Genomic DNA, 57700 nt, shown 5'->3' on the forward strand with positions numbered 1-57700 from the left:
ATCCGCCGCCATTGCAGCGCTGAGGAGAGCGCAGGAAGAGAAGAGGGGCGTGGAGTGGGCGTAGCCGAGCTGGAGAGCGCGAACAGTAATGGCCGCCCAGTCTAAATATTTCTGTGCAGTGAGGACGTGTCCGTCAGCAGCAGAGATCCGCCTCCTAATCCTTAATGGGGGGCGGAGGCAGAGAAAACGAAACTGCTCACGCAGGAGAGAGCGGGAAAAAGACCAGGAAGCGACCCACGTGGAGGACGCTATGGCTAGCAGCTCCGAACCTGACAGCGGGGTTGAAGTGGAAGTCTCCCCTGACTACCCGGCTGAGCCCAGCAGCTTGTCCTCCGTGGATAACACCAAATTCCTGAGAGCCGAGATGGAGGATTTATATAACCAGCTCCTCCAACTGCATGTGAGAGTCCAGGCCCCGCGTAGGCAGGGTATCGTCACTGTCTTTAAACTCCAAGGAGGCTGGGGCTTCATTAAAGAACCGGGGCTATACGCGGAGGTCTTTGTTAACCGACGGGATGTTGAGTCACACCTTAGAGAGGGACATCCAGATCGAGACCTCTATCCGGGAGACAGTGTTACTTACACCCGGCATTTTGGGGAAAAGGGGTGGTTCGCCCTGAACGTCTACAAGAAAGAGAAACCAGCCCCTGTAGCCAAAGTGCCGCCGTGTGACCGACCTGTAACCACCCTGGTCGCCTCCACCTGCCCAACCACAGAACTAGCGATCTGCCGCCCGATCGCCACAACCACCGTAGTGGCTAAAGAAGTTCCTCTGCGGGCGATCAATGTCCCTGATGTGCCAGCACAGAGAGAAATGGGAACACAGACCTTGATCGCCGCGCACGATCTGGTCGTGCAACAGACCCGAACCCATGGGGTGTATCTGGCAGCGGGAGTGGACCTGAAACCTGGATTGCAGGGGTCCGCCCGCCAGGAGGCGCCTCATGGAAACTTCTGAAAGAAGAGTCACTTTATGAAAATGTAAATAGTTAACTGTTCATTCCTTTAACTGTTCCTGTTTGCTACTAAACCCGTCTAGGGTTAAAGGTGACCCCTTGTTGACCCGGGGCCACTATTGTTGTTCTCAAAGTTTTGCACAAGTTTAAAAGAACTGCAGAAATCATGGACTGTGCATGATTCGAACTTCCCTTGTAAATAGTTTGCACCTTCTTAAAGGTGCTCCCTACTGGTTTTAGCCAAAGACACTTTGCGAAGATATTTGCCCTATTTGTTTGAGCCAAAAGACACTTTGCGAAGATTCCTTCTCTACTGGGTTTAGTTAAAGACACTTTGCGAAGAAACCTTTCCTACTAGTCCTAGTTAAAGACACTTTGTGAAGATCCCGGGCTGGAACTTTGCATAAGACTGGTAGGCTGAGAAGACGAGCTACCTCAGAAAGACTTGGTCCCCTCTTAAAGGGGATGTGACGAAGTAAATTTGAAAGAGATACTGTTACCGAACAGTAATGTGATAATGATGCCTTGAAAAAGAAAATGTAACTGTTTTACATGCCGAGTTATATGTGTTGAAGTTGTTGAAATGTGAAATCTGAATAATGTTTTGTAGAAAGGAAAGATGCAGAGAGCCCGTAGGGGTAGATGTAGAAGCCTGCATAGTTGAAAGTAAAAGAAGTAATAATGAAGGTGAGGATAGAAGGTAAACCCCGCGTCCCCATTGAAAAGTTACTTTGTTACTAAGGACAGAGAGTGAACCCGTAGGGGTTAGAGAGTGAGTCCTTAAAGGAGCCGAGTAGAGCGGGCTCAGAGTTCTTTAAATGAAAGGAATGTTATGTCTATACTGTGTATAGTAGCGAAAGGCAGTAGGCCCTGGCTGAACAGGGCGGTCCTGTAAAAGAAAGGAGAGGCAGTAGGCCTGGTGCCGTAGGGACAGGCGGTCCTGCAGGTTCACAAGAAGGAGAATGTAAAGTTGAAATGCCTTATAATGTGATTATAGGAAGGCCTTTGATAGACTAAGAGTGTGAGTTTCTTAAAGGCAATGTTAAGTTATTGTTCCAAAAATTGCACTAAGTAGAATACCCGGTTGGGTAACAGAAGTTATTTATGCTCTGTAATTTATAATGTTGATTATGTTTGTAACGTTAAAAGTGTCCTCACCTCCCATAAAGGGAAGCCTACTTAAGTATACTTACTGTTATTTGCACTCAACAAAATTGTATGTCTTTTTGCTAACCTGTATTGTTGTTTTTCTTCCCAGTCCCGGAGTACTGTGTTTAACCAGGGGGGAGTGCAGCGCCCCAGAGTCCTGGTCGTTGCAGTATCATGGCTCAGCCACTAAGGGGGGCCATGGTGCGTTCGATGGCACTGAAGGAGTTCTCTGAGCAGGTATCACAGTCACCAATACATTTCACAGCTGGGCCTCCGGGGGGAGCTAAGGGTGCTATTCATTAGGCCACTCCCCACCATAGTGGGTAAACTGGGGGTCAGGCAGGAAGTTAGAGAGAACGCTGACGGGATTGAACGGAGCAACACCCTGTGGCAGGGGGTGTTGTGAAGGGAGAGACTGTAGGGTCTCTGCCAGGGGTGGGATCCTGGCAGAGGCTTGGCATTGAGAGAACGTAACGGGTCCGCGCAGGCTCCTGGAAGCGGCGGGACTCAAGAAAGGACTAGAAGCGAGATAGATTGTGCTGAGTGAGAAACGAAATCAAGCGAAAGGAGATACCAGTGAGGGTTGTGCTGAAAGAGGCAGCACCTTACTGAGGCGCACTACCGGTGGCCGGAACGCCGAGGAGGTAAAGAGTTTCAAGCCATACCTCAGACCTACGGCAGGGCAGTTAGCTTTAGGCGGACTGTCTCACGCATCACCCAGGAAGGCAAAGGGGGGTACCAACAGGAGAGGGGCGCAGATAGAGTCCCGGAAGATCTCCGAGCCTCCCCGTCATACGGGTGCGTTCCTACCATAGTAGCTGGAGGGACGAGGAAGATCATTGCGAATTAAGTTGTTGTGAGGGAACACGAGAAACAGACACAACAGTTGTGGGGTACTTTCCGTAAGCACAGCAGGGAAGGACTGCAACACATAGCGCTAGAAGGAAGGCACCGATTTCCACCTGCAAGGAGAGCTCTGGAAGTGCCATTGGACCGTCCGGACTTGCGCAGCCTGGTGAGCCGTATTCTGGACTGAGGACCCAGAGAGCTTCAGTAAAGAGGTAAAGAGACTGCAACCTGGTGTCCTCGTTATTTACCGCGACCTGCACCCCACAACTGCACCGCTACACCGTTACTACACCACTTATTGCACCGGACGTCCCCCACTGACAGGCAGGGCCACGGACCGGGTCTAGCCACCGTGACAACCCCAGGACTGAGACCTAGAGGCCCGGCTCCGGGTACCCCTCGGCCCTGCGGCGGTGTGGGGGCGCTCCATTAAGCAGCCTACATTTTTGGCCAAAATGGGAAAGAAAAAGGATGTGTCGGCTGCTGAGAAGCAACAAATTGTGGAGTATTTAGGTCAAGGCATGACTACAATCAACATTGCCAAGACACTTCATCGTGATCATCGCACAATCAAGAAGTATGTAGCTGATCCCAGCACACACGTGTGCGTGCTGATAAGGAAAAATTGAGGACTCTTTCCAACAGGCAATTGCGTAAGGTTAAAAGAGCAGCTGCAAAAATGCCTTGTCATAGCAGCAGACAAGTTTTTAAAGCTGCTGGTGCCTCCAACGTCCCCAGAACAACAAGATGCAGGGTCCTTCAGAGGTTTGCAGATGTGCGTAAGCCATCCTGTCGACCACCTCTATCCACTGCAACAAGCAGAAATGGCTCCAGAGGGCCAAACGATACATGAAGACTGACATCCAAACTGTTTTGTTCACCGATGAGTGCCGTGCAACACTCGATGGTCCAGATGGATGGAGTGGAGGATGGCTGGTTGATGGACACCCCATCAAAACACGACTAAGGCGCCAACAAGGAGGAGGTGGAGTAATGTTTTGGGCTGGAATCATGGGGAGAGAGATTGTCGGCCCCTTTATGATCCCTGAAGGGGTAAAGATGAACTCCATAATCTATGTGGAGTTTCTAAAACAACACTTCCTGCCATGGTTCAAGAGGAAGAACCGTGCTTTCTGCAGCAAGATCATTTTCATGCATGATAATGCACCGTCTCATGCTGCAAAAAACACATCTGCATCTCTGGCTGCTATGGGCATAAAAGAGGACAAACTTATGGTGTGGCCACCATCTTCCCCTGACCTCAACCCCATTGAGAACCTCTGGAGCATCATCAAAAGGAGTGCCTATGATGGCGGGAGGCAGTTCACATCTAAGCAACAGCTCTGGGAGGGTATTCTGTCCACATGCAAAACAACTGAAGCAGAAACCATCCAAAAACTGACAAATTCAATGGACGAGAGAGTTCAGAAGCTTCTTTTGAACAAGGGGTCCTATGTGCAAATGTAACATCACCTGGAATAAAGTTTTTACTTGAAAACTGTTTGATTTCATTTTGTGATAAGCTGATAATGCTTATAACTTCACAATTGGCCATTTTTTTGTTCAAAATAAAAAAAAAGGTTGAAAACTCTGCTGTGCATAATCATTTGGAACATGCGTTTTGAGTGTTTATTTTTTTTAAAAAGATACTGTTTTCATAGGCAGTTTGTTCCAAAACATTGCAATTATACTAGAATAGTAGATGACTGGAAAATAACAATGACTGCAATTCAGATAGGTAATTTAGAGAAAATATGAGGAAATATTATTTGCATAATAATTTGGAACACAGTGTATATTTTACAATGACATACTTTAGCACGATAGAACATACGGTAACTCTTTTTGTGATTTTTTTTGTGATCCTGTGATTTTCATCATTCCACCACTTTTCCTTGTTGCTGCTGTAATTTTATTATTGTGAAGCTGCGGAACTCATTGAGAGCTGGTAAAGTCCCAGTGCATTCAGCGCCCCCTAGAGGTGACTAGAGGGATATACAATGACAGTGAAGCAGTTCAGCTTGGGGTCTCCCATCCCCTAAGGCAGGGGTCGGGAACCTATGGCTCGCGAGCCAGATATGGCTCTTTTGATGGCCGTATCTGGCTCGCAGACAGCCTGTGGCGTAGGAAGGGGGGGGCGGGCCGCCCCGGGCGGCACAATGCGGGGGGCGGGTCGCCGGCGGCGCAGAATTTACCTGTTCGCATCTCGGCTTCAGAAAAATGGCCGCCGCGATCTCCATCTGCGCATGCGCGGCATCCCGCGGCCATTTTCCTGAAGCCCCAGGCAGCAGAGCGCTCCACCTGCGCACGCGCGGCCTCAGGAAGATGGCCGCCCCCACCGATAACCAGACAGAGCAGGATCGCGGTCAGGTAAAACTTGTTTTTTTTTTTTTTTTTATTGAGAGCGGCGATCGGGGGGGGGGGGGGGGGGGGGCCCAGGGCAGAAAGCTGGACACAGGGGGGCAGAAAGCTGGACACAGGGGGGCACAAAGCTGGACACAGGGGGGCACAAAGCTGGACACTGGGGGGCAGAAAGCTGGACACAGGGGGGCAGAAAGCTGGACACTGGGGCAGAACGCTGGACACTGGGGCAGAACGCTGGACACTGAGGCAGAAAGCTGGACACTGGGGCAGAACGCTGGACACTGGGGCAGAACGCTGGACACGGGGGCAGAACGCTGGACACGGGGGCAGAACGCTGGACACGGGGGCAGAACGCTGGACACGGGGGCAGAACGCTGGACACTGGGGCAGAACGCTGGACACTGAGGCAGAAAGCTGGACACTGGGGCAGAACGCTGGACACTGGGGCAGAACGCTGGACATTGGGGCAGAACGCTGGACACGGGGGCAGAACGCTGGACACGGGGGCAGAACGCTGGACACGGGGGCAGAACGCTGGACACGGGGGCAGAACGCTGGACACTGGGGCAGAAAGCTGGACACAGGAGCAGAAAACTGGACACAGGGGCAGAAAGCTGGACACAGGGGCAGAAAGCTGGACACGGGCAGAAAGCTGGACACGGGCAGAAAGCTGGACACGGGGGCAGAACGCTGGACACGGGCAGAATGGAGAAACGGGGCATGATTGGAGACACGGGGCAGGATGACAGACATGGCGTCATGACTGGAGACACTGGAGGCAGGATTGGAGACAGATGGGGCAGGATCATGGGGCAGGATGGATACGATGGAGACAGATGGGGCAGGATGGGAAGATCATATGGGGCAGGATGGATACTCATGAGGGCAGGATGGGAGAACATATGGCTGGAGCCAGGAATGAGACACACGGGGGCCAGGATGGCGAATATTATTACCACAGGGGCTAATTAAGGGATATTATTACTGCAGGGATGTATTTATTTTATTTTTTGAGTATACTGTTTTAAATGGCTGGGCGGTCCTATTACTGTGTAGATTGACACTATGTCGCCTTCTTCATGTGGTGTAATGTAGAAGTTGGGAAAATTAAGTAATGTGTTCTGCAAGTGGAACTCGTGATAACTGTGTTATTTCCTGCAGAGACGAGTCCTGGCTGGATGAAGTGATGGCGGTCTGTGCGGGATGAAAGATGAAGGACTTCACTTAGAGACGTCACTGGTGAGTCAGTGTGTTACCTATACACTGTATACTATATACTGAGGTCCTGTGTATGTCACCGGTGATCACTGTATTACCTATACACAGACGCTGCATACTAAGTACAGATCTCCTGTGTATAATGGCACTTAGGGCTTGTTTCCACATGCGAGAAACACGTCCGTGTCTCGCATGTGGGAACCAAGTTCTGGCGTCGGCACTCCAGAGCGGAGTGTGCGGCCGCATAGGAACACATGGAGCTGCACAGCTCCGCTCCAATGTGCCGACGCCAGAACTTACGCTGGGTGTGCCTGCTTGTATGTACCACTTTAAGTAGTAAATGCTTTAGTTCCCTATGGGTCTGAGCCTCTCTTTTTTGTTCATTTTCTGTAAGACCAACACTTTTAAAAGGGCCACTGACAGATACAATTGCTCCAGCGGTCACTTAGTACACAAAGGAGTGTTCCTCTCTGCTGCACTAAGGCTAGGTTCACATTGCGTCAAGTACATGGCGTTAAACGGATCCGTTAAACGCATGTACAGAAAAGGATCAAATTTGTAGAAAAATCGGCTTCACGTTAACGCTTGCGTTAACGCTTTTGACAGCGTTTTTCTCATTTTGATGTCCGTTCGCGATGTATCCGTTTGTCTGCGTTTGTCACTGTCAATAAAGTTTTTTGTTTTTTTTCTCCTTTTGTCCTCGTCGGGGTGTAGGTGCAGACTCATTCTCCATTTTGAAAGCATTGAGTGAACTTCTGCTAGCAAGATGTTTGTGTCTGAGCTGGTTCGATTTCGCTTGATGCGGTTGCGACTTCGCCAGAGAAAGCGTAGTTCGCAAAGGAGATATTGGATCCACGAAGTGAATTTCTTGCGGAGTACTTATGGTGCCTTTCACACCCTGTATCTTCAGCTTCGGGATCACCCTTCAAAATTCCAACGCTATCTACGGATGTCCATTGAGACCTTTGATGTTCTGCTTTCACATATGAAGGATGAGATACATCATCAGCGCAGCACTTTCCGTGAAAGCATCTGTGCGGAGGAACGATTAGTAGTGACTGTGAGGTAATTATAAAATTTTTTCTCATTCTATTGACAAAGACTAGATCTAGGTATCGTGGGGCATAATGGTCATTTAGCAATTGTATATTCTATTTATGTAGCCTTTTAGTTGTCCTTAAAAATCCTAAACATTTTTTTTTTTTTTCTTTTTCAATGCCGACAGATATCTGGCTACCGGAGAATCTTTTGCGTCACTGCATTACCAATTTAGACTGGGGAAGTCAACAATTTGCCAACTGGTTCGGGAAACTTGTGATGCCATTTGGAACAACTTGCAACCACTTGTGCTACCAACCCCAACATCAGAAATGTGGCTAGCGATTTCCCAACAGTTCGAGGATGTGGCTAATTTCCCCAATTGTATTGGTGCCGTGGACGGCAAGCACATACGGATTCAGAAACCAGCGCATAGTGGGTCCCTGTACTATAATTATAAAAAATACTTCTCGATAATCTTGATGGCTATTGCGGATGCAAGATACCGGTTTGTAGCTGTGGATATTGGTGCGTATGGCCGTACTAACGATTCAAGAGTCTTCAGAGACTCCAACATGGGGAGATGTTTGTGTAGCAACAATTTTAACTTGCCCTCATCACGACCTCTACCGGGGACCGAAGACCCAAGTTTGCCCTTTGTTTTAGTTGGTGATGAGGCATTCCAACTTGGGCAAAATCTCCTCAAACCGTACTCAAGCCGCAGTCTGAACTCCACCAAGCGCATTTTTAATTATCGCTTGAGCCGGGCAAGACGTTATGTGGAGTGCGCCTTTGGGATTTTGACATTAAAATGGCGAATTCTACTAACGTGCATGCAACTGCAACCAGAAAATGTGGACCGTGTTGTGAAGGCATGCATCTGTCTGCATAATTTTGTGGCCAGACATGAACCCCAGGTGGTTGACCCCGATGAATGTGAGTCGAACCTCATGAGCATTGAATCTACTGCTGTTCGGTCTGCAGCACAAATAATGAGGATCCGTGACCAATTTGCACAGTACTTCATACATGAGGGGCATGTTCCATGGCAAGACAGACACGTGTAAAATTTATTTCAAGTCTGAAGCTGTGTCCTGATGTGTTTTTTGTTTTTTGGGTTTTTTTTATTTCCCATATGTCTTGTAAAATATGTCTTGTAAAATGTTACATTACTGTTATGTTGTGTTCACAGTCATACAAGAATCAGATTTTAAACAGTTTACTTAAGTTTCTGAATTTTTATGAAAGAACAGTTGTGAACTTGTTACATATGATATCCCATAGGGATGTAAAAAAACACACACGAAATTGGGTGGTAAAAAAACAATAAACCAAAGAACGTGAAACACAGTTTGCACCTGGCTGGGGACACTGAGCTGTACTACAGACTCTGGTATTGCGCGGGCGTATTGTCTGCCCAGGTGTATGATGGACTGCTACTTTGTCTCTGATGTTCCATGCTCGTTTCACACCGGGCTCTATATTGAGGGTTGTAGGCCGGCATGTCTATGCTTCTGGTTCTCGATGGAGCTGGCTCCTGGGGTCCCACAAATTCCTCAAGAAGGTCATTCAGTCTTTGCCGAAACAAAAGGTTTCTGTGTGCCGGGATATTTTGTGCTACGGGAACATAGGACAAAAAAAGTAGCTTCCACTCATTTGCAGAATATACAGACTCGCGAGATTGTAAGTCGGTAATTTCCCGCCTCAGGTCTTTCAGTTCACTCCGACACATGTCCTCAACCCGCTGAAGTCCATCGACAATAATGGCATCAGCTTCATCTTTTTGTGAAGCTCGCTTGCGTCCACACACTGATTGCAACCGGGCACTCACACCTGAAGCCACAGTGCTTCTCTCCCCAGATCATGGCTCGCTGATGACAGAGACGTCTTCAGTGCCCGTCTGCTGACTTGGTTCCAGTGGAGATGGCTCCAGTTCTTCTGCCTGTCTAGGCGCGGCGGTACTGCATATCGTGCTGGAACCAAAAAAATATATATATTTAGCTTTAATTTTTAAACAATTTTGTCTCGCACGCAGACTAATTTGTACTTACGAGCGCTGAGACACTGTTTTTTGAAGAAAGAGCAATTGCTCGTAATGCACATACGGGGTCACCCGTTTGGCACCTGATCCACTTGGTACATTTTGACTATTCCGGTAGTCACGGACAAAGCGGTCCCTTATTGATTTCCAACGGGTATGGACCGCATCCGCTGTAATTTTTAAAAAAAGGTAAAAAAAATATATATATATATTAGTAGACAGTTCTTATTTTGATAGTTTAAAAATTGTGTATAGTTAGTTAAGATAGTTGATATATAGCTAGTAGATAGATAGTTGATAGATAGTAATTATAGATGATAGAGAAATAGTTTAGTGTATAGGTAGTTGATAGTTCAGAGATAGATAGTAGACAATTTAACATCACCAATATTTACCAATTTTTTTCTTTGAGGTTGACGACTTCTCCATGTATCGGGGATCGAAGTGAGAGATAATTTGATCCCACAACTTCCGGTTCTTTACTATGTCATGGTGGGAGCTGTCGCTTTGGTCCCATATTGAGGGGTTGGCTTCCACAAGGTTGATCAGTGTCTCATTGTGAATGGTCAACGGCTCTTCATCAACCACAATCCTTTTTTTTTTTTGGCTCGCTGACTTGGACTATGTAAACACAAAGCGTAATGTTGAAAGGTTCAATTATAGATAGATACAGAGATAGATAGATACAGAGATAGATAGATACAGAGATAGATAGATACATAGATAGATACATAGATAGATAGATACATAGATAGATACAGCGAAAGATAGAGAGAGAGAGAGAGATAGTGGATAGATAGTTTATAGATATAGCAGATAGAAAGTGAATAGATAGATTGTAGATACATTTCTAGTTTTATATTTACCACTGGCAGTTGTGGAGACGACAGACGGCGAGGAACCTTCTTCCTCTTGTGTCCTCCGTGTGCCACAACCTATTGTGTATGTAAATGGAAAAAAAAATTACATTTCTTTGATCAATAAATTTATGTTTGCAAAAACTTAAAAATGTCTGCTATGTACCTTTGTTGGTTTTATAATGTAAGTCACACAGTACACATAGAATAAATTTCAAAATTAACTCACATTCCTATTCATATATCTGTGAAGAAAGAAATTTCATATACATCACCCCAGTGCACTGTGTAGCAATTCGCTGTGGAAACCACAGCAGTAACCAAACTAAAACCAAACCAATTCAGTAGGGATCAAAAAGGACCAAATGAGATATCAAGACGTGGATATATTGAAATAAACTTTTATTATAAATGTGTGTGACTATGATTACAAAGTATATTAGAATTACATAGATACATAAATATAAAATCATGTATAAACGTTAAAAACACAACATGCGCTGCACCAGGAAGATCAGGATGAAAGAGTGAAATATCACTCTTCACCACAGCCCCACTGTAATATCAGGATATCTTAAATTATGCTGGCACCGTATAATTAAAATTATCTCTGCCAAATCCAACACCAAAAGAACAATAAAAATTATATATTTGAAAAAGTGCCCCAATACCGAATCAACTTTAAAACAGCATTGCTAAATTTAGCTCAATAACACAATTGAAAAGTGCATCAGTGCCAAATCAGATAAAAATAACCACTCATGATTATAATGGATACAAGTCACTGCATAAAGTGACAGTGCAAAAATGTGAATACCACAAGAGTTACACCCACAAAAGTGTCTAGTGTGGTGTTGGGAATAGCAATTTATGAGACAGTGGTGTCAGCAGTTGTATATTAATTTATACCTGCGGGGGCTGGATCCTGGACCTGCGCTTCTCCCGACGCGCGTTTCGGATTAAATATATATCCTTCTTCAGGGGGAGGATATATATTTAATCCGAAACGCGCGTCGGGAGAAGCGCAGGTCCAGGATCCAGCCCCCGCAGGTATAAATTAATATACAACTGCTGACACCACTGTCTCATAAATTGCTATTCCCAACACCACACTAGACACTTTTGTGGGTGTAACTCTTGTGGTATTCACATTTTTGCACTGTCACTTTATGCAGTGACTTGTATCCATTATAATCATGAGTGGTTATTTTTATCTGATTTGGCACTGATGCACTTTTCAATTGTGTTATTGAGCTAAATTTAGCAATGCTGTTTTAAAGTTGATTCGGTATTGGGGCACTTTTTCAAATATATAATTTTTATTGTTCTTTTGGTGTTGGATTTGGCAGAGATAATTTTAATTATACGGTGCCAGCATAATTTAAGATATCCTGATATTACAGTGGGGCTGTGGTGAAGAGTGATATTTCACTCTTTCATCCTGATCTTCCTGGTGCAGCGCATGTTGTGTTTTTAACGTTTATACATGATTTTATATTTATGTATCTATGTAATTCTAATATACTTTGTAATCATAGTCACACACATTTATAATAAAAGTTTATTTCAATATATCCACGTCTTGATATCTCATTTGGTCCTTTTTGATCCCTACTGAATTGGTTTGGTTTTACTTTGTTGGTTTTGCCTGTTTTTTTGGGGGGGGCCTAGCAGCCTCGGGCTCCGAAGACTCCTATTTGCAATAGAAACATGATTATACATATATATATAGCTTAATACACTGAATTTTCACACAAATTTTAGTGGTTTTTTAAAGTGCAAGCCTACCGACTGAGAAGAAAAAACCGCAGACACGCTGCTGCTGCTTCCCTCACTATCCGACATCTGCAACAAAGCAATACATTTTTAGTACACACACATCCGTCGTACAATACAGACTCCCATGATGTATACAGAGATATCTACTATATAATTGTCTAGGGAACTTCCGTCTTTCTGTCCTTCTGTCACGGTATTAATTCGCTGATTGGCCTCGGCAGCTGCCTGTCATGGCTGCCGCGGCCAATCAGCGACGCGCACAGTCAGAAAAAAAGGGCCGCCCCGCACTCACTGCCCGGCGCCCGCATACACCCCTCTGCTCACCGCTCACACAGGGTACTGTGACAAACGTCGCTGTGCAATATACTACGTGACTGGGTTCTGTATACTACTTCGCTGGGTGCTGTATACTACTTCACTGTGCAATACACTACGTGGCTCTGTGATGTATACTACGTCACTGGGCAATATACTACGTAGCTGGGCAATATACTACATGCTACATGGCTGGGCAATATACTACGTGGACATGCATATTCTAGAATACCCAATGCATTATCGGGCCACCATCTAGTATATATATATATATACAAATGTACTTACATTTCCTGTGATCTTTTGCAAGACACTTTTTCTCTGGTGTGCAGCAGGCCTCAGGATGGCCGAAATCCTGTTTCCTGTCACATGACCACATGGACATCCCTCAAACGCTATTAAAACGTATGGTTCTTTTTTGAAATTTATCAAGATTTGCGTCTGGCTGCGTTTGCAATAGACATCAATGGCAGAATTAACGCTTCCGTTAGTATTGCGTTAGCTTGGCCGGACCCAAAAACGCTGCAAGCCGCGTTCCAAGGTCCGTCAGAAAGAAACGTTATGTGACTAACGCATGCCAAATTTGGCATGCGTCACGAGGCGTCAGACAATGCAAGTCTATGGGCGCGTTAGTATGTGCGTTATATTGCGTTTTCACTACTTAAAAACGTGTCCGTTAGACGGACTCACCTAGCGCAATGTGAACCTAGCCTAAGCCACCGCTGGACCTAAACAATAATTCGCTGTAAAATAATAAAATAGATAATTGACATAACTGACAATGCGTTGTGTGACATGTCCAACATTCCAGCTTCTTTCTTCTGCGAATGCCTCAAAGCTGGCATTCTCTCAACATCAGGTGGGAAGAATGCCAGCTTCCAGTCATGCGCAGGAAAAAGAAGAAGCCAGACTGCTGGACTGATGTCATGCATCGCAAGCTCACAATGTAAGTTATTTATTTATTTTTTTTACTGCTAATTACCATTGTTTCAGTCCAGTTGTGGCTTTATACAGTAGGGAGGAGCATTCCTTGCTGTACTAAGTGAACATTGGAGCGATTGATCTGTCAATGGCCCTTTAAACATATTGTACGGCTCTCGCGGAATTATATTTCAAAATATGTGGCGTTTACGGCTCTCTTAGCCAAAAAGGTTCCTGACCCCTGCCCTAAGGCTATGTTCACACTTTGCGGTTTTTGCTGCGGATCCGCAGCAGTTTTCCATGCAGGGTACAGTACAATGTTACCCTATGGAAAACAAAAACCACTGTGCCCACATTGCGGAAAATCCCGGAAAAAAACGTGCGGAATTGCTGCGGAAAAAAAGAAGGAGCATGTCACTTCTTTCTGCGGATTCCGCAGCGGTTTTCAACATGCACCAATAGGAAAGTGCTGTTGAAAACCCGCAGAGGAATCCGCAGAAGAAACCGCAGGAAAATCCGCAGTGAAAACCGCAGCGGTTTTGCACTGCGGTTTTTCCAAATCCGCAGCAAAATCTGCAAAGTGTGAACAAGCCCTTAGTATTCCAATATTAGCAGATGGTCCCATCAACTTAAACTTCTCGTCGACCGGTTCCATTAGGGTATGTTTCCACGGTCAGGAAACGCTGCTTGTTTGACGCTGCGCAGAGCTGCAGCGTCAAACAAGCAGCGTCCAGATGTTCCAGCATAGTGGAGGGGATTTTATGAAATCCCGTCTCCACTATGCGTGGAAACCCGCACGCGGCGGCCCTGCGACTACGGACATGCTGCGCGTCTTTTCAGATCGCAGCATGTCCGTACACCTTGCGGGGACGCAGCGTCCCCGCAAGGCATATCACAGGGCGCTATGGGAGCGAGCGATCATCCCGGATGTGAAGAGTTAACACATCCGGCATGATCGCGTCTCAGAAAGGGGGCGGGGCTTTGCCGCTGCGGCGATACCGCCGGCCATCCTGACAGTGGAAACATACCCTAAGGGGTCTGATAATTGCCAATTTAATCTCGCGCTTTTGTTTTGCTCCTTTGCTTAACGATTGCAATAACCCCCCCCCCCCCCAAAAAAAAGTACAACTTTCTAAAAATCTTTATGATTCATCTTAGAGTTTTTAAGATCTGTGATTTTCTATCAAAGGATATGGGCATCATTAAACATGTTGCAAATTGTGCTGACCTGCTCCTGTTCACAGTTGAGGGTTTGTTACAATTGTGTCCAGTCTATGCTGTGAGCTAAAAAGTCCAGATCGATACATTTACTCCCACTGACACATTGTAGCAAACCCTCAGCTGTGAAACTTAGCTCTGCAAAGTGCAACCCTGAGGCCGGGGACACACTTAACGTATAAAAAAACGGTCCAATTTTCACGGACGAGAATCGCACAAATGTTTCAAAAACAGTGATCCGTGTGCAGTGCGAGGATGCGATTTCCTCGCATCAAATGATCCGTGTGACCTCCGTATGTAATCCGTATGGCATCCGTACTGCGAGATTTTCGCGCAGGCTTGCAAAACCGACATCTAATGGATTTATGTGCTCAAATGTTCGGGAAAACATATATACAGTATATATATACCGTGTTTCCCCGAATATAAGCCAGTGTCTTATATTCTTTTTACCCCCAAAAGTCCCACTATGGCTTATTTTCGGGGTATGGCTTATATTAGCCAAAAAAAAGGCGACTTTTTTTTTTTTAACCAAAAAGTAGCTGTGCCATATAGTGCTCTGCACCGTTCATTATTGCCCCATAGCTGTGCCATACAGTGCTCTGCACCATTATTGCCCCATAGCTGTGCCATACAGTGCTCTGCACCATTATTGCCCCATAGCTGTGCCATACAGTGCTCTGCACCATTATTGCCCCATAGCTGTGCCATATAGTGCTCTGCACCATTATTGCCCCATAGCTGTGCCATACAGTGCTCTGCACCATTATTGCCCCATAGCTGTGCCATACAGTGCTCTGCACCATTATTGCCCCATAGCTGTGCCATATAGTGCTCTGCACCGTCCATTATTGCCCCATAGCTGTGCCATATAGTGCTCTGCACCATTCATTATTGCCCCACAGCTGTGCCATATAGTGCTCTGCACCGTCCATTATTGCCCCATAGCTGTGCCATATAGTGCTCTGCACCATTCATTATTGCCCCACAGCTGTGCCATATAGTGCTCTGCACCGTCCATTATTGCCCCATAGCTGTGCCATATAGTGCTCTGCACCGTTCATTATTGCCCCATAGATGTACCATAGAAAGCTGTGCCATTGCTGCTGCTGCTGCAATAAAAAAAAAAAAAGACATACTCACCTCTCTTGCTGCCCGCAGCTCCTCAGCATCCCGTCCCGGCGTCTCTCCGCATTGACTGTTCAGGCAGAGGGCGGCGCGCACACTATATGCGTCATCGCGCCCTCTGACCTGCACAGTCAGTGCGGAGAGACGCCGGGAAGATGGCGCGACGCCCGGCGTGTGGAACGAGGACAGGTGAATATGTCATACTTACCTGCTCCCGGCGTCCCGCTCCTTCCCCCGGACAGCTGGTCTTCGGTGCCGCAGCCTCTTCCTCTGTCAGCGGTCACCGGCACCGCTGATTAGAGAAATGAATTATGCGGCTCCGCCCCTATGGGAGGTGGAGCAGCCTATTCATTTCTCTAATGAGCGGTCCCACGTGACCGCTGAACAGGGGAAGAGCTGCTGAGCCAATCAGCGCTCGAGATGCTGGGGAGCCGCTGGACCAATCAGAGCTCCGGCCGGGGCACACAGAAAGTTAACCCTGCACTCGGGGCCACTAGAGAGAGGACAGAGGGGACCGAGGCAGTCAAAAGGTACCATGGCTTATATTTTCCACGTGTTTCCCACTACGGCTTATTTTCGGGGTATGGCTTATATTAGCCGCCCCTTCTCTACCCCCCACTACGGCTTATTATCGGGGGTGGCTTATTTTCGGGGAAACACGGTATATATATGTCATTGAGACACATATATATATATTCTGTATTTAGATTTCATTCAGCGCGATATCTGTGAAAAGCCGGTAATTCAATTGCCGGCTTTGCATTTCTCCTGCACAAACCCGACAGGATATGAGACATGATTACATACAGTAAACCATCTCATATCCCCATTTTTTTTGCATATTCCACACTACTAATGTTAGTAGTGTGTATGTGCAAAATTTGGCCGCTGTAGCTGCTCAAATAAAGGGTTAAATGGCGGAAAAAATTGGCGTGGGCTCCCGCGCAATTTTCTCCGCCAGAGTGGTAAAGCCAGTGACTGACGGCAGATATTAATAGCCTAGAGAGGGTCCATGGTTATTGGCCCCCCCGTGGCTAAAAACATCTGCCCCCAGCCACCCCAGAAAAGGCACATCTGGAAGATGCGCCTATTCTGGCACTTGGCCACTCTCTTCCCACTCCCGTGTAGTGGTGGGATATGGGGTAATGAAGGGTTAATGCCACCTTGCTATTGGAAGGTGACATTAAGCCAGATTAATAATGGAGAGGCATCAATTATGTCACCTATCCATTATTAATCCAATTGTTTGAAAGTGTTAAAAAACACACACATTATTAAAAAGTATTTTAATGAAATAAACACAGCGGTTGTTTTAATATTTTATTGCTCTCTCAATCCATTTTCAGACCCTCGCTTGGCAAAACAATAAACACACAATATACATACCTTCTGATGTCCTATCACGTCCCACGAGGTAATCCATCTGAAGGGGTTAACTAATATTACAGGCAGGAGCTGCGATAAACCACTCGCTCGTGCCTGTAATCCCCGGGTGCTGAAAGGAAAGCAGAGTGATCTATACTTACATTCAGTCGTGGTGATGCGCCCCTGCTGGATGTTCTCATGAACTGCAGCCTGGGAACTTTTTCCCACGCTCCAGGTCATATGAGGACATCCACCAGGGGGCGCATCACCGCGACTGAAGGAAATGTAGGTCAATGACCTACATTTCCTTCATTCGCCGGGGAATTACAAGCACGAGCACAGCTGCTTTTGCAGGGCTCCTGCTTGTAAATTATTTTAACCCCTTCAGATGGATTACCTCGTGGGACGTGACGGGTCAGCAGAAGGTATGTATATTGTGGGTTTATTGTTTTGCCAAGCGAGGGTCTGAAAATGGATTGAGAGAGCAATAAAATATTAAAACAACCGCTGTGTTTATTTCATTAAAATACTTTTAAATCATGTGTGTGTGTTTTTTAACACTTTCAAACAATTGGATTAATAATGGATAGGTGACATAATTGACGCCTCTCCATTATTAATCTGGCTTAATGTCACCTTCCAATAGCAAGGTGGCATTAACCCTTCATTACCCCATAGCCCACCACTACAGGGAGTGGGAAGAGAGTGGCCAAGTGCCAGAATAGGTGCATCTTCCAGATGTGCCTTTTCTGGGGTGGCTGGGGGCAGATGTTTTTAGCCAGGGGGGGGCCAATAACCATGGACCCTCTCCTGGCTATTAATATCTGCCCTCAGTCACTGGCTTTACCACTCTGGCGGAGAAAATTGCGCGGGAGCCCACGCCAATTTTTTCCGCCATTTAACCCTTTATTTGAGCAGCTACAGCGGCCAAATTTTGCACATACACACTACTAACATTAGTAGTGTGGAATATGCAAAAAAAAGGGGGATATGAGATGGTTTACTGTATGTAAACCATGTCTCATATCCTGTCGGGTTTGTGAAGGAGAAATGCAAAGCCGGCAATTGAATTACCGGCTTTTCTATAGAACACCGCTGCGTATTTCTCGCAATGCACACGCATGGTCCGTGTGTAATCCGATTTTTTCTCGCACCCATAGACTTGCATTGGCGAGTCTCGGCCGAGATACGCTGACAGGGCTCATTTCCACATGCGAGTCACACGTCCGTATCTCGCATGTGGAAACCAAGCCCTGGTGCCGCCACTCAGGAGCGGAGCTGTGCAGCTCCATGTGTTCCTATGCGGCCGCACGCTCCGCTCCTGAGTGCCGGCTCCACAGCTTGGTTTCCACATGCGAGATACGGACGTATGACTCGCATGTGGAAATGAGCCCACAATCGCAGCCTGATGCGAGTTCCCTCGGATCCGAAATACGGTGGAGAAAATATCGGATGATGGGAGCTGCACCATAGATTAACATTGGGCCGAGTGCTATGCGATTTTTTATCGCATAGCACTCGTCCGTATTACGGTCTAGTGTGACCCCGGCCTAAGAATTAGACTCCTGGGTGTTAAATATAATATTTATTTGGTTTTACATAAAAATATTATCGACAACTTTCTATTCACATTTATACAATCATTTACACTGTGACTATGGGGAAGCCGGACCCCCGTAGCGGGGGGTTTATGGGGATGTACATAGGATTTGGCATTGCTGGGCGAATGAGAGGGACCTTACATTGATTTGAGATTTATATGGTCGGAGGTACAACTACTGATATAAGCGAACTGTGGAGGCGCTGTTATAAAGGGGGAGCACCTGGTGAAGCTTAAAGGGCAACACCGGAAAAAAGGAGGTCACTACTACCATTATAGTAGGGGGTCAGTTATGGCTTCATAGTGCTGCAGGAAAAAAAAGCAGCACAGCCGGCAATACCAGACACAACCTGCGGAGAGAGGTGGCGCTGCTTTAATAATTCACAAGAAAGCAGCCATGTTTTTCTAATTCTGTACAATCCCTTTAAGGTGTGATTTAAATGATCAGTGAAGTCCAAGGCACCAGAACAGATTTACATAAAGACTCCGGAGATCTAAATCTGGTTCTGGGATCTGGTCAAAGTGAGGAATGATATAAATGTAGAGTGCGGGGGGATATGGGTGATGGATACCTTCGGTTCTCTTTACAGGGGGGATATGGATGGTGGATATCTATCTCTTAAAGGGGTTCTCTTTACAGGGGGGATATGGGTGGTGGATATCACCTCTTAAAGGGGTTCTCTTTACAGGGGTGATATGTCTGGTGGATATCTTCATTTCTTAAAGGGGTTCTCTTTACAGGGGGATATGGATAGTGGATATCTTCATCTCTTAAAGGGGTTCTCTTTACAGGGGGGATATGGATGGTGGATATCTTCATTTCCTAAAGGGGTTCTCTTTCAGGGGGATATGGATAGCGGATATCTTCATCTCTTAAAGGGGTTCTCTTTACAGGGGTGATATGTCTGGTGGATATCTTCATTTCTTAAAGGGGTTCTCTTTACAGGGGGATATGGATAGTGAGTATCTTAATCTCTTAAAGGGGTTCTCTTTACAGGGGGATATGGGTGGTGGATATCATCTCTTAAAGGGGTTCTCTTTACAGGGGTGATATGTCTGGTGGATATCTTCATTTCTTAAAGGGGTTCTCTTTACAGCGGGATATGGATAGCGGATATCTTCATCTCTTAAAGGGGTTCTCTTTACAGGGGGGATATGGATGGTGGATATCTTCATTTCCTAAAGGGGTTCTCTTTACAGGGGGATATGGATAGTGGATATCTTCATCTCTTAAAGGGGTTCTCTTTACAGGGGTGATATGTCTGGTGGATATCTTCATTTCTTAAAGGGGTTCTCTTTACAGGGGGATATGGATAGTGAGTATCTTAATCTCTTAAAGGGGTTCTCTTTACAGGGGGATATGGGTGGTGGATATCATCTCTTAAAGGGGTTCTCTTTACAGGGGTGATATGTCTGGTGGATATCTTCATTTCTTAAAGGGGTTCTCTTTACAGGGGTGATATGTCTGGTGGATATCTTCATTTCTTAAAGGGCTTCTCTTTACAGGGGAAAAATGGATTGTGGATATCTTCATCTCTTAAAGGTTTTCTCCTATTAAAGGGGTTCTCCCATAAATGATGCAACCAGTTCTGCTCCCTTGTTTCCAGTGGATCGGCAGCCATACGTGTGCGGTCAGTCTCCGATACAGCGAATGAGAGATTCTAGGATAGAAGAGCGAGCGCCCCGATGTTCACCACCTGCTGCGCTGGCGACTGACCGCTCGCCTGTGGCCGCTTCTCCTCCGGAGATAGGATTCTACATTCTAGGGATTGGTGGGGTCTCTGCCCATGGCTGGCCAGATACTCATTGGTCTGTCCAATCGGTATAATATAAAGTGGGTCTATAATAGGAAGAGAGAGATGGGAAAAATCGATTCGTGAAAAATGAAATTCGGATTTCACAGAATCCACATTTTCCTTCACTCGATTTGCTCAAATCCAGAAAACTTATGGCCGAGAAGGGGTAAGATATAATAAAAGCTTGTGATCCAATATAAATGGCGTCCAGGACAATAGTGTGAGCCCCGTGGTCACGCCCGGGGGTGCAGCGATGGAGCAGATTTGGGGCCATCATTCTTGTGCTCTGATGATTTGAGTAATCGGGTTAATACTGACGACTCCTCTTCTGTGATGAGTTCAAGTTCTGCCGGAAGAGAAGAGACGATTCCTCCTCTGCCGGTAAAGTAGAGAGTTGATTCATGGAATCTACACGATTTGCCCCTCGGCGACCAATGGACGGATCGGTCAGTACGCTGCGGCGCGGTGCCACCCATAGGCGTTCTTGCCAAACTTGTAGACCAGTCGCCTATCTACTCGCTCTAGGATCCCGGTCTTGTAGTAATGCCTGCGAAGAGAGGACACATTAAGGACTTCTGCTGTGTACCGCCATACAGTGCACTAACACCAAGCAGGGACTACTCTTAATACGGTTCTCAAAAAACAGCGTCATATATCGTAGGACCAAATAATACTTCCATATAGATGCATAAATAACCCCGCTATACAGAGCAGAAAAAACTAATATGCTGCACAGTGAGTAACTAGTGAGCCGCACACACCTTAAAGGGATTGTCCAGAACATACAACAGAATATATTCTAAAATAATAAAACTTATCTGTCCGATCCCCGCATTGTTACAAAGACACCTCTTGTGTGATCCCCGCTGATCCTGCAGAGATGACGCCACATCCATCAGTCACGAGACCGCTGCACAAAGTGCCACCGCCGAAGCTAGTGATTGGCTGCCATAGTCACGTGACTGATGGACGTGACATCATCAGCAATGTTTTTTGTAATGGGTTGGGGTCAGTTCCTCAGGGATGACATCATATCCATCAGTCACATACACACTGCAGGCAATCACCCATCATCATCATCAGTGAGACTTGCATGTGGTCGCCTGTCACAGTCACATGACTGATGGACCTGATGTCATCGGTACACGAAAATCGGGTGACGTTTGGAAAATCCCTTAAATACCACCACATTGTGCTCAAGTAACGCTATAGATAGTAATCTACAATGTATAAACAATGCTGCTATACAAGCAATAATAAAAGTAAGCATTGGCTGCTGATGGGTCCTGGGCACAGGTCGCCCTCGCCTAAGGCGGCTGAGTGTCGCAGCGTCAATGCAAAAATATGATTGAATCTTTGGGGCAATGGCGGCCTTCTATGGAAAAGCATATAGTAGGTGACTACCTCAAGGCACGAGAAGGGGATGACGGGGGTCCATAAAACACCAGCACCCACCTCAACGCCCTGCTAAGCTTCTCGTAGTTCATCCTGTCGTTGCGCTTCCTCTGACCCCACATACGAGCGAGAGCCTCAGACTTCACCACACGGAAAATTCCCTGCTCCCGGTCCTCCCAGTCCAAGATGCCATTGTTTTCCTCGGGTGACAGGAGTAGATCGCGGAGGAATTCCCACAAGTGAGAACTGTGCATGCCTGGAACGTAGAAGGAACATGCAACCTCCATCATGGTGATGGCCACTAAACACGGTGTCAGGACTCTGAACATTTTGTATTACCTTTTTGTGCATTACTGCCCTTTTCCAAGATGGCGTCTTTGGTCTCATGTGCACTGTGTCTTCCTGCTATAAAACTCCACCCCAGCCTTCAGTCTGTGCTAGAGTATTCTGCCTTGCATCCAGCTCCTGACCTCTGGTGACTCCCTGGCTATATACCTGCTCCTGTGAACATGTGTGGTTATCCTGCTACTCTGCTCTGAGTTCCTGCTGCATACACCAGTTCCAGTAATCCTCCTTCATCTGCTGCTCGTGTTTACTTCCATCTGCATTTGCTGGACATGTAAGCTGTTTCTGCTTTGCAAGAACCTGAGACTATTACCCTGACCTCCCTGGTTGAGCTAAGATATTATTTGAACTGCCTTATAAGCATATCTATCTGTGTTTTGGACTAAGACAAGGATTTATTCGTGTCAAGTATCCTCAAGAATAATTGTGCTTCATAAACTTTCTGCGTGATTGCATTTTCCTCTGAAGTTTCCTATAGACTGCTGAGCTGCGTTTAATATTTACACCAAGTATTGTGGACTTGAGTTTCTCTCTGCACCTGTTTGAATCACCGTGTGATAATATAGACTTTACCACTTATAAAACTGTGTCCTGTAGTTGTCTTGTTCCACGCAAAGAGTCTCCTGAGTTATCCCCTATAATTATTACACACGGTGCCACCTTCAAGGGGCCATGGTGCGACGGTGAGCGACAGGTGCTGAGCTAGAGCCGCAATACCAGACACAGCCACAGTGCGGCGCTCTGCTGGTAAACGATGAAGTGAGCACTCGCCAAAGCCCCAAAGAGCACATGATTGGCGCGGTGCCATCAGCCATCACGTCACGATCGGTAATAACTCCTTCGCCTGAGACTAATTTTTACTTTTGTTCCCCCCATGTTCCAAGAGCCTTAATATTTGTATTTTTCCATTGTCATAACCTTTTTTGCGAGACGACTTGTAGTTATGAATGGCGACACTTATTTTTTTTTAATATAATGTCTTGAAAAACTGAAAATAACATTAAAAAAAATGGAATAGTGGAAAAAAAACTATTTCATCGTCTTTTTTTGCGTTTTGCTTTTACAGCAGTCATTATGTGAAACGAAACGGCGATAAACTTCGATAGGTTTTTTTAATTTTACCAATTAAAAAATGTGGAACTTTTTCTGAGACTCTTAACTTTTTTTCCCATCGATGGATCTGTGTGACGGCTCGCTCGGTCTTTGTGGGCCCGGCTGTTATTTATACTGGGGTCATTTTAGGGCATGTACAAAGTTTTCATCACTTTTTCTTGCATTTAAAGGTAATTTTGGTATTTAAATTTTTTTTATGATGTTTAAATAATTTTTTTTAGAACTGTAATTTTTATAAAATTTTACAAATTTTTAACAATAAAACCCCCCCCACAAAATATTCAGATTTTAATAAGAAAAATAGACTAAGAAAAGAATCAATGAGGATTTAAGTGATGGAAAAAATTTCCCCCTAGTGGCATCAAAACATATTACAGTTTTTTTTAAAATTTTGATACATTGGAGATATGCAGAAGTGATGATACCGAATTTGTTTCTTTTTTATTTGGTAAGGGGGTTGATTTAATTTTTGCTATTATGCTTTTTTTTTTAAATTTAAATATTTTTTTTTAACTATTTCAGTCCTGCGACTTGTACTATATGATACTTTAGTTCTGCAGCATTCTTGGCTGCTAAAAATCAGCATCAGTCGGAGTGTAAACAAGGAGGAGATGGGGTCCTTCAATAGGAAATGGAGGGTAATGGATGCCCAAATCGGCGAATCACAGGGATTACACCACCGAAATGCCGCTGTCACAAATTGACAGTGGTGTTTAAGTGGTTAATCAGCAGCGATTAGAGCTGACTCCGATCACTGCTGTCAGAGGCAGGTGCTGGTTGTATGACAGCTCAGCTCATCTTGCTCCATACACCTGCAAACCACGCGCGCTTTACACCTACGGCGGATATTAGGAAAGGGTTAACCACGTATCCTCAGGACAGGACATGGATACCTGCCTCATGTAAGACCCTTTCATGTTTTTTAGGCTGAGCAGATGTGAGCGGAGATCGGCGCTCAGTCTTACCGGGACGGTGCTGGGTGGGAGCTCGGAGTCTTTTCACCTGTTCTGATTTTCCGTAAACTTTATCTTCACCTGTTTGGAAAAGTTACATCCAGTTACCGATTTATTCATACATTCCCCTGAGGAATAACAGAGGAGCCTCCCGATGCAGAGCTCCAGAGAGATGACTTACGGGCAGCGCTCTGCGACGGCGGCGTCTCCTCTGTATTAGCGGGAGGTGAGATTCCTGGGGCAGAGAACATAAGGAGATATGTCACACAGGCTTATACCTTTATTTTATATGCTTGTCTGTTATAAACTAGCACCAAAACCCGCACCAAAATCCGCACCAAAATCCACACGGTTTGGCTCCGATTTTCAGCTGTGAATTTCCATGCAGAATCCGGCACATTATCCTGACCTGCGTGTCATGGGGTTGTGGTATAAGCGCCGGACCCCCTAACCCATCTTACCATGTGTTCGGACTTCTTGCAGAAGGCTGTAGAGAAAGTGTCCGCAGGCTCCCGCAGCCTCTGTGAAGTCTTCTTTGCTCATGTTGCAGAGCTCCAGGCCGGACACATTGAACTGGGAGAAGGGGATGCAGGTGGCATCCAGCTTGTGCTTGTCACAGCAGTACTGGAGCCATTCACACACATGGTGCTTGCCCCAATGCTCTGGGGGTATGGACGACCAATGGGAAAGGACATCTGACAAAAAAGAAAGGTAAGTCATGATCATGGTGACTGGACTTTCCAAAATAGGAGGAGTGCTTCCCTTGGCAGAGTTCTCTTCTGTGGTACTGATTGATCAACTTACGGGTATAAAATGATTAGAGTTTGTGGACATTTCCTTAGAGAAGACTTTGCCATAAATATATATATATATTTTTCCCTGGTGTAAATGCCGCTGTTCTCCTGAATCCGGCGATGTTTTATTTTTCTTCCTGCTCCTCTCCACTCCCGAGATATGGCCTCCTCTTCTCTATATATAATTCTAGCCTTGTTAGCCAAGTGGGTGTGTTCTGTCACGTTTCTTGTAAACCACACCCACTTGCTAACAAGACTAGATTTATATATAGGAAAGAGGAGGCCATATCTCAGGAGCAGGAAGAAAAGTAAAACATCAGATTCAATACAGTCCCAACAAAGTAATGGCCACCCAAGATAAGAAAAAAAGGCTGGATGTATGTAAACCCTGCCCAAAAGTGTTGGTCCCTAAGGGACATTCCCAGGCAAGATTCAACATCCCTTCTACCCAACTCTAAAGTCAGTAATATATGGACGTTTGGGGTACGCCACAGTTGTACTTACAGTTGTGGCTCATAGAGGGGGTTTCGGTGTGAAGGACCCCATTCTATGACCTCTATGTGATGTAACGGGGTAACAGAATAGAAAACAACCCCTTTAATTCTGATCTTCTGTGAGCAATCACTTTATGTTAAAAGTTAAGCTGATCACTGTGATCGCAGTGATCAGCTGTAATACGTTGAGGAATCTGCAGTGACACCACAGGTGGAATGTAGTATTACACCAACCCTAAAAAATGCAATAGGCTGCCTGTGGAATGTGAGGACATGCCGGGTCCTCCAGAGTGAGGGAGGCTCTATGGGGGGAGCATTAGGTACTGTTTTTGTGGCCCTATCGTAGAGGCTTCTCTGGAGTTGGCACATGAACAGATATTTCCACCGCTCTGCGTGTATCTCAGCCTCACACCGTCTTGCTTGGACCTGCCTTACTCATTTGCATTCGGTATAAGGGAAATCTCCGAGCGCAGATATAACTTTGCAAGTACAGGCAACAAAGTGATTAACGCAGCAAAGCTTTGATGCCGATGACGGAGCAGCAATTAGAGATGTGTGATAATAATGGGAAAGAAATATTTATTTCCATTGTGTTCCTGGTAACAGAACATCGGCAAACGATGGCTCATCCATTATTACCATAAAGTATGATGCTGCCAGAAAGTCGAGCGCTGCCGAAACTTTCTCAAAGGGATTCGATAAGTTGGACTTACAATTTTTTTTCTTGGGATAAGCGATGTCAGATAGATCTGACTCTTATAAAAAATGACCAATGGGAATGATATCGGGGTGAATGGTGTCAGCCGACAATTGTCTAAGGTCTACGGCAAATTTTTTCTATCCAAAAGGATAATATAAGTTTATAATTGCTCCAGTGAAAAAAAAAAAAGTGCAAGACTATAACTGCAGGTCGGCAACGTTATCCTTAAGAGAAGTTGTCATGGTGGACTGGGTGGGATGGAGAACAAAAGAAGAGCAACTACCGTCTCCGAGTCAGTAGATGGAATAGTCATATCTTCTGCTTCTGATTACATCTGATCAGATGAGAATACGTTGCAGATTTCCTAGAAGGACCTGGAATCTGATCACAATTTGCAAAATCTGCAAATCTGTACCTGTAGGTCCGACCCTTTACCAAGCCTCGCTAATGTTGTAAAGCTTGGTAAATGGTTAGACATTAACTTACATGGTAACTAGTACTAATGAGCAGGGGTGTCCTTCAACTACTGGGATCTCTTAACCCTTAAATGTGAGCGATCACTTACTGGCTGCACAGGGGCTGGTACATGGTGGTGGCACTTTGTGTTGACGCTGGTACTGTGTGGGGGGCCACGAGTTGCCCTGTAACACCCCTCTGGATTGCATAAAACACATACTTGCCAAGTATGCCAGAATGTATGAACAGCTCCCACCCAAAAAAGGGTAGCACTCCGGGACTCCCAGAAGAGTTGTTGGCAACTCCGAGACTCCCAGAACAGTTGCCGGCAACTCCAGGACTCCCAGAAGAGTTGTCAGCAACTCCTGGACTCCCAGAAGAGTTGTCGGCAACTCCAGGACTCCCAGAAGAGTTGTTGGCAACTCCAGGACTCCCAGAAGAGTTGTTGGCAACTCCAGGACTCCCAGAAGAGCTGTCGGCAACTCAAGGACTCCCAGAAGAGTTGGCTGCAACTCCAGGACTCCCAGAAGAGTTGGAGGCAACTCCTCGACTCCCAGAAGAGTTGGCAACTCCTCGACTCCCACAAGAGTTGGCAGCAACTTCGGGACTCCCAGAAGAGTTGGCAGCAACTTCAAGACTCCCAGAAGAGTTGGCGGCAACTTCGGGACTCCCAGAAGAGTTGGTGGCAACTCCGGGACTCCCAGAAGAGTTGGCGGCAACTCTGAGACTCCCAGAAGAGTTGGCGGCAACTGTGGGACTCCCAGAAGAGTTGGCGGCAACTGTGGGACTCCCAGAAGAGTTGGCAGCAACTAATCGAACTCCCAAAAGAGTTGGAGGCAACTCCTCGACTCCCAGAAGAGTTGGCGACAACTCTTCAACTCCCAGAAGAGTTGGCATCAACTTTGGGACTTCCAGAAGATTTGGCGGCAACTCTGGCACTCCCAGAAGAGTTGGTGGCAACTCTGGGACTCCCAGAAGAGATGGTGGCAAGTCCGGGACTCCCAGAAGAGATGGTGGCAAGTCCGGGACTCCCAGAAGAGCTGGCGGAAACTCCGGGACTCACAGAAGAGTTGGCGGCAACTCTCCCATTCCCAGAAGAGTTGGCAGCAACTCCTCCATTTCCAGAAGAGTTGGCAGCAACTCCTTGACTCCCAGAAGTGTTGGCGTCAACTCCTCGACTCCCAGAAGAGATGGTGGCAACTACGGGACTCCCAGAAGCCCAGAAGAGATGGTGACAACTTCGGGACTCCCAGGAGAGTTGACAGCAACTCCGGGACTCCCAGAAAAGCTGGCGGCAACTTCGGGAATCACAGAAGAGTTGGCGGCAACTTCTCCATTCCCAGAAGAGTTGGCAGCAACTCCTCGACTCCCAGAAGAGTTGGCGGCAACTCCTTGACTCCCAGAAGAGATGGTGGCAACTTCAGGACTCCCAGAAGAGATGGTGGCAACTTTGGGACTCCCAGAAGAGTTGGTGGCAATTCCGGGACTCCCAGAAGAGTTGGCCGCTAATCTCCCGAGTGCTGAAAAAGTCTTTTGAAACCTCCTTCAAGAGACGGAAAATGGGAGAGTGGAAACGCATGGCCTGTAAAAAGCAGTATGACTATGCAGACCCACTTCCAAAAGCAGCTAACTGTATAGTGGCGGCACTTTGTGTTTGGCACTATTATGTGTTGCTGACACGGTATAGAGGGAATGGTTGTACTGTATGATTTCTCTGGATCCACACAGCTGGATAACAGATTGAATTACTCAGACTTTTGTTAACCTTTGGCTTTATGTATCTGCATGCTCAGGAGGCTGCGGTATGTGACCAGAGACGATATGGCAGCGCAATGAGTTTATACAACTCCACAACATGGAGCTGCGTCACTGCTGCTGTATGGTGTTTCTGCACAGCACCGTATCACGTCATCTGTCGGAGCATATTTTCCTGTACCGCGGAGTAAATAACACTGCTGTACAGTGATACCGTGCAGTGACAAGAGAGCAGCACAACAATGTCTAATGCCGCCATACTGTGACCAAGTATTAGCTCCGCACATAAATTAGTGTAAAACCGTGCTGCAAAATATCTAAGTAATACCGCTATACAATGAATATCTGGATTCGTGGTGGTCACGAGCCTCATGCACCAGGCAATCTGCGGTGCCCCCTTCAGCAGGGGCAGGTATACAGGACATTTTTCTGGAAGTATTTTCCCAATGAGAGTTTGTTTTCCATTAACCTCCGGTGTTTCTCTAATTAAGTAATTATATTGTAATTATATGTTAATAGGTGAAAAATGAATGCGCCACACTTATTTGCCATCCACTTTTACGAGCTTACATCGATTCTTATCAGATGCACGTCGTGCTCGACGTACGCGACTGTTAGGGATTGATCTAATGACAACACGAACACTAATTACCAGGGCTCCTAATAACGATCCTGATCGCCATGATCCGGTGACCTCACTATTAGCCATGACCTGGGCTACCGTCCAAGATCCCGAGCCTGTGTGATGATGCCAGCTGTGAAAACTCCACGCGGAGCTCCAGCAATGTGCCAATATCCAGAAAACATATAATTAAACCCTGATGATAACAGGTCTGTAAATAGCCTTAGAATAACAATGATGGTTCTGTGGATGAACGCCCTTATAGAGCGGAGTATCTGGACGAGGGACGACTTCAACCTAGACATGGCCCGTAAGTAAAAAAAAAAGAAACATGGACGGGTCAAGGTTTGTGAAAGCCAATAGGTGCAGATACGGCAGTTTCTCCTGGACGTACATCTTCAGGGGTCTCAAATTAGCTCCATGATGGATGTGTAATAGATGAGGGGTTTAGGGCAGATTTTACATCTATGAAGGTAACGTGCCAGGTTTTCCATTCAGCCCTATCGCCCTCGGTGTATAACCTGCAGACCTCCGCCATGCTGTCTGCTTTCCTACCATGTGACAGAGCGGCAGGTGGTGCAGAGCTCACTGATACCAGCGCGGTCCTGTAATAGGAGCCACGGGGGGAACAAGTCCATCCAAGAAATTTTTTTCTTGGATCTTCCCCATCACCTGTGAGTGATATTATTGAGAAGTGGAAGGAACCGCAACAACTCAGCCATGAAGTGGAGACCCCATAACGTTACAGAGCGGGGGGCCGAGTGCTGAGGAGCAGAGGGCAGAAAAGTCACCACTGCTCTGCTGACCCCATAACTGTAGAGTCCAGACCTCCTCTGGTATCAGCACAAACACTGCGTCCCCACCAGGAGCTTCATGGCCGAGCAGCTGCATGCAGCCGTACATCACCAAGCACAATGCCGAGCGTCGGATGGAGTGGGGTAAAGCTGCCATCACTGGACTCTGGAGGAGACGTGTTCTGTGCAGTGACGGATCGCACTTCACTATCTGCGTCTGATGGAGGAGTCTGGGTTTGGTGACCCCAGGAGGACGTTCCCCCCCGACTGCATTGTGCCCCCTGTACAGATGGTGGAGGGGGATAATGCTATGGGATGTTATCAGGGGGCGGCCTCGGACCCTCAGCTCCAGTAATAGGAAATCTTAATCTTCAGCACAAGACATTGTGGACAACTGTAGCTTCAGCTTTGTGGGAACAATTTGGGAAGACCCTTATCTGCCCCCCATGACTGTGCCCGGTGTATGAAGTCCATACAGACATGGAAGGGGAGAACATGACAGACCCCGGCAGACCCTGGAAACACCTATAAAGCATATTGTGAGCCCATGTATTTGGGCCACGCTCTCATTAACAGACCCCTACAATGAAGGCGCCTTACCTGGTGACGGATCTCTGTATGGGGGGTACAGGTCACTGCAGAATAAGTCCGTCCATGAGAAATGAGCTTCGGCATAGGTGGGCATAGCAGGGCTGAGTGTGGAAGAGTCTATCATCCCCTATTAAGTGCAGACATGAAGGTAATTAGTTAATTAGTAACAATCACATAAGATTAGTCCCAAAACATAATAATGAGTCATTAGTAAAACATAAATGTAGCAACATATTAACTCTTTAGTCATCTAAGCCACAAGCGGGGGTGAAACACTGACCATGATGCACGGAGATCCGCGGCCGCGGATCTCATATATGGCTGTCAGGCTGGAGGCTCCGTCTTATAGTTTATCTTTGAGATGTATGGGCATGTTGCAAAAAAAAAAATCAGGAGCAAAAAACTTTGTTGCTTTACGGTGCTGTTTTTGGCGTCAACTTTTTAACTAGAATTTTGCAATATTTGCAAAAAAAATAAATAAAAAGTCACATGAATAAATCCGCCCTTATCTCTACGCGACAAGTTATCGTCTGCAGGCGAAGAAGAGTCAACACTGATGTTCCCCCGTCATGAGCAAACATGGAGGCGTATTATCTCACAGGACATCTCCCAAAGTCGTGCGAAGATGACACAGAGGTGACAGCGCGACTTCTGAGAAGTTGTATAAAAAGGACTGGCCAGATACAGAACAACAAAAATGCCCGGCCGAAACAGCGCCACACTTTACCATAGGCCGTTTCTGGTATTGCAGTGTATCGATTCGATTGATGCTGCAAAACAATTTTCACACAAAACCTTGTAAAAGTTCTGACCCGCAGAATCACGCTACCATGCTGAAAGTTTACAAAAAAAGAAACAGAATTTTAGGGATTTTTTTTCAGTTTTTTTTTTACTACATTATATGGTGTTATTAAAAAACGACAATTGTTCTGCAAAAAAACCTGGAGTTGCAAAAATAAATATATATTTTTTTATGTTTTTTGGAAGAAAGGGAAGGAAAAAAAATTAAAGTGCAAAAATGAAAAATCGTGCGGTCACCGAGAGGGTTAAGGTTATTCCTTCTTATTTCCAGACGTCTTCTGAGTCGGTAAACAAGGGAGTATTTGGGGTAAGGTGACTCCTCAATTACAGGATGATCCTCCCCAACACGCAGAACACAAACATTGTATTGTCCCCACATCAACACGGCTTGTGTCATCATCCCCCGCCCGGTGTCACCGCACCGCGCACCCAAGATGTTTTTCTATCAGGATTATAAACCGTATCACAATGTCCCAGTATTATCCGTAGAGCGCAGGGGGACGCTGCCCAACATACAAATATAGGACTATTTATCCATAAAAAGGCTGCAAAACACAGAAATCTGACATTATAGACACTAGAAGCTAAAAACGAGCCAGAGATCAAAGACGCGGTCAATTCTCTGCGTTTTAATAGATATTTAAGATCATCCTTGTGATCAAAGCGATCGACTGTAAGGTACTCTATTTCCCTGCAGCACTCCCAGGGGAGAAAGGAGGCATTACACATTTCATTACTATCCACTGTGAAATCAACATGTCAGCGCATCAAGTCCTCCAAGAAGATAGATCTTATTAGTGCAGCGCCCCAGAGATCTGGTCATTGCAGTAATGTTGCTCTGCCACTAAGGGGAGTGATGTTACGTCTGATGGCACTAAAGGAGTTCACCTGACCAGGTATCACAGTCACACACTACAGTTCACACTTCAGCCACCAGGGGGAGCAAAGGGTTCTATGTATTAGGCCACTCCTCACAATCTGGTAAAACTGGGGGCTGGATAGGAAGCGAGACAGAAGCTGACTGGGTTGGATCCAGGCAACATCCTGTGGCAGAGGGTGTTGCCGGAGAAGATTCAGGTCGGTCTCTGTCAGGGGTGGGACCCTGGCAGTGACCTAGCGAACAGAACAGAACGTTACGGAGCCGCGCCTGCACTCGAATGCGGCGGCATCTTAAGAAAGGATACGAAGCGAGATATATTGTGGAGAAGTTAGAAACGAGATCGCAGCAAAAAGGAGATAAAGCTAGTAGGAGTCGTGCCCCGAGATCGGCAACATCCTACTGAGGCGCGTAACTGGTGGCCGGAACGCCGAGGAAGTATTGGGCTCCAAGCAGTACTTCAAACAGCGGCAGGACAGTTGATTATAGGTTGGCTGTCTCACCTAAAACACCTAAGCAGACATAGGGGGCAATTGTGGGAGAGGGGCGACGCTAGGGTCCCGGAAGAACTCCAGGCCTACCCGTCATACGGGTGCGTCCTAGCCATATCATCTGGGGGACGGAGAAAGAACATCAGAACAGATACGAGTTGTGAGAAAGAACATCAGAAACAGACACAACAGTTGTGAGGACTATCCCGTGGTGCTCAGCAGGGAAGTACTACAACACACAGGCGCTAGAAGGTAGGCACTGATTTCCACCTGCAAAGGAAACTCTGGATGTGCCTTCGGACCGGCCGGTCTCAGCCAGCCCTGTTAGCAGTGCTCTGGATTGCGGATCCCGAAGCCTTCAGTAAAGAGGTAAAGAGACTGCAACCCTGTGTCCTCGTTATTCATCGCGCCTCGCACCACACACCATCACCTTTCATTGGACGCCCCTTAGCAGGGTCACGGACCGGGTCTAGCCACCGTGACAACCCCAGGACCGAGACTGAGAGGCCCGGTACCGAGTACCCCGCGGCCCTGCGTCTGGGGGCGCTCCAACTTGGCGTCACGAACAGGATCTACTTAAGCCTGAAGAATCAGGTCATGTGTGCCTTGGGACTGTGTCTGAATTGTGCTTGAACTGTTATTTATTGCAAAGACTGTGTATTGCCACTTACCGCCAAAACCGCCGCCATTACAGCGCCAAGGGGAGCACAGGAGGAGAAGAAGAAGGGTGTGGAAGTGGGCGTAGACAAGCTGAAGAGCGCGAAAAACAATGGCCGCCCAGTCTAAATATTTCTGTACCTTGAGGACGTGTCCGTCAGCAGCCGAGATCCGCCTCCTAATCCTCAACGGAGGGCGGAGACAAAGAAAAAGAAACCGCCCACGAAGGAGAGAGCAGGAAAAAGGCCAGGAAGTGACCCACGTGGAGGACGCGATGGCTGACCGCTCAGACCCAGAGTGTGGGGTTGAAGTGGAGAACTCCCCCAGCTACCCGGAGGAGCATAGCGGCTCCGCCTCCACAGCCGATACGGGTCTCCTGCAGCTCGAGATAGAGGACTTAATTGAACAACTCGTCCAACTGCGGGTGGAGATCAAAGCCTCGTACCAGGAGGCGCCGGCGGAGGAACCCCCGACATCGGTTCCTGTGCTGCTGCCGGAGCTCCCGCCGATGTCCCCATCGATACCGCCGCCAGTGGAGCCAGCCGCGATGGAGGAGGTCGCCTCTGCCGGTGAGTCCGCCGACCCTGCCCCACTAGCAGAGGACCTGTTGATAGGCCCCGTTGCAGCTCCCCCTCCCCCTGGGACCTATACACTTCAGCGCCTTGCACCCTGGGATCAGGCCACGGGTATGGAGCACTTCCTGAAAGCCCCAATCTCGCCAATCACCATGCCGGGCGAGGTCTACGCGGAGCGCACCGTGTACCGCTGGGTGAACCCAGGATCTGATTTCATGGGGTTCCCCGGGGTGAAGACGCAGGAAGGGGAGATGGTGGAGGCCCTCAGCTGGGAAGAGTACCAGGTCCAGCTAAACCAACAGTGGGAGAAGAAGGAGAAGGAGTACCAGGCCGGGCGGGAGGCCCATCACCAGCGGGACCTAGCGGTGAAGGACCGGGCCTGCAAGGACCGCACCACCCACTAGGCCCCGCGTCGGCAGGGTATCATCATCGCCTTTAAACTCCGCGGGGGCTGGGGCTTTATTAAGGAGCCGGGCCTGTACGCCGAAGTGTTTGTGAATCGGAGGGATGTAGAGTCCCACCTAAGAGAGGGCCACCCGGATCGGGATGTCTACCCGGAGGATGAAGTCACCTACACCCGGCACTTTGGGGAAAAGGGGTGGTTCGCCCTGAACGTCCGCAAGAGGCGAGACTCCGTGACGCCCCCGATTAAGGTGCCGGTGAAGCTGTCCCCTGTGGCGTAGGCGCCCTCTTGTGACCGGTCTACCATTACCACAAAGACCACGATGGTTACCTCAACCTGCACCGTTGTTAAGACCACCACCTGCACTGTTGCTACCACTGTGGTTAAAGTAAAGTTTTGGCGTGCACTCAGTCAATAGAAGAGTGAGGTGCCGGTGTAAAGGGACAGTCAGTCCCAGACAGTAAATAATAATCGCCGATTACAAGCAAGGCGCAGGAGCGCCGCTTACCCCAGCTACACCAGCAGAGTGACCTCACCTGGCCACTACCAGCAGCATACAGACGGATATATTACAACTAGTGTCACTGGAATTTTTTCCTCTCACTCCTCCACATGCTTTCCACTTATTGAGATAAGCGATTACGTGATAAAGGCTCCGGTGGAGCCGAAACGTTGTATATGATCGCATGAGCTGCTTTATTCTGTTATGCTCTCAGGTTTAGAATAAATTCACATGTTATTTGCACGTTACGCATAATTCATTTCGAGTGTGCGGTGAATTAGATATTTATTTGCTACCATTGTGGTAGTCAGAAGCTTGGCCGCAGTGATGACCAGTACCCAGGTCGTTTCAGGATCTAAGACTGTGGGTACCCAGACCCCTGTCTGGAGCGAGGGAGCTTCTGGTACAACACTTGGTAGCCGCAGGTACCCAGGCGGATGGCCCCGCCCACTGCTGCCTGCAGAGCTATGGCCACCAGAACCAGAGTAGCTCTTAATGCTCTGAAACTGTACATAGCTAACTGTTTGTTTCCCTGCTTTTTGCTGCTAATACCCGACCAGGGTTCTTCGTTTACCCGGGATCCTTATTATTTTCGTTTTTACTTTTGTTTTTATTTTTGCTTTTGTTCATCAATGTTACAAACACTGCCGAATCATGGACGGTGAATGGTTCACAAACTGTATTGTAAATAGTTTGCACCTTCTTAAAGGTGCCTTTTACTGGTTTTACAAAGCGGAGAGCTTTTTGAAGAGACTGTTCCTGAGTACAGCATGGAAGCTCTTGCATTAAACGGACTTGCAGAAAGAAAGAGTCTGCATTACCTCAAAGAGACTTGGTTCCCTCTTAAAGGGAACGTTCACTTGTTGCACTTAAAGTATAATGTTGCCTTAAAGAAAGTAAATAGTAATAATGTTTTACATAGGAGTAATATGTAGTTAGCTAGATAGTTATAGGGAATGTTTAATGATGTTACTAGAGATTGAGGACAGGAAAGAGTTGAAAGCCGAATTTCAATAAAGTAAACCCGTAGGGGTTAGTTAGTGAGTCCTCCTGAGAGCCATAGAGAGATGGCTCAGTGATCCTGTACTAAGAAAAGAGGCAGTAGGCCTGGGCAGATAGACAGGCAGTCCTGCATATGAAAAATCAGAGAGTAAAAAGAAAAATGTTGCAATTAGAAAAGAGAAATAAAGAAAAAGTTAATTTATATTTCAGAGTTTTATAGTAAGCCTTTAGTAGGTTCAGCCTATACGCCCTTAAAGGAAAAGTTAAATTATTGTTCAGAATTTGCACTTAGTAGAATACCCGGCTGGGTAATAGAAGTTATTTATAGTCAGAAAATTAGTATGTTATTTAAAATATTTAAACATGTTTCTGTTTGTAACGTTCAAGAGTCCTCACCTCCCATAAAGGGAAGCACTGTTATATTTACTTGTTCACTGCATTTCAAAATTTTGCATGTCTTTTGCTAACATGTATTGTTGTTCTTCTTCCCAGTCCAGGAGTACTGGATTTAGCCGGGGGGGGGGGGGGGGGGGGGGAGTGCAGCGCCCTAGAGATCTGGTCGTTGCAGTAATGTTGCTCTGCCACTAAGGGGAGTGATGTTACGTCTGATGGCACTAAAGGAGTTCACCTGACCAGGTATCACAGTCACACATTACATTTCACACTTCAGCCACCAGGGGGAGCAAAGGGTTCTATGTATTAGGCCACTCCTCACAATCTGGTAAAACTGGGGGCTGGATAGGAAGTGAGACAGAAGCTGACTGGGTTGGATCCAGGCAACATCCTGTGGCAGAGGGTGTTGCAGGGGAAGATTCAGGGGGGTCTCTGTCAGGGGTGGGACCCTGGCAGTGACCTAGCGAACAGGACAGAACGTTACGGAGCCGCGCCTGCACTCGAATGCGGCGGCATCTTAAGAAAGGACACGAAGAGAGATATATTGTGGAGAAGTGAGAAACGAGATCGCAGCAAAAAGGAGATAACACCAGTAGGAGTCGTGCCCCGAGATCGGCAACATCCTACTGAGGCGCGTGGCCGGAACGCCGAGGAAGTATTGGGCTCCAAGCATTACTTCAAACAGCGGCAGGACAGTTGACTTTAGGTTGGCTGTCTCACCTAAATCACCTAAGCAGACATAGGAGGCAATTGTGGGAGAGGGGCGACGCTAGGGTCCCGGAAGAACTCCAGGCCTACCCCGTCATATGGGTGCGTCCTAGCCATATCATCTGGGGGACAGAGAAGAACATCAGAACAGAAACGAGAGTTGTGAGAAAGAACATCAGAAACAGACACAACAGTTGTGAGGACTATCCCGTGGTGCTCAGCAGGGAGGTACTACAACACACAGGCGCTAGAAGGTAGGCACTGATTTCCACCTGCAAAGGGAACTCTGGATGTGCCTTTGGACCGGCCGGTCTCAGCCAGCCCTGTTAGCAGTGCTCTGGATTGCGGATCCCGAAGCCTTCAGTAAAGAGGTAAAGAGACTGCAACCCTGTGTCCTCGTTATTCATCGCACCTTGCACCACACACCATCACCTTTCATTGGACGCCCCTTAGCAGGGTCACGGACTGGGTCTAGCCACCATGACGACCCCAGGACCGAGACTGAGAGGCCCGGTACCGAGTACCCCGTGGCCCTGCGTCTGGGGGCGCTCCATTAGCTGTTCTCCAGACCGGCTAAAATATGAAGGCGCAGAATTAGTGACCTCAAACAGATCACTTTAATTAAAGGGTTTCTCTAATAAGGTACTTGGATTTTCCAAACCAGATGACCTCTTTGAATCAGATCTACACTTAGATTTGTAAGTTGCCATTCGGGGAGGTTGGGAGTTGTAGTATCTTTTCTACAGGTTGCACAGTGATGGGGATGAATGCAATCAGAGGCCCCAGGCACAGAGGTTATAGCGGAGCCTCTGAACGCCCTTTATGGCCCATGATGAGCAGATCCCGGCCACTGCGCTCACTACCCCTCTGCCTAATATGATCCATATCTGCGCTCCTCATATGATTAGTAAACGTTGTTGCAGTATTGAGCTCACAGACTGGTAAATACATTCCTGTGCTTGTTACTTGTGGTGAAGCTGGAGAATGTATCCAGCTGTGTTTATAGGATATTTAATATCAAACAAATCTGCTGCTGTGGGAAATGTCAGGGGGGAACGTCATTCAATCAGCGCAGAACGATAGTGTGCAAGTTACATTACTTATTCTGGATCCAACCGAGATCTGTCCCATAATATACCCAAGAGCTGCTGGTGCAGTCACTATGTACATACATTACATTACTGATCCTGAGTTACATCCTGTATTATACCCCAGAGCTGCACTCACTATTCTGCTGGTGCAGTCACTGTGTACATACATTACTGATCCTGAGTTACCTCCTGTATTATACTCCAGAGCTGCACTCACTATTCTGCTGGTGCAGTCACTGTGTACATACATTACTGATCCTGAGTTACATCCTGTATTATACCCCAGAGCTGCACTCACTATTCTGCTGGTGCAGTCACTGTGTACATACATTACTGATCCTGAGTTACCTCCTGTATTATACTCCAGAGCTGCACTCACTATTCTGCTGGTGCAGTCACTGTGTACATACATTACTGATCCTGAGTTACCTCCTGTATTATACTCCAGAGCTGCACTCACTATTCTGCTGGTGCAGTCACTGTGTACATACATTACATTACTGATCCTGAGTTACATCCTGTATTATACCCCAGAGCTGCACTCACTATTCTGCTGGTGCAGTCACTGTGTACATACATTACTGATCCTGAGTTACCTCCTGTATTATACTCCAGAGCTGCACTCACTATTCTGCTGGTGCAGTCACTGTGTACATACATTACATTACTGATCCGGAGTTACATCCTGTATTATACCCCAGAGCTGCACTCACTATTCTGCTGGTGCAGTCACTGTGTACATACATTACTGATCCTGAGTTACCTCCTGTATTATACTCCAGAGCTGCACTCACTATTCTGCTGGTGCAGTCACTGTGTACATACATTACTGATCCTGAGTTACCTCCTGTATTATACTCCAGAGCTGCACTCACTATTCTGCTGGTGCAGTCTCTGTGTACATACATTACATTACTGATCCTGAGTTACATCCTGTATTATACTCCAGAGCTGCACTCACTATTCTGCTGGTGCAGTCACTGTGTACATACATTACTGATCCTGATTTACCTCCTGTATTATACTCCAGAGCTGCACTCACTATTCTGCTGGTGCAGTCTCTGTGTACATACATTACATTACTGATCCTGAGTTACATCCTGTATTATACTCCAGAGCTGCACTCACTATTCTGCTGGTGCAGTCACTGTGTACATACATTACATTACTGATCCGGAGTTACATCCTGTATTATACCCCAGAGCTGCACTCACTATTCTGCTGGTGCAGTCACTGTGTACATACATTACTGATCCTGAGTTACCTCCTGTATTATACTCCAGAGCTGCACTCACTATTCTGCTGGTGCAGTCACTGTGTACATACATTACTGATCCTGAGTTACCTCCTGTATTATACTCCAGAGCTGCACTCACTATTCTGCTGGTGCAGTCTCTGTGTACATACATTACATTACTGATCCTGAGTTACATCCTGTATTATACTCCAGAGCTGCACTCACTATTCTGCTGGTGCAGTCACTGTGTACATACATTACATTACTGATCCTGAGTTACCTCCTGTATTATACTCCAGAGCTGCACTCACTATTCTGCTGGTGCAGTCACTGTGTACATACATTACTGATCCTGAGTTACCTCCTGTATTATACTCCAGAGCTGCACTCACTATTCTGCTGGTGCAGTCACTGTGTACATACATTACTGATCCTGAGTTACCTCCTGTATTATACTCCAGAGCTGCACTCACTATTCTGCTGGTGCAGTCTCTGTGTACATACATTACATTACTGATCCTGAGTTACATCCTGTATTATGCTCCAGAGCTGCACTCACTATTCTGCTGGTGCAGTCACTGTGTACATACATTACATTACTGATCCTGAGTTACATCCTGTATTATACCCCAGAGCTGCACTCACTATTCTGCTGGTGCAGTCACTGTGTACATACATTACTGATCCTGAGTTACCTCCTGTATTATACTCCAGAGCTGCACTCACTATTCTGCTGGTGCAGTCACTGTGTACATACATTACTGATCCTGAGTTACCTCCTGTATTATACTCCAGAGCTGCACTCACTATTCTGCTGGTGCAGTCTCTGTGTACATACATTACATTACTGATCCTGAGTTACATCCTGTATTATGCTCCAGAGCTGCACTCACTATTCTGCTGGTGCAGTCACTGTGTACATACATTACATTACTGATCCTGAGTTACATCCTGTATTATACCCCAGAGCTGCACTCACTATTCTGCTGGTGCAGTCACTGTGTACATACATTACATTACTGATCCTGAGTTACATCCTGTATTATACTCCAGAGCTGCACTCACTATTCTGCTGGTGCAGTCACTGTGTACATACGTGTCCTTTTCCTTTTCCACATTCTGTGGCGATGTAACACCTAGTGGTCACATACTGGTACTGCACTGTATTAGAATTCATACCAAAAAGTGGAGAACAGAGTTACAACCACATTTTTCTCTCCTGATTACACAATATGTGATTTATTTCCATTTTTCTCTGCACGATGCCTAATTGTAGCTTCATGTTGTCAGAAGTTTACAGCGACTGATATTTTGTAGCGTTTTCAAAGGCAGTATTGTTTTTCACGCCTTCTAAAAGGTCATTTACCATTGTGCGGTTTTAATCCGGTTTAATGAGGTTGGAGACGCTCGATAACTGGATTTTATCGGCACATTAATAAAATCTAATGACTATTATGGGCTAAATACAAAACCTGCCGAGTACGTCCCACATCTTCTCTTAAGGGGTCGTTCGAGGTCATAAAAACATGGCGGCTTTCATATAGAAACAGTGCAGCTAGGTAATGTGTTCTCCTGGTCACACACAACACCTCTATTTAGGTGCTAATGAGTGAGTAATGATGTACATCACAGTGGCGGCTCCTAATTATGCAGTGTCCCTTTAATTGATGGCTGCATTAAAGGGAGTGTGTCACCTCGAAATGACTTATTGTTTAAATCAGGTTTTTATTCAAAATGCATTTTAAATATAGCTTTTTTTTTAAATGAAACAAAATCTTGCAATTTTCACTCTGGAAACTATTATTAATACAACACTTACACATCCTGTTCTGTACAGATGATTTTTCAGCAGTCTTGGTATCTTTACAGACAGGGTTACAAAAAAGGTAACATCTCTATATACAGCTGATTACACAAGATCCACAATTCAGGATAGGTGATGTCACAGCTCACCTCCTCCTCCTGCACAATGACTGATAATAACACCTCTGTATACAGTAGATAACACAGGATCCACCATTCACAATAGGTGATATCACAGCTCACCTCCTCCTCCTGTACAATGACTGATAACTCCTTTATATACAGTAGGTAACACAGGATCCACCATTCACAATAGGTGATGTCACAGCTCACCTCCTCCTCCTGTACAATGACTGATGACACCTCTATATACAGTAGATAACACAGGAGCCACCATTCACAATAGGTGATGTCACAGCTCACCTCCTCCTTCTGTACAATGACTGATAACACCTCTATATACAGTAGATAACACAGGATCCACTATTTACAATAGGTGATATCACAGCTCACCTCCTCCTCCTGTACAATGACTGATAACTCCTTTATATACAATAGGTAACACAGGATCCACCATTCACAATAGGTGATGTCACAGCTCACCTCCTCCTCCTGTACAATGACTGATAACACTTCTATATACAGTATATAACACAGGATCCACCATTCCCAATAGGTGATGTCACAGCTCACCTCCTCCTCCTGTACAATGATGGTTATCACCTCTATATACAGTAGATAACACAGGAGCCACTATTCACAATAGGTGATGTCACAGCTCACCTCCTCCTCCTCCTGTACAATGACTGATAACCCCTCTATATACAGTAGATAACACAGGATCCACCATTCACAATAGGTGATGTCACAGCTCACCTCCTCCTCCTGTACAATGACTGATGACACCTCTATATACAGTAGATAACACAGGAGCCACCATTTCCAATAGGTGATGTCACAGCTCACCTCCTCCTCCTGTACAATGACTGATGACACCTCTATATACAGTAGATAACACAGGATCCATCATTCACAATAGGTGATGTCACAGCTCACCTCCTCCTCCTGTACAATGACTGATAACACCTCTATATACAGTAGATAACACAGGATCCATCATTCACAATAGGTGATGTCACAGCTCACCTCCTCCTCCTGTACAATGACTGATAACACCTCTATATACAGTAGATTACACAGGATCCATCATTCACAATAGGTGATGTCACAGCTCACCTCCTCCTCCTGTACAATGACTGATAACACCTCTAGATACAGTAGATAACACAGGATCCACTATGCACAATAGATGATATCACAGCTCACCTCCTCCCCCTACCTTTACCATTAACATTCTTGACTCCGAGTCAGTATATTGCTGCTAATTTCCAGGAGAAGAGCAATTTTGGATCTTTGTGTAATATATATATATATATATATATATATATATATATATATATATATATATATACTAATATAAAATAATACAAAATACATAAACTGCAAAAAACCCTTTAACTTAAAAACCTGGTTTCAATGACAGTCCAGATGATTTTTCAGCAGTCTTGGTATCTTTACAGACAGGGTTACAAAAAAGGTAACATCTCTATATACAGCTGATTACACAAGATCCACAATTCAGGATAGGTGATGTCACAGCTCACCTCCTCCTCCTGCACAATGACTGATAATAACACTATTGTAAATAGTGGATCCTGTGTTATCTTGAATCCTGCGCTGTTACTGTAGACAAGAGTTGAGTTGATCGAGGGTCTGTGCACACGCTAAGTACTTGCTGCAGACATTTCTGCATCAGAAACATGTTTCTTTGCAGGAAAAGCACTGTGTTAAAAATGTGCATTTTTTAGCTTATGTTTTTGATATTTTTTTTATGCGTTATGGTTAAAAAATGTTCCAAAAATGCTGAAAGAATTGATGATCTGCAGATAAGTGATAAAAAGCAACATGTGCATGAGACTTGAGAACTCTCATTTACTTTCCTTGGGCAGCAAAATGCTGCCTTTTTTTGCAGCATAAAAAAACTAGGCAAAAACGCGACGTGTGAACGTACCCCAATTCTTCACAGGATTGATAGTGTACGGAACAATAGCAAAGCAAAAAAAGACAAAACGGAACGTTCCTGAATTCTTGTTTAATTCTCCAAACAGTGAAGTCTAGCAACGTTTCGGCTCACGCACCCTTCATCAGGCTGGGAATAGATCTGTATGAGATCTGCGTCTTGGAGGGAAAAGGAAGTATCCTGTTTATGAAGGGGGCCGACTGGGGGTGTAGATGGAAATTAGGATTCCCCGCGGGAGAGCAGACGCAGTGGTGCAAGGAGCAGCTGATGCAGAGGTGGACATCCAACAACAGACACTTTTGGGTTTGGTTTAGCGCCCAGTTTTCAGGCATAGATGGTGGTGGGCCGAGGTTGCCCTCCTGCCCCCGGATCTCATCCATCCTCCATGGATAAGACAGACGTGGATGCCGGGAGCTTACGGAAAGATATGGGAAGAACCGGTCCAGATAGCACAGATCACTTGTGGGACAATCCCCTCGAGGCTTCTGCTTGGCAGTTTTTTCCTCCCGCACTTCCTGATATGTCCCATAATATTCCGGACATAAACTCTTCACACGCAGTAATTATTTGGCTTTATAAAGTGACAAGATAATTTTCAGCTTTGTGCAGCACCCTGACTAAGGCCGGTTTCACACGTCAGTGGCTCCGGTACGTGAGGTGACAGTTTCCTCACGTACCGGAGACACTGACACACGTAGACCCATAAAAATCAATGCATCTGTTCAGATGTCATTGATTTTTTGCGGACCGTGTCTCCGTGTGCCAAACACGGAGACATGTCAGTGTTCGTGGGAGCGCATGTTTTACACGGACCCAATAGAGTCAATGGGTCCGCGTAAAACACGGACCTCACACGGACATTCTCCGTCTGGGGTCCGTGTGCGTGCAGGAGACAGCGCTACAGTAAGCGCTGTCCCCCCCACATGGTGCTGAAGCCGGTATTCATATCTTCCCTGTAGCAGCGTTTGCTATAGAGAAAATATGAAGAATAGTGTTAAAAATAAAGATCCATGTGTCCGCCGCCCCCCCACCCCCTGTGCGCCCCCCCTGCTGGTCAGAAAATACTTACCCGCACCCTCGCTCCTTCCTGGTCTGGCCGCGGCTTACTGTATGCGGTCACGTGGGGCCGATCATTTACAATCATGATAGTCGGCTCCGCCCCTATGGGAGGTGGAGCCACATATTCATGACTGTAAATGATCGGGCCCACGTGACCGCATGCAGGAGAAGCCGCGGCCAGACCAGGAAGGAGCGAGGGAGCGGGTAAGTATTTTCTGACCAGCGGGGGGGCGCACAGGGGGTGGGAGGGCGGCGGACACATGGATCTTTATTTTAAACACTATTCTTCATATTTTCTCTGCAGCAAACGCTACTGCAGAGAGGATATGAATCGCAGCTTCAGCACCATGCAGAGTGGGTACCACACGCTCCGTGTGGTACCCACTCGCCATACGGGCGGCACACGTGTGCCGCACGTATGGCCTCCGTGAGTTCCCAGGCACACGGACACGGATAACTCCGGTACCGATTTATTCCGGTACCGGAATTATCTGGACGTGTGGGACAGCCCTAATGCAGATGGCGCTGACGACCGGGGACACGCTGCTACTAGTCGCCTGTACAGGATGACCCGTAAGAAGCTGCACGCCGCGGGTCACATCTCGCACCCACGGGGGAAAACAAGTCATTGATTTCACAATATTTTAATCATTGATAAAAAAAAAAAAACAATGATCCTGTGGTTTTCAATTCATTTTTCTGGGTCACAAAATGCACCAATTTTATAACCTCCATGAGCACAAACCCATTTTCAGATTTTTCGGACTTTTTAGTTTTTTGATCTCGACTTTACAGAACCCGAATTTTTCCTTTTGATCCTTTTCTTTGTCAAAGTCACACAAGATTTCTTTCCTTTTTCTATAGGACGACTCATTAAGCAAAATATTGGGTAACATGGAAAAAAAAAAGAGCCAGATGGAAGTCTAATAAAGGATTTTGTATTCCAGGTTCTTTAGTTGATGCCTTTCAAAGTCATTCCAGACCAAATTTATATTTTTTCTCGTTTTACTTTTTTGATATTTTTCTATCTTTCACTATATTGTTTTCATTTTTTGCCCATCGGAAACACTCGAAAAATAGTTTTTGCGCCGCTACATTCTGAAAGCTGGGATATTACTTTTTTTATATTTTCAGCTACAGAACTGGAAAGCTATAACTTTATGTTCTCATTAACGGAGCCTTTTTCGAAGCTTTTTTTTGTGTGGAATGAGTTTCCGTTTTCGATTGTATCACTTCGGGAAAAAATAAAAAAAAATACTTTTTGTTAAAATTGTATTTATTTTCTTTGGAGGGAAGAGACTAAAATAAAACTCTTTGCCGATATTCCTCCTATTAAGGCATTCACTGTCCAGGATAAATAAAACATTTTTTTTTTTAGTTTTACAGTATAATATCATTTTTGTTTATTTATTTGTTGCTTCATTTATTTGTTGAAAGGTGAAAAAAGTTTGTGTTTTTCTTTGGATTTTTCTTTATATATTTTGAATATTTTATTTAACCTTGATTTTGCTTTAAGTCTCACAAGGGGAATTGACTATGCAAATATAATAATTAATATATTCTTTGCTTGTCCATATAATAGGTTACATAACTTTTTTTGCAGTGTGTTATGTCTGTAAGGCCATGTTCCCATGATGAGTTTTTGGTGAATTTTTAGTGTTGAGTATTTTTGAAAAAAACGAGTGCGGAAAATTTGTAAAATCAAAAACTCATCATGGGAATGTAGCCTAAGGCTGTGTGCACATGCTGCGGATTTTGCTGCGGATCCGCAGCGGATTTGACGCTACGGATCCGCAGCAGTTTTCCCAAAGTTTACAGTACCGTGTAAACCTATGGGAAAAAAAAAACGCTGTGCACTTGCTGGGGAAAAATCCGCGCGGAAACGCAGCGGATTATTTTCCGCAGCATGTCAATTCTTTGTGCGGATTCCGCAGCGGTTTTCAACAAGCACCAATAGGAAAGTGCAGTTGAAAACCCACAGAGGAATCCGCAGAAGAAACCGCGTGAAAATCCGCATTGAAAACCGCAGTGGTTTTGCACTGCGGATTTTCCAAATCCGCTGCGGAAAAAGCCGCAGCAGAATCCGCAACGTGTGCACATACCCTAAGTGTAAAGATGAACAGGCGGTCAATTAGGGCCTAGATGGTGGACCTGGCGACCGTGTTTAGACCTGGACGGGATGGTTCAGAGGGATGTTGATTAGCGATGAGCAAACGTGCTCGGATAAGGCTTTATTATGCTCGGTGCTAACTGAGTGCCTTTGGTGTGCTCAAAAAATAACTCAGAGGACAGAATTAAAAAAGTAAAGAAATAGAAAGTGATAAAAAAAAACAACAAGTTGCAATTCACCCTGAAGAAGAGTGAGAAAAGTTCTGGAGGTCGGATAGAACTTTTTATTTTAATATTTTTATATTAACTGAATGTATTTTTTTATTTAATTATATAATATTAAATCATTTATTTAAGTTAAAAGACTTTTACCACTTGTCGTTTGTGCTTCCGCGGCTACGACCGTCCAATCGCTCCTCCAGCTGACACAACACAGATGCCCCCCCAAAAACCTCCCCCCCCCCCCACAGCGTCTACGTACAGGAATTGAAGGAAAGACCCTGGTGTGACGTTAGGGAAAGCGATACATAATAACCAATCTTCCTGCAAGAATGGCGGAGACCCCTTCACCTATTAAATCGTAACTTTTATTGTATCACTGAAAAATAATAAATTCCAAACTTTTGACTGTGAATGAATTAAAATAATTAATTATTAACTTCTGAATCAGATGGTTCTAGGGTCCGAGAATATCAAAGTGTATCATTTTAAGAAATAAATATATATGTATATATAATGAATGAAGTCATACATTCCTTATATACAGATAATTCTTCGTTATTTCAATCATTTCACTGTCAAAAAAGTTTGCGATTTATTCTATTCCCGTAATATTATAACAGTTACTTTCATTTAAAGTTACGATTTAATAGACATTATTTTAGTTGATCAGTAAAAAGATCCATCAGTGGAAAGGACTATAAGAACATTTATTATTAACTATTAAAATATCACAAGGGATAAAAAAATAAAAAGACACTAGGCCAACTCGTTTCGAGCACTAAGGCCATTATTTTAGTTGCCAGTGGGAAAAATGCTCATTATGTATTTTTTGTAGACCTATCTCCACTTTCTCAACCTCGTTGCTCACAGACTTTCTCCATCGCATTTCCAGTAAGTAGATGTTGTGGGTCTGTTTTTTTACACCAGCACGGTGGCTCAGTGGTCAGCACAGTGGCTCAGTGGTCAGCACGGTGGCTCAGTGGTCAGCACGGTGGCTCAGTGGTCAGCACGGTGGCTCAGTGGTCAGCACGGTTGCTCAGTGGTCAGCACAGTGGCTCAGTGGTCAGCACAGTGGCTCAGTGGTCACCATGGTGGCTCAGTGGTCAGCACGGTGGCTCAGTGGTCGGCATGGTTGCTCAGTGGTCAGCACGGTGGCTCAGTGGTCAGTACGGTGGCTCAGTGGTCAGCACAGTGGGTCAGTGGTCAGCACAGTGGCTCAGTGGTCAGCACGGTGGCTCAGTGGTCGGCACCGTGGTCTTGCAGCTCTGGGGTCCTGGGTTTGGATCCAACCAAGGAGACAGTGGAGAGTCTACAAAACAACATAATGCATCTGTGCAACCTGTCGTTGGCCTGAGCGTGGAGCTGGACCAAACGTCACTGCCGAGGAGGCCGGTGGGCTGTAAAAAGGAGTGGAAGACAAGACCGCTGGTTTGACTGACTGCCATTAAAGAGGTTGCCCCAATATGGCAAGATAACCCACCCTACTGATCGCTACAATGGGGCCAGCCGGAAATGCCGGTAGACAATGCACAGAACAGCAGTGCGCATGCGTGGCCACCTCTCCAGTAATTCTAATGGGTCATTCAGGAGGATCGTTGGGGGTCCCAATGGTTGGACCACTCATGGTCTCCTATGCTGTAGATAGGTGACAACTTTCCTCTTTAGGGTTAAAAAACATAAAACTACACATGGATAAATATTACAACAAAGAATATAATAAGAAAAATAGTAAAATGAAGAATGTCAAACAGCAACAATGATTGGTCGAGCAAGCTACAATAAGATACATTCCTTAAAGGGACAGAAATCCTAAAGCCGGCACCATGTAATATCTGAGCCCCAGTAAAAAGAGATAAGAGATACAGATGATAAACATATGTAAATAATAAAAGCCGGAGATTATATTGGAGACTCGGAGGCCAGAACATCCCACCTTTATGACCATTAGGGGGCGTCTTTCTACGGCTTTTGCTGGGGTGGTATAATAGGGTCGCGGCTGCTCACCTTACAGAGGCTCGTGAAGTATCCAGAAAGGCTGAAGAGAACACGACCGTGTGCGCCTCGAATCCTCTGATGCCAAAGTGATGAACACTCAGCCGATTGTGAGCGTGGGAACAGGTTAGGTCGGTTCTGCGGGTTGCAGATCACACCCATTCTGTGACGAAGATGATGACTACTCCTGATACTGCTCAGTGTAAACCGCAGGACCACAATGGACCACAGCCACCGATTCCTCTGCAGAGGTGGTCTCCAACTTTTGACGCTAACGTTTTAACTACAACTCCCATCTGTGAGCGCATAATGGGAATTGTAGTTGCACAACAGCTGGGAAGCCACAGGTGGGAGACCACTGATCTAAAGCAATATAACGTGGCGTGAAAAAAGGGATTGCACAGGATTAGAAGAACGCGGCGCACCATGGCTGTGTCCCCATTGAAGTCAAGGAAGGAAACAGTCATTTTTTTTAACCCTGGAAAATCCAACTCAAAGTTTATAGGACCTTAATTTTTCCAAAGAGGGGAGGTCGGAGATCATGGGGGTCCCAGCACTTTGACCCTCACTGATGTAGTAGTTAGTTCCTATACACAGGGTAGGGGACAATTTGTTAAAACTGAAATACCCCTTCAGGGCCAATGTGCTTGCAGATGTTTGTAACCTGGGTGGAAACTTCTTTTTGAATGGTAAAATAAATAAATAAATAAATAAATAATTACCGATTTAATTTGCTTCCTATATGGAGGACAATGACGAATGTCAAGTCAAATGGAAAAGAAACTTCCAAAATGTTGCGGTTCTTAACCACATTCTGTACTGGGAATTTTATTTTTTGTTCTCGCTGATCTGTCTTTTACTCCATAGGATTTTAAGAATCATAATAATGAAGATGACCTGGAGTAATCGTGGAGAAGGTGAAGTTAACCCTTCCATCAGCAGTGAGCGCACCGTGCAGGCCTCTGAATGCACAGGATTACGGGAAGCCGAGAGGTGGAGTCGCGGCGGATTCTGACATCTGGAATGTTTCCTCGCCCACAGGTGAGAGATTTGCATAAGTTACCAGGGAATTCTTCCCGCAGGATTGTGCAAGTATCGGAGACGTCGCTAATAATCCGCTGGGATCAGACGTGAGAAAAAGAATAAAGTTTAATATGGTGAAAATAATAATATGGCCGAAAGAGAAACTGATCAGAAGTATGGGCTCCACCGGGGACAACTATGGAAGAGACACGTTCATACATATGGATAGAACGATAGATAGATAGATAGATAGATAGATAGATAGATAGATAGATAGATAGATAGATAGATAGATAGATAGATAGATAGATAATAGATAGATGATAGACAGATAGATAGATAATAGATGATAGATAGATAGATAGATGATAGATAGATAGATAAATAGATAATAGATAGATGATAGACAGATAAATAGATAATAGATGATAGATAGATAGATAGATAATAGATAGATAGATAGATAGATAGATAGATAGATAGATAGATAGATAGATGATAGATAGATAGATAGATAAATAGATAATAGATAGATGATAGACAGATAGATAGATAATAGATGATAGATAGATAGATAGATAGATAGATAGATAGATAGATAGATAATAGATAGATAGTTAGATAGATAGATAATAGATAGATAGATGATAGATAGATAAATAGATAATAGATAGATGATAGACAGATAGATAGATGATAGATAGATAGGTAGATAGATAGATAGATAGATAGATAAATAATAGATAGATAGATTGATAATAGATAGATAGATAATAGATAGATGATCGATAATAGATAGATGATAGATGATAGATAGATCGATAATAGATAGATAGATAATAGATAAATATATGATAGATGATAGATAGATGATAGAAGATAATGTATAGATAGATAATAGATAGATAATAAATAGATAGATAGATAATAGATAGATAGATAGATAGATTATATATTGATCGATAATAGATAGATGATAGATAGATTGATAATAGATAATAGATAGATAGATAATAGATAGATAGATGATAGATAGATAATAGATAATAGATAGATGATAGATAATAGACAGCTAATAGATAGATAATAGATAATAGATAGATAATAGGTAGATAGATGATAGATAGATAGATAGATAGATAGATAGATAGATAGATAGATAGATGATAAATAGATGGATGATAGAGAGATAGACAGATAGATAGATAGATAATAGATGGATAGATAATAGATAGATGATAGATAGATAATAGATGGATGATAGATCGATAATAGATAGATATATGATAGATAGATGATAGATAGATAGTTAGATAGATAGATAGATAGATAGCTGATAGAAGATAATGTATAGATAGATAATAGATAGATAATAGATAATAAATAGATAATAGAGAGATGATAGATAGATTTTTGGACAAAGAACGTTATACAAAACAGAAAAAACCTCTTCAATAATGGATTCAGGTGGATTCAGGAAAATAAAATGTGGTTTCAACAAGAAAACTTGTGGGTATTGATTGCAGTAAAAGCAACCTCCGTGTGAGTATACTTTAGACTATGTGCACACCACGACTTTTTCGTTGGCTTCCACACAGAATTTGCCTGAAAGAGCTGCAGAAGTGGCCATAACGTGCACACAGTGCACAGCGACAGACTGCTTCGTCTCATTTCTTTGCACCGCTGTAGGGTAAGTTCACACAGGGCATTTTTGCTGCATTTTTTTATGCTTATTTTCAGCTGCTTTTTACAACAAAGCCTATGAGATTTCAGAAATCTCATGCACACACATTGTTTTTTTTGTCATCAGTATTGTTTGCTTTGCATGTTTTTTTGGACATAGAGCATGTCATTTCTTTCAGTGGTTTTCACATACTGACTTGAATGGGTGGTGAAAAAAAAGAACCAAAAACGCAGGTATCAGGTTTTTCTGCGTTTTTTGTGCAAAAACCTGATTCTATGGAATAGGACTTTTTTTTTTCAACACCAAACTCTATCAGCATGCACAGGAGACAAATTTAGCAATTGAAAACCGCAGCAAAACACGCCGCAAAAACCAATGAAAAACAAGGTAAAGTTTTGCTGCAGAAAAAAATGTTGAAAAAAAAAAACTCCTAGTGCAAACTTGCTCTTATGATTCAGAAATCCTGGGGCAGTTAAAAAAAAGGGACATGCTCATTCTTCAGTCGGGTTTTCCAGGGGTGCAATTGCGGATTTTTCCAAGAGGTAGCGGCTTCTGCTTTTTTCCTGAATGGTCTTTTTTGGATCATTCCTTGAGTGTTTTTTTTTTTTTAAATCATTTTTGGTCATCGACATTGCTTTTTTGCCTTTAGAGCGGAAGTGACCTGAAGAACGATCCGGTCACTTCTTTTAGCCGCTTTAGAAACGTGGAGCGATTAGAAGACGCTGAAAAGACTGAAAAAATGAACAGAAAGTTTATTATTAAAGGAAATGCAGATTATATATATTTTTTTAGAGTTTTTTTACGTTTCGGAGAGAAGACGACGTGCACAGATTCGCTGAGCGCAGCTCTGCAGCCGGACGGGTGTTCAGTATTCTGCCAGGGACCGGCGACTAAGCACAGACATAATTATCAGCATTATTATCATTGGCAGCGGATTGGTTCAGGTAACGATTCCTAGAAATTCTTAATTGCTTCTGTACATAGGCAGCCTCACGTGTGCACAGTGCCCGCCGTCCATGCCAAGGTGCCTGCACATGTTACACAACCTCTCCTACGACTTTTTATCATGCCCCGCTCCATATTAGGACCCCAAACACATTAGGTTATGTGGCAGAGGGGCTCGAAAAATTTGTAACTGCTGTTTGAAAAACTTAATAAAAAGTTATTTATAAAAAAAAAAGATGCATGCAAACTGAATCCCGACAAGTTTGGCAAATCTGAAATTTTGGGGGAAATTCATAAAGAATTGAATTTGTTACGAATTGATTGGCTGCCACCATAATGTGGTGATCCAAATCCCCTGCATAAATCTAAAAAATAATATGCTGCCTGCTGCCACCACTAGAGGGAGCTCAGGAGCTTACTGCAGACTGTGGTATTATAGGGTGTATAGAGAGTGCATCAGATCCCCCTAGTGGACACTTATATCACTTCATTATGGATTTCTATAGGTACAAGTGATGAGCATTATCCAAGCAAGGCTCGTGTATTAATCTAGTATTTCAGCATGCTAGAAAAATATGCTTAAGTCAACACATGCTAGGATTGCTTGTTTTGCCTTATCCGAGCACGCTCGCTCATCACTAATAGATACATATGGACTGACAAGGATGACTCCGTGACTTCCAAGTACTAATAAAGTCTATGTAGATGTATTCCAAAAGATAAGGAGAACAGGACACAGATAATGGATTTCATTAACATGCCTAAGGGCCATTTTTAGCTAACTAACGAGAAATGCAAATTTCTTATTAATTGTGCAACCATAAAAAAGCTGACATAGAGGTGCAGAGGTGTGGGCCGGGCAGGTTCTACTTGTTGTAACCAGGAAACTGTGGAATAAATATTCAATTAACCCAAAATTTGCAAATATGGAAGTGGAGCAGGTATATGGGTCACATTGCAATAGGTCTCCCTATGTTCGATCCACAGCGCCTCCATAATAGTGCTACATGCACTGTCGTATAGGAGTGCAAGGCAGAACCTGCCACAGGGCCTACAAGACGACATGGCTAATAGATATATTAGTATTATTTATTTATATAGCACGATTGATTCCATGGTGCTGTACATGAGATATACATATATACACTTAAACGGCCACAGTATTTTCATATTTCTTGATCTCTTTGGTTAGATAATGTGATCCGTAAACAATCCGCAAATCACTTTATTTAGCCTTGAAAAAATAACTTTGCACTACCGTCCACAAGGTGTCGACCTTCTGTATAATTTGCTGTCCACTGCCTATTGTCAAGTGCAATCCATTACTAGCAGCAGAATCACTGAGATGCAATACAGTAAGTGGGGGCTGGTCTTTGTGTCTCTACAGTAAGTGGGGGCAGGTATTTGTCTCTCTACAGTAAGTAGGGGCAGGTATTTGTCTCTACAGTAAGTGGGGCAGGTCTTTGTCTCTACAGTAAGTGCGGGCAGGTCTTTGTCTCTCTACAGTAAGTGGGGGTGGGTATTTGTCTCTACAGTAAGTGGGGGAAGGTCTTTGTCTCTACAGTAAGTAGGGGCAGGTCTTTGTCTCTACAGTAAGTGGGGGCAGGTCTTTGTCTTTACAGTAAGTGGAGGCAGGTCTTTGTCTCTCTACAGTAAGTGGGGGCAGGTCTTTGTCTCTACAGTAAGTGGGGTGGGTATTTGTCTCTACAGTAAGTGGGGGCGGGTCTGTGGCTCTGTACAGTAAGTAGGGTGAATCATTGTCTCTACAGTAAGTGGGTCAGGTCTTTGTCTCTACAGTAAGTGGGGGTGAGTCTTTGTCTCTCTACAGTAAGTGGGGGCGGGTCTTTGTCTCTCTACTGTAAGTGGGGGTGGGTCTTTGTCTCTCTACAGTAAGTGGGGGCAGGTCTTTGTCTCTACAGTATGTGGGGGCAGGTCTTTGTCTTTCTACAGTAAGTGGGGGCAGGTTTTTGTCTCTACAGTAAGTGGGGGCAGGTCTTTGTCTCTACAGCAAGTGAGGGTAAGTAATTGTCTCTACACTAACTGAGGGCAGGTCTTTGTCTCTCTACAGTAAGTGGGGGCAGATCTTTGTCTCTACAGCAAGTGAGGGCAAGTCATTGTCTCTACAGCAAGTGAGGGTAAGTCATTGTCTCTACAGTAAGTGAGGGCAGGTCTTTGTCTCTACAGCAAGTGAGGGTAAGTCATTGTCTCTACAGTAAGTGAGGGCAGGTCTTTGTCTCTTTACAGTAAGTGAGGGCAGGTCTTTGTCTCTACAGTTAGTGGGGGCAGGTCTTTGTCTCTACAGCAAGTGAGGGTAAGTCATTGTCTCTACAGTAAGTGAGGGCAGGTCTTTGTCTCTTTACAGTAAGTGAGGGCAGGTCTTTGTCTCTACAGTTAGTGGGGGAAGGTCTTTGTCTCTACAGCAAGTGAGGGTAAGTAATTGTCTCTACAGTAAGTGAGGGCAGGTCTTTGTCTCTCTACAGTAAGTGGTGGCAGGTCTTTGTCTCTACAGTATGTGGGGGCAGGTCTTTGTCTCTCTACAGTAAGTGGGGGCAGGTCTTTGTCTCTACAGTAAGTGGGGGCAGGTCTTTGTCTCTACAGCAAGTGAGGGTAAGTCATTGTCTCTACAGTAAGTGGGGGTGGGTCTTTGTCTCTCTACAGTAAGTGAGGACGGGTCTTTATCTCTACAGTAAGTGGGGTCGCATCTTTGTCTCTACAGTAAGTGAGGACAGGTCTTTGTCTCTACAGTAAGTGGGGTAGGTCTTTGTCTCTACAGCAAGTGGGGTGGGTTTTTGTCTCTTTACAATACATGGGTGGTGTGACGGGGTCTACCGTGCTGGAGTACCTCTTTCAGTACCACCCCGTGTTTCAGGAGGTCCACTCTGCTTTGGCTGGAGTCTGAATGAAGGACGCTGGCTGGAATTGCTTGGTTACATGGGCGCATACAAAAGATCACTGCTTCTCCACGTATTTCCAGTGTGACAACGCTTTACTCACAGGACACAGAATATATCACACAGATACAGAGGGCAGGCCAATTGAAAAGCGGCAGGCCAGACATACATTACAATAGCCGCAGATGGCTGGAGCCTGCCGATATTTACTGTGGGAATTACAAAGGTGGGGGAGGTCAGAAGGGGGATATCTTGTCCCCTCTGCCCAGGGGCGCAGCCTGTGGGCTGATGCATTAGGGACATGCATCTCACATGGAACCTATTATACATACATATAACTGCACAACATATTCCATGGTGCTGTACATGAGATATACATATATACACTTAAACGGCCACAGTATTTTCATATTTCTTGATCTCTTTGGTTAGATAATGTGATCCGTAAACAATCCGCAAATCACTTTATTTAGCCTTGAAAAAATAACTTTGCACTACCGTCCACAAGGTGTCGACCTTCTGTATAATTTGCTGTCCACTGCCTATTGTCAAGTGCAATCCATTACTAGCAGCAGAATCACTGAGATGCAATACAGTAAGTGGGGGCTGGTCTTTGTGTCTCTACAGTAAGTGGGGGCAGGTATTTGTCTCTCTACAGTAAGTAGGGGCAGGTATTTGTCTCTACAGTAAGTGGGGCAGGTCTTTGTCTCTACAGTAAGTGCGGGCAGGTCTTTGTCTCTCTACAGTAAGTAGGGGCAGGTCTTTGTCTCTACAGTAAGTGGGGGCAGGTCTTTGTCTTTACAGTAAGTGGAGGCAGGTCTTTGTCTCTCTACAGTAAGTGGGGGCAGGTCTTTGTCTCTACAGTAAGTGGGGTGGGTATTTGTCTCTACAGTAAGTGGGGGCGGGTCTGTGGCTCTGTACAGTAAGTAGGGTGAATCATTGTCTCTACAGTAAGTGGGTCAGGTCTTTGTCTCTACAGTAAGTGGGGGTGAGTCTTTGTCTCTCTATAGTAAGTGGGGGCGGGTCTTTGTCTCTCTACTGTAAGTGGGGGTGGGTCTTTGTCTCTCTACAGTAAGTGGGGGCAGGTCTTTGTCTCTACAGTATGTGGGGGCAGGTCTTTGTCTTTCTACAGTAAGTGGGGGCAGGTTTTTGTCTCTACAGTAAGTGGGGGCAGGTCTTTGTCTCTACAGCAAGTGAGGGTAAGTAATTGTCTCTACACTAACTGAGGGCAGGTCTTTGTCTCTCTACAGTAAGTGGGGGCAGATCTTTGTCTCTACAGCAAGTGAGGGCAAGTCATTGTCTCTACAGCAAGTGAGGGTAAGTCATTGTCTCTACAGTAAGTGAGGGCAGGTCTTTGTCTCTACAGCAAGTGAGGGTAAGTCATTGTCTCTACAGTAAGTGAGGGCAGGTCTTTGTCTCTTTACAGTAAGTGAGGGCAGGTCTTTGTCTCTACAGTTAGTGGGGGCAGGTCTTTGTCTCTACAGCAAGTGAGGGTAAGTCATTGTCTCTACAGTAAGTGAGGGCAGGTCTTTGTCTCTTTACAGTAAGTGAGGGCAGGTCTTTGTCTCTACAGTTAGTGGGGGAAGGTCTTTGTCTCTACAGCAAGTGAGGGTAAGTAATTGTCTCTACAGTAAGTGAGGGCAGGTCTTTGTCTCTCTACAGTAAGTGGTGGCAGGTCTTTGTCTCTACAGTATGTGGGGGCAGGTCTTTGTCTCTCTACAGTAAGTGGGGGCAGGTCTTTGTCTCTACAGTAAGTGGGGGCAGGTCTTTGTCTCTACAGCAAGTGAGGGTAAGTCATTGTCTCTACAGTAAGTGGGGGCGGGTCTTTGTCTCTCTACAGTAAGTGAGGACGGGTCTTTATCTCTACAGTAAGTGGGGTCGCATCTTTGTCTCTACAGTAAGTGAGGACAGGTCTTTGTCTCTACAGTAAGTGGGGTAGGTCTTTGTCTCTACAGCAAGTGGGGTGGGTTTTTGTCTCTTTACAATACATGGGTGGTGTGACGGGGTCTACCGTGCTGGAGTACCTCTTTCAGTACCACCCCGTGTTTCAGGAGGTCCACTCTGCTTTGGCTGGAGTCTGAATGAAGGACGCTGGCTGGAATTGCTTGGTTACATGGGCGCATACAAAAGATCACTGCTTCTCCACGTATTTCCAGTGTGACAACGCTTTACTCACAGGACACAGAATATATCACACAGATACAGAGGGCAGGCCAATTGAAAAGCGGCAGGCCAGACATACATTACAATAGCCGCAGATGGCTGGAGCCTGCCGATATTTACTGTGGGAATTACAAAGGTGGGGGAGGTCAGAAGGGGGATATCTTGTCCCCTCTGCCCAGGGGCGCAGCCTGTGGGCTGATGCATTAGGGACATGCATCTCACATGGAACCTATTATACATACATATAACTGCACAACATATTCCATGGTGCTGTACATGAGATATACATATATACACTTAAACGGCCACAGTATTTTCATATTTCTTGATCTCTTTGGTTAGATAATGTGATCCGTAAACAATCCGCAAATCACTTTATTTAGCCT

The 57700-nt window shown here is 45.3% G+C and overlaps 1 protein-coding gene and 1 long non-coding RNA gene across 2 annotated transcripts; both read right to left on the minus strand.

Moving 5' to 3' along the window:
- Positions 1–9409: 9409 nt before the first annotated feature.
- On the minus strand, positions 9410–10557 carry LOC143806447 (uncharacterized). Its single transcript, XR_013221460.1, has 4 exons — positions 10482–10557; positions 10011–10236; positions 9626–9785; positions 9410–9547 (listed from the first exon to the last, which is right to left on the minus strand). It is a non-coding gene; the product is annotated as an uncharacterized LOC143806447 (long non-coding RNA).
- Positions 10558–19381: 8824 nt separating this feature from the next.
- ELF5 (E74 like ETS transcription factor 5) lies at positions 19382–48696 on the minus strand. Its single transcript, XM_077287004.1, has 7 exons — positions 48621–48696; positions 30616–30733; positions 24862–25095; positions 24582–24635; positions 24413–24481; positions 22050–22245; positions 19382–21141 (listed from the first exon to the last, which is right to left on the minus strand). The coding sequence occupies exons 2-7, from the start codon at positions 30728–30730 to the stop codon at positions 21042–21044; spliced, it is 768 nt and encodes a 255-aa protein (XP_077143119.1). The 5' UTR covers positions 30731–30733; positions 48621–48696; the 3' UTR covers positions 19382–21041.
- Positions 48697–57700: the final 9004 nt, after the last annotated feature.

This window comes from Ranitomeya variabilis, chromosome 2 (assembly GCF_051348905.1).
Source record: "Ranitomeya variabilis isolate aRanVar5 chromosome 2, aRanVar5.hap1, whole genome shotgun sequence".
Classification (NCBI taxonomy): Eukaryota; Metazoa; Chordata; class Amphibia; order Anura; family Dendrobatidae; genus Ranitomeya; species Ranitomeya variabilis.

What these genes read in the sequence shown, in the direction of transcription:
- ELF5 (XM_077287004.1), bottom strand. Translation starts at nt 30,730, where the DNA reads ATGATAGACTCTTCCACACTCAGCCCTGCTATGCCCACCTATGCCGAA. An exon ending in ATACAGAGATCCGTCACCAG is followed by an intron (nt 25,096 to 30,615) that starts GTAAGGCGCCTT and finishes CTTTTTTGTCAG; the next exon opens with ATGTCCTTTCCCATTGGTCG. An exon ending in TCCCACCCAGCACCGTCCCG is followed by an intron (nt 22,246 to 24,412) that starts GTAAGACTGAGC and finishes TCTACGTTCCAG; the next exon opens with GCATGCACAGTTCTCACTTG.